Source organism: Acinonyx jubatus, chromosome E4, assembly GCF_027475565.1.
Source record: "Acinonyx jubatus isolate Ajub_Pintada_27869175 chromosome E4, VMU_Ajub_asm_v1.0, whole genome shotgun sequence".
Classification (NCBI taxonomy): domain Eukaryota; kingdom Metazoa; phylum Chordata; class Mammalia; order Carnivora; family Felidae; genus Acinonyx; species Acinonyx jubatus.
In genome coordinates, this window is record NC_069395.1 from 12,648,250 (window position 1) to 12,720,338 (window position 72,089).

At 40.4% G+C, this 72,089-nt stretch overlaps 1 long non-coding RNA gene across 1 annotated transcript; it reads left to right on the top strand.

The window, feature by feature from the left end:
- The first annotated feature begins 4,989 nt into the window (after positions 1-4,989).
- On the top strand, positions 4,990-60,114 carry LOC113603936 (uncharacterized). Its single transcript, XR_003425735.2, has 4 exons — positions 4,990-5,663; positions 40,839-40,983; positions 55,607-55,751; positions 58,104-60,114. It is a non-coding gene; the product is annotated as an uncharacterized LOC113603936 (long non-coding RNA).
- Positions 60,115-72,089: the final 11,975 nt, after the last annotated feature.

The following is a 72,089-nucleotide window of genomic DNA, read 5'->3' on the forward strand; positions in this document are numbered from 1 at the left end:
ACACAGAATCCGAAACAGGCTCTAGGCTTTGAGCTGTCAGCACAGAGCCCAACGCAGGGCTCGAACCCACAAACCGTGAGTTCATGACCTGAGCGGAAGTTGGCCGCTTAACTGACTGAGCCACCCAGGTGCACTCTCCCCTAAATTTGTTTTTTAAACACACTTTGAGTACAGAAGCACACAGTTTAACTGAATTTTCCAACTTCTTGTCAACTGGTTGTGCTGGTTTCGTATAGATGTAGCTTAAATAGGCAACTTGACTCTTGGTGGAATTTGCAAAAATGATATCCCAATTAGCCCAGAAACCTAAATTTAAAAACTCAACATATTCTATGTGGTTCCAGTACAAATTTGTATATGAATAAATCCAAATAGAGACTATTTGATTATGTTCGCTCATGAAAGGTAAGAATGATTCTTCTGCAAAAGTGCTTTCTTATGTTTAAATTTCAGTTTGTTTGTTTGTTAAGCAAATATTAATGAATCTCTTCTCTGTGCCTGGCAAGTTATTGGGCTTACATTTTATTGAGGGAAAACAAACTAAAAAGTAATCACAAAATCAAGATCAGATGCTACTAATATCTCTGAAAACAATGCAAAGAGCAAGAGGAGGTAAAGACAGCCTGGGAAACTGTGGCTACTTTAGAGAGACTGATCAGGGAAGGCATAGTTGATCCTAGAATGATACAAAGGAGTTAGCTACAGAAAGCCAAGACCAGAGGCTAGGGTGCAAAGATCAAAAAGTGGGAATGAGAATGTATTATGGAATAGAGAGTAGGCGTTATTATGGGAGCTGAGGTGTTTTGGCTGCAAGTAATAACACTCAGTTCAAACCCTAAGGAGTATTTATTATCACCCTGGAGAAGATAGAATTAAAGTTGAGTTATTCAGTTGTTCAATGACACGATCAAGAACCTCGGTCAGTCTGCCATCTGTGTTCTTCAGCAAGGCCCCTTTGTGGGCTAAGTGAAATAAGCTTGCAGGATAAAGACAAATAATTCATAGCTATCACTTAAATGTGGAATCTAAAAAATAAAATATAAAAAGTCAAACTCTTAGAAACAAAGAGTAGAAAAGTGGTTCCCAGGGACTTGGGGATGAAGAAAATTAGATGAGATTGGGAAAGAGTATAACCATTCTGGGGCTGCTGGATGGCTCAGTCAGTTGAGCTCCCAACTCTTTCTTGATTTCAGCTCAAGTCATGATCTCCTAGTCATAAGATTGAGTCCCAAGTTGGGCTCTGCATTGGGTGTGGAGCTTGCTTAAGATTTTGTCTCTCCCTCTCCCTTTGTCCCTCCCCTGCTCGTGCTTTCTCTCTCTCTCAAAAAAAAAAAAAAAAAAAAAAAAAAAAAAACACAACAAAAAAACAAAAAACCAAAAAAGAGTATAAACTTCAGTTATAAGATGAGTAAGGTCCCAGGATGTAATGGTGACCATGGCTGGTACACTGTATTTTATCATTGCAACTTGCTAAGAGAGCAGAGCTTAAATGTTATCACCAAGAAATAATAATAAACAAACAAAGCTGTGAGGTGATAGATATGTTATTCACGTATCAAATCACCACAAGGTACCCTTTAAATATCTTATAATTATATTTGTTAATTAGAATTCAATAAAACTAAAAGACTAAACGATGCAGAAAAAAATTATCAATTAAATATTTCACAGACTTTTTTTGGTGTTAAGTCTTCAAAATGTAGTGCGCACTGGCTACATTTCAAATGCTTAATAGCTACATGTGACTAGTGGCTACTGTATTGGAAGGCACAGGTGTAGACAATGAAATATGAAGAGGCAAGAGAGGAAGCAGGGAGGAGATAATCCTGGCAATATTCCCAGGCAGAGACAGTGGAGTCTTGGACTGTGACAGCACCGATGAATACGGAGTCTATGACTTTGATGTATATACATTTGGATACAAAGACAATTAGGCTTGCTCCGATTTCTGCCATTTCCTAGCTGTGCAATCTTAGACAAATAACCCCTCGAACACCAGTTTGCTCTTTTGTCAAGTAAGAATAATATAGTACCCTTCCCCTACAGTTGAGGGAATGGGATGACATAATCCATGGAAAGCTCTTATCACAGTTCCTGGAACAGAGTCAGCTCCTTAAGACACACAAGTGGTGTAAATGAAGAACTGTAAGACCTCAGAGGAGGCAGAGAGTATTTCTGAAGGTAGTAACCAGTGAAAGTCACTTTTCTTTTAGTATATGAAAGTCATCTTTTTTCTCCATTTTCCTTCTCAACATTCACTTTTTAAAAATTTAGTTTATACCTTTTGAGCCACTTCGCCTATTTTGCCCACGCCCCCCCGCCGCCCCCCCCCCCCCCCGGCATCTTGGCAACCACCAGTATGTATTTATGAATCCAGAACAAAGAAAGTCACTTTTAAACAGATCCATGAGGAATAAGTAGACTTGAGCCAGGCAGACGTCATAGAAGTAGGTGCCCTAGAAGGAGGTACGGAAGTAGCAAATCTCAAGGTACACGTAGGAAATGGCAGGTAGTAAGATTTGGACCGAATGAAGGTTGGGTACAAAGGGGACAGTGGAAGATATGGTTGGAGTGTGATATGGTATAGAATATTTGGAATCTCAGGCAAGAAGTTAAATTTTAGTTTACCAGTAGTGAGCTTTGTTCTGATTCAATCAGCGGAGTGACATCAAAATGGCATTTTAATAACATCATCAAGTTCAGTTGTGGCCAGGAGATGTTCCAGAAAGGAAACAGCAGACACGGAAGAACTAACCAAGATGCTGCTGTGATTGTCCAGGCCTGAGCCACTACCAGAATGGGGTGGAGAGCTGAATGCAAAAAGTATGGCAGATAAACATTTTATGCTATGTTGTGTTTCATTCCTTTGTCCAAACTTCTTTGTAGAATTCCAACCTGTTTATATAACACCAAGTTCTTCACTGTTCTCAAAAGTTAAAGGCTACATAGGCTAACAAAATACACATATCTAACACAAGTATTAAATGAATAAGTATTAAATGCATAAGTATTAAAATGCATAAGTATTAAATGCATAAGCATTAAAAACATTTAAATAAGATGTATTCTGCACTGTTGGGAAATCAATTCTCTATACATGTTCATCTTTCAGCCACTGGAACTTTCCCTTTGGATCACCAAATACTTTAACAGTTGTACCTATTTTTGGCTGTCTGCGTGTCTAGTTTGATTTATCATGTAACAATTGGCTATTAAGTGCATGTGGGGTGGGGAGAGTGACTTAACAGAAGGAGCAAGGGACTTGGATTAGAAATATACACACTGTTTCCTTGCTGTGTGATCTTGGACAAATCACTTCACATCTCTGGGTATCAGAATGAGGAGACTGAAGTAACAGATCAAAGTCCTCCTCTCACCATACGATTCTATTTGTCTATCAAAACTGAGAAGTGGAGAGGTTTCAAAGGGATTAACATTCCATTTTCGTATCCTTCAGTATGTTACTGGTTTGAAAAAACTGGCCAAAATGGGGGGACAAAGCCTGAATGCTCATCTCTCTAAATGAAGGAGAGATTAACTGTTTTAGGAAGATATGATTTACTTCTCAGAAATATAAAAATGGACACGGAAAGATCACATTTGCCAAAACAGAATGTTTTTAAAATCGAAGATTCTCGCCAAGCTCAATCCCTCTAAGATTCGAGTTTCTTGTTTCCCCTCACCGTTGTCGTAAATAATGTGAATAACAATTTTCTTGTAATAACACCTTTTTCTTTCTGGAGCCATTGCATGTTACTATTGGAAGAGCAACTTTTCCTATTTCTAAGAAATGAGGCTTTACTGAGAAAGCTCCTTGGACTTCTGAGATGTCAAACCAACCCTTTTTGCGCATGTATTTTACAAGTTTGCTGCTAAGTTGAGTGTGAAGGACACCCACGCCTGGATTTAAGAGTTGAAGAGAAGTGCGTGGTAAAGCACATTCCTGCCTTCTCTGAGCTCTCAACACCGAGAAAGGGCTTGAGATGTATAGCAACTGGAAACACGAAGATGCACATACTCCCTAACAAATAAAGCCATTTGGTGAGGTGGTTTGAAAAAAAAAAAAGTCAGTTTTAACATTTCTTCCCAGTTAGGCTCTTGCAGTGAAAGAAGAAATAAGTCATACTCCTAGAGACCTGGACGAGGTGAAGTTCAGGCAGTCCATTCTCCCACGTGGCTCAAACCTCCTCAGTCCTCGTGTGAAAGGAGAGGGCATCGGCAGCCTAACAGCTGGTTCTCCAACTTAGAGACTGGAGGGCTGATGGCTGTAAACCAGTGCAAAGTGGACCTTCTGCTGGCTGACATCCGTATCAGGGAATGAGGATTGCTATGACCCTTGTGCACATGCACACAGGCACACACACTTTGCACACTTTGAATTTGCCCAAGTTCAGCTGTTATGAGAGACATGTTCTTGTTTGAGGACTCTGCTGACTAGGCAGAAAGGGAAGAAATTGGGATTTTAGTTTCTCAGGAGTCTTCAGGAGTTATTAGAACATTTTCTTTTATCAAAACTTCACATTTTCTAATTTCATCACCTTTTGCTTCTTTTCCACTCACAGGGCAGAAAGAACAAGGTAACAGTGGCTGATCCCCAGTGGAGAGGTTTGCCCAGACACGGCGATGGTGAGTTCTTTTTCTACGAAAGCCCTCTCCTCTGGCTCCCATGGAGCCTGCTCTTGAAAACAGGTTTATCGTGCCCTTATGTGGAAATAAGGAGTCTGTGGATCTTGTTCTATTAGATGTGATATGAATCTGTGAGGAAAATGTCTTCTTGGGTTTCCCTTCCCGATTCTGAAATATATGTTGCGTGAGCATATACGCATGTATGAATGTGCATACGCAGATCCTTTTCTTAACACTTCCATTTATTTCACAAACATCCTAGAGAGTTCATTCTCTGCCTGGGACTTTTCTGGGAGCTGGACTACGGGATAATTATGATCTTGTCTCTCGTGGAGCTTATGTTTTTACATGCAGGCAGGGTTTGTCAGAGGACTACACCACTGTCCATCCATACAAAATGCAATAACTGTTTTGAAGGCGAGCCTCACGGTGCCATGAATCTAAAGAGAAAAATGAGAAGCTCTAAGGAGAGATGGTCTAATGAAGACATTTAGCAAGAAGAAGAAGCAGGGAGTACTAAAATTTATCACCAAGAAAGTCTCGTCATGCAGGTTTTCCAGCTCGATTCTGAAAGTTCACTAAGTGGGGAAGGGCTTTAGATAAGCTTTCGAGATTCTGAACTTGAAGCTGGTATGGTTTGCGGTTTCCCTGTCGCTATGCAAAGCTCTTGCTGGCAACAGCCCATTATCAACAATGCCCTCTTGGAATTTCTTATGTGTGGAGAGACAGGTTGACAACCCCGACTGGCTTTTCCAAAGAGATTGTCTTGTGTTGTTCGGGATGCCATGAAAGTTCTGATTGAGTCTTGCAAGGCCCTGGGCCAATGGGGATGTCTAGTCTCAGGGGAGGAACTCTTTATGCAGTCGCTCTGGGGAGGTGCCCACACACTTACCTTTCCTTGCATTACACAACCGGATAGCATGCCAGCTCCAGGCTTGTGGCCGTTTCATAACCAGCCCTTTCATGTGTTATGTGTGAAGTTTGAAATAAAGCCGTCTTTGACCACCACGCTACAGAAACGATGGTTTTGATTCCAGGTGAGTCAGGTAATAGAACATTTGGACTCGCATTTTTTCTTTACAATCCGTTTATATCCCTACGGTGACATTTTCATTACTTTTATGTGTCTGTTTGTCGGTTTTCCCCCCCCACTCCATAAGTACACGGGATGTTATTTGTTATGCACTCCATGTTTATTTTAAGAAACCGGATCATTAAATCCACATCCCATGATTTAGCAAATGACCTTCAAGCATAAAATGAGGTGAGGGGTGTTATTTTCAAGAAGAAAGGAAAGCTTTGTGAAGGCTCACACTGGGTATCTGCTGCTGCTCTTTCCATTGTTCACAAGGATAATACTGCTTGTCGAATCTCCAAAGCAATGGTTGTTTTATGCTCTGCAAGAGCCCAATCCTCCAAATAATGAGGCTGATGTAACTCTGGGGATAGTTAAAAGGGGATAAATCCCAATGTAAGAAAACACAGTTTACTTTGTATATCCTTTAAGAGGTTAAGACCATGGTGATGCTCAGAGGTATTGCCACACTGCTGAGGTAAGCACGATGATCTTGTGACACCATGGCGTGATTACTAATTAGTCACAAATGTAAATGGTAGCCAGCAAATCTCTTTATTACATTAAAAGTGAGTTTACTTGCCAGGAGTTTGCTTTTTTTTTTTTTTCTTCCTTACTTAAGTGTGATGTAAGATTTCTCTAGTTGGAAAATCCCTTATTTGCTGATTTATATGGAATTAATGTTGCCTGAACTTTAGCCTTGTTTCCTAGTTTAGTTTAGTGCCACCGATAAATGGCCTTGATCAATAAAGTCCTCATTTTGACCTACTGAGAAGATCCAGTGTGGTCCTTCTTGGTATAGCTGAAGTAAGGTCACTCGTGGTCCCTCTCGGTACAGCTGAAGTAAGGTCAACCGGATGACTGTCAACATCTCACAGGACGTGAAGGATCTGGTTGCTGATGATTGTGTTCTCTGCTGTTCTCTTGAGCAACTGAGGATGTTAATACAATAGCTGTTATTTCACCGTCAGGCTTTAATGGTATGCATTTTACCCCTTCTAGTGGATTATTTCATTCTCTCTGTCCACATATACAGGTGGAATTAGTAGGAGACCATTTTAAAAATCAAAAACTATCATAAGTGATCAAATATATGGATTAAAGTTGCACTTTCTGGTCTCTTCACATCCAGGGCAAGCCTTTCTCATCTGTAGGAATATGCTTTTCTTTGGGACATTAAGCAGGTTGCTACTGTTTGCTTTGGGAGGCCATAGTCCCAATTTTCAGTAGGAGAGAAAGAGCATGCTATACCCAGTGAAGAAACAAGCACATCTTTCTGGTTGGACAGAGTGAGGTTCCCTCCTAAAGAGGCCCTGTGGAATCCCCAAACTCCTGTGACATTCATGATTCACGCGCCAACTTGGAAAATACATATTGAAATACAGCACTCGGGAAGTGCCCCCTGTGTGTGAAACCAAACATGAGCACGCGTGTATATGAAAGAATGCTAAAAATCCCACAAAACTCTTACAGTCTATTTGATGCCACAAAGTCTCCATAAAAGTGAAAGACATATAAGTGTCAGTACAACGAAAACATGAAGAAAGCAAACTAGTTTAATAGTGTAGTGGGAGAGAAAAAAATGAACTGGCAAGAGTGAACTGTCTTAAAATTCTGCTGAAGATTCCCATCCTCTCCACTCTCCCTTGGTTTGCACTGGCTGTAAAGGTATGGGAAGACCCATAAAAATAAACTCAGGTCACGAACAACTTCACCAAAAGTTCAGCACATGCGTTTGTCTAGGGCATTACATCCTGTGGGCAGGGGCAGGGATCATGGGGAACCAGCTTTATGGTATCTCCTCAAGCACTGCCTTTGGCGTAACTCCTGACCCAGGGCACACCCAGTGGACACACACTCTGCTCAGGACTCTCAGCGATACTAAGTGTCCGTTGGGGGGCTTATTGTGAATTTTAAGGGGTCTGGAAGCGAAATAATTAGTATTCTTTGCCTTCAACTGGCTTGCAGTCTAGATTGGATTACCTGGAAGACAGAATCTGAGATGTGGGCAGGAAGTTTACCAGAGAGAGCCCTGGAGAACACCACCTTTGTAGAAGAGTAGAAAGCAGGATCTGAACGGGACAGAGGGAGAGGATGAATTGACATGAGTTGCAATACAGGTTTCAGCCAATTAGTAGTAGCGTGGGGAGCTCTGGAGCTGGGATGGCCATGCAAGGTTGTCTCATACTGGGGATGAGAGACAGTACCAGAGCGTTATGCTTGCAAATCAACCCACTCTCTGGGCCAGGTTGTCTCCAGAAAGGGGCCTGACCTTGGGCAAGGCAAGCTTCTTCAGCCAAAAGAAGTCCCAGAGGGAAACTGGCTGAGAGTTAAGAGACCCACCAGAAAAGTAAATAAATGAATAAATAAATAAGAGAGAGAGAGAGAGAGAGAGAGAGAGAGAGAGAGAGAGAGACCCACTGGCTGGGCGAATGAGGGCTCAGATCCTGGAGGAGGGAGGCGGGACATGCATGAGTACAAATCACACGCAGAGAATAATGGCAACCAGCATGGTACACAGAAGTGGTTTTGGCTGTGGCTCATGTGTACTCGAAGTTTTGTAGAAATTCAGTTACTGAGGAAAAGAACGAAAACAGGAATACTCGGGATTTTTGCATGTGCACCTTGTATTCTGTGACAGTATACATTTCAGTAGTTTTTTTGTGACTACCTGCAGATTTTCTATGTGTACATCCATGCCTTCTTAAAATGAAGACAGTTTTACTTATTCTTTTTCAATATGGATACTTGATACTCCTTTTTACTTGCACCATTACATTGTCAAGGACAATGTTGAGGTGAAGTCAGTGACGGCAGACATCCTTGACTTGCTCTTGATCTTAGATTGAAACATTCAATCGTTCACTAGTAAATGTTAGATGTGGGTTTTACCTCTATTCTAATTTGCTGCAAGGGATTTTTAACATGATATTGTTTTGTATTTTGTCATACATCTTTTTCTGTATCTACTGAGATGATCATATAATGTCCCAAGGTTTGTTTATTCATTCACCCATCGAAGCATATTTTGGTTCCTTCCAGGTTTGGGTGATTACGAATAAGGCTATAATAAACACTGACAGTCAGGTTTTTGTGTAGACATAAGTTTTTTTTTTATTTTTTTATTTTTTTAATATATGAAATTTATTGTCAAATTGGTTTCCATACAACACCCAGTGCTCATCCCAAAAGGTGCCCTCCTCAATACCCATCATCCACCCTCCCCTACCTCCCACCCCCCATCAACCCTCAGTTTGTTTTCAGTTTTTAAGAGTCTCTTATGCTTTGGCTCTCTTCCACTCTAACCTCTTTTTTTTTTTTTTCCTTCCCCTCCCCCATGGGTTTCTGTTAAGTTTCTCAGGATCCACATAAGAGTGAAACCATATGGTATCTGTCTTTCTCTGTATGGCTTATTTCACTTAGCATCACACTCTCTAGTTCCATCCACGTTGCTACAAAAGGCCATATTTCATTTTTTCTCATTGCCACGTAGTATTCCATTGTGTATATAAACCACAATTTCTTTATCCATTCATCAGTTGATGGACATTTAGGCTCTTTCCATAACTTGTCTATTGTTGAGAGTGCTGCTATAAACATTGGGGTACAAGTGCCCCTATGCATCAGTACTCCTGTATCCCTTGGGTAAATTCCTAGCAGTGCTATTGCTGGGTCATAGGGTAGGTCTATTTTTAATTTTCTGAGGAACCTCCACACTGCTTTCCAGAGCGGCTGCACCAATTTGCATTCCCACCAACAGTGCAAGAGGGTTCCCGTTTCTCCGCATCCTCTCCAGCATCTATAGTCTCCTGATTTGTTCATTTTGGCCACTCTGACTGGCGTGAGGTGATATCTGAGTGTGGTTTTGATTTGTATTTCCCTGATAGGGAGCGACGCTGAGCATCTTTTCATGTGCCTGTTGGCCATCCGGATGTCTTCTTTAGAAGAGTGTCTATTCATGTTTTCTGCCCATTTCTTCACTGGGTTATTTGTTTTTCGGGTGTGGAGTTTGGTGAGCTCTTTATAGATTTTGGATACTAGCCCTTTGTCTGATATGTCATTTGCAAATATCTTTTCCCATTCCGTTGGTTGCCTTTTAGTTTTGTTGGTTGTTTCCTTTGCTGTGCAGAAGCTTTTTATCTTCATAAGGTCCCAGTAATTCACTTTTGCTTTTAATTCTCTTGCCTTTGGGGATGTTAGACATAAGTTTTTAAATCAGTTGGGTAAATAGCTAGAAATGTGATTGCTGGATCATATGATAAAATTGTTCAGCTTTGTAAGACACTTGTCAAACTGTCTGTGAAGTGGCTGTAACAATTTCATCCCCATCAACAATAAACCACACATCAGTTTCTGTTGCTCCATATTTTTGCCAACTTTGAACAATTAGCCATTCTAGTAGTGGGCAATGGTATCTCACGTTGTTTTGGTTTGCATTTCTCTGATGACATACAATGCTGAACATGTTTAATAGGCTCTATTGGCCATCTGTATATCTTCTTAAGTGAGATGTCAGTTCAATTTTTTTGTCCTTTCGAAACTGGGTTGCTTATTCTCTTAGTGTGTGGTTCAAATCTTTTTAATATTCTTTGAGGTGCGACAGAACGCATGCATAAAAACACTGTTGCTGCATATTGAAGTAGGATGGCCATCTCAAGGCAAAGCACTTGGGCAATTGTTTTAGTTGCGAGCTAAACTAGCTGCTTTTTTTCAGAGAACACCAGTTTCACTTGGGGAAAAATGACTGAGAAAAAATGTGCATAATTGGCAGTCATTATCTCAAAATTAATGGAGAGGACCTGTAACTTCAAGAAATCAACTGCTATTCAACAATTGCCCTAGTACGTATGTATCCAAAGGATACAAAGATGCTGATTTGAAGGAGCACATGTACCCCAATGTTCATAGAACTGCTATGAACAATAGCTAAATTATGGAAAGAGTCCAAACATCCACTGACTGATCAATGGATAAAGAAGATGTGGCGTATATATACAATGGAATACCACTCAGGGATGATAAAGAATGAAATCTTGCCATTTGCAACAATATGGATGGATCTAGAGGGTATTATGCTAAATGAAATAAGTCAGTCAGAGAAAGACAGATTTATCATATGATTTCACTCAAATGTGGAATTTGAGAAACACAACAGGTGAACATAGGGGAAGGGAAGGAAAAATAAAATAAAAACAGAGAGGGAGGCAAACCATAAGAGACTCTTCAATACAGAGAACAAACTGAGTTTTGATGGAGGGAGGTGATGGGGGTGGGCTGGACGGGTGATGAGCATTAAGGAGGGCACTTTTTGGGAGGAGCACTGGGTGTTATATGTAAGAGATGAATCCCTGGGTTCTACTCCTGAAGTCAAGACTACACTGTATGTTAACTAATTTGAATTTAAATTAAAAAAAAAATCAACTGCTATTTTTGTTGTTGTTGTTGTTGCCGCCAGTGAAAACATTTGAATTTGCAACTGAAACTTAGAATTTTGGACACTTTTATCTGTCATGCAGGGCTTCAAACTTCTCTCTTGTGATGACATTGGTAGTGATATTGACAAATGGAATCTTTGATAGCATATAATATGACGCATCAACATTCAGAATAGCTGCTTAATTCAGTGTAGCAACAATTTCCAACTGACCAATGTATAATTTAAGAAAATTATGTAGGGGTAAAATATCCATTCAAAGTGCAAAGCGGCACTTTGATTAAAATCCACATAATGGCTTTTAATGCAGTTAGTGTAAGAAAAGTTCAAGCTGTCACTTTTCAAGTTCTGGCATACTGTCAAAGAAAAATATCCACAATTATCTGTAAAAGCTATTAAAATAGCCCTTCCTTTCCTAACTGCAAGTCTTTGTGAGGCTGGATTTTCTTTATATACTTCAATTAAAGTGGCCTATGGCAACAGATTGAATGCAGAAGCAGATGTGGGAACCGATGTCTTTGAATAAACAAGACATTAAGGAAATTTGTAAGAAGGAAAATAATGCCATTCTCATTAATTTTTGGAAGATATGGTTATTTTTATAAAAGCATTTCAGTTATGTTAGTAGGCAACAGATTTATTATTTTATTTTACAAGTAATAAATATCTTTAAAAAATTCTCAGTTTTAATTTCTTATGGGGCAAGCATCGATAGATATAATGCACACAAACAAAACTTGCTATAACTGTCAGTACTTTTTTAAGAGTGCAAAGGAATCTTGAGAAGAAGTTTGAGAATCATTGTTCTAAACACTACTTTAATATCATCCCATATATTTTAATATATTTGAATTCTCATTTTCATTCAGTTTAACGTATTTTTCAGTTTGTTTTCTGATTTCTTCTTTGTCCTACATTGATTTAGAAGTATGCAGTTTAACGTCCAAATATCTAGGGATTTTCCAGATATCTTTCTGGTTTTGATTTCTAATTTAATACCACTGTGGTCAAAAAACATACTCTGGTTTCAATCCTTTTAAATTTATTGAGACATATTTTATGGCACACCATATGGTCTATTTTGGTGAATGTTCCATGGGCTTCTATAAGAAGTTATGTTCTGCTGTTTTGCGTGCAGTGTTCTACACATCCTCCGTATTGACCCTTTTATTATTATTTAATGTTCTTCCTTATCTCTGGCAATATTCCATTCTCTGATGTCTAGTTTTTTCCAAAAGAATATAGCCAATTCAGTCAGGTCTTGATTTTTCACTTTTTAAAGAGTCCAACAATCTCTGCCTTTTAATGGAGTGTTTAATCCATTTATATTTAAATAATTGTCAGCATGATGGCTTTATGTGTTTTCTGTTGCCCTGTTTGTTGTTCTTTTTCCATTCTGTATTTGCTCTCCTGTGGGACTACTTGAATTACTTTTGGTATTCCCTTTTATCTCCTTTTGGCTTATTACCTAATAGATTTTTGTATGTTTGTCTTTGGTTTTCATGATTTTCCTAAACTGTGCTGTCCAGTGCAGTAGCCATGAGCCACACCTTTTGTGTTTTTATTATAGCTTCTACTTCTGCCTACATCTCAATCCTCAACAACACATTATCATTGTGGTCAATGATAATGGTCAAATCTCTAGCAACTAATAAATGAGAAAAGAAATATTCTATTTCATCTACATTTGCCTTATCTAGCATTCTTCATTTCTTTGTGGAAATCTGAGTTCTATCTGTAATTGTTTCCTCCAGCCTGCAACCATCCTTTAACATTTCTTGTAGTCTGTGTCTACTGACCTCAATTGATCTCAGATTCAGTTAGTCCAAATAATATGTGTTTATTCTTCTCCTTGTTACCCGGAATGTAACATGTCGTTTTCCTCTAGCCATCTTATAAATTGTTCCTTGATATTTGTTTTTTGTCACTTGATTATGATATGCCTTGGTATAGTTTGCTCTGGTTTTTATCCTGCTTTGGGTACATTGATATTCTTGCATCTCTGGTTTCTTGCTTTCATCAAATTTGGAAATTTCTTGCCATTCTTTTTTTCAAAGATCTTTCCCTTCAGTCCTCTGTTTCTGAAACTGTATGATAGACTGCTTGACATTGTTCCATGGGTTACTGATGCCCCATTCATTTCTTTTAAGTCTTCTTTCTCTCTTTTTTCAGTTCAGTTGGTTTCTTCTGCCATATCTACAAATTCACTGGTCATTCTTCTTCAGCATCTAATCTATTCTTAGGCCTACACAATGAATTTTTTAATTTCAAATGGTGTTTATTTTGATGCTAGAGATTCTTTTTTTATTCCTATTTTCTCTTTATTTGTGCTTTCCTTTTAACCCTTGAACATATTTATAATACTGGCTTTAAAGCTTTTATTTGCTATTTTTATTTTCTCCCTCTTATCTTGTTCTGTTTCTATTGGGTGATGTTTCTCCTGTTTATGGGTCATATTTTCTTGTTTCTTCAAATGTCTAGTAATCTTTGATTAGGTGCTAGATATACTGATTTTTTGTGTGGTTGAGAGTTTGGATTTCATTTTCTTCCTCTAAAGAGTATTGAATTTTATTTTGGCAGGCAGTTAAGTCACTTGGGGGAGGCCAGTTTATGCTTTCAATGGATATTTTCAAGCTTTGTTTGGGTATGTCCAGTAGAGCATTTACTCTAGAGCTAATTTGGCTTACACTGAGGCATGATCTTTCCGGAGTTCCTACCAAATGCTGTCAGTGTCCGACAAAATACCTCTCCTGTGGTTTGTTAGAACATAATCATTTCCCAACACCATGCCCCTTTTAGATGTTGCCCAGCTTCCCAACAGCTTCTCTTTCTTTAGTAGTTGATGTTTGCCAGGACTCATGGAGTCTCATTCTGTGCATGACATTCTAGCTTGGTATTCAAACATTGAAAGGCCCCTCTGTGGATTTCAAGGGTTCTATCTCTGCTTAGCTAACTCCTGATACTCTGCTCCACAAACTCCAGTGGCTTCAGCTTCTCTGAACTAATCTTTGTCCTCTCAACTCAGGAGGCTCACAGTGATCTATTTGGGTTCCCCCTTTTATGCCAGGACCTAGTAAATGTCTCCAGGAAAGAAACTCTGGGATAACAGAAAGGCTTATATTCTTTGTTCACTTCTCTTAGACAATACGTGCTTATGCTGATGACTTCTCTATCTCTTAAAACTGTTGTTTCACATATTTGGTCCAGTTTTCTAGCTATGGAAAGCAGGAGGGTTAGTTGGCACCAGTTACTCCAACTCCATCAGTGTTGGAATCAGAAATCAACACTGGGATGCCTGAGTGGTTCAGTTGGTTGAGTGTCTGACCTCGGCTCAGGTCATGATCTCACAATGCATGGGTTCAAGTCCTGTGTTGGGTTCTGTGCTGATACCTCAGAGCCTGGAGTCTGCTTTGAATTCTGTCTCTCTGTCTTTCTGTCTCTCTCTCTCTCTCTGCCCCTCCCTGCTTGTGTGCTCTCTCCCTCTCCTTCTCTCAAAAATAAATAAATAAAAAAAAGAAATCAACATTTAATTTTGATACTGTATGAAATGAGGAATAATTGAATGTCTTTGAGAAAGAGAGTGACATGATAAATATTGTGTTTGAGAAAGCTCAATATTGATAAAGAGATGAATTATATGGTGGACAAACTAAGACAAGGAAAACCATTTAGAGAGTGGTAAGTCAAACATAAGATGAATACAGCTTTAACTGAGATAATTGTGATGGCAATGCACCTGTAGGGTATAGATAAGAAAACTTGTCTCTAGGGTTGTTGTTCAACAGGGGTTGGACTGGGGATGTACACCTGTTATGTTCCTGGGAGGACACCTGAAGGAAGGGAGTTATTAATAAGCAGTAAAGAAAAAAAATAGGAGTATCTACTTTTTTCTAGATGCTTTACATATTTTATCTTATTTATTCCTCACAACAACCTTGTGGGTGTTATATATCCCAATTTAAAGGTGAAAAGACTGGGGATCAAAGAGATTAAGAAACTGCAGTCAGTTAAATAAGCTGGAAATGATAGCACCCGTCTTCAGCCTCAGATTTGGCTGCAGAACTCAAGCTCTTTCCTCAGTCATACTTCCTCTATAAAGTGAAAGAGAGGTAGCTTTTAGAAGCTATATTTATATTAATAGAGAGATACTAGTAACATTAGGATTATAATTTACTAATACCTAAAGTTTTCTACCCAAGTAAAATTAAAAGTAAAAATTACAAATCTCTGAGAAACGCAAACTTTTCAGTTGTGTGAAATTGCACACAAGCTAAAAACGTGATGGCAATAACTGTAAAGAAAGTGGTTTCTTAGGTGTTTGTAACATTCAAATTATAAATTCTCTTTTGAGTTTCAAAAATATTAAAAACTCCTATAAAGCTCCACCCAGGTGGAATTTGGAGGTGACTCTTTGCCAACTGTATGAGAGACTCCTTCACTATAGTACATCAAAACCATCCTCTGATTTGTTTTAAATGCCTCAGAATGACTTTGGGAGTAAAAGAGAAAACAGAGGCATGATTGCTAATTTGCTAGACTCAGCAACAACTTTTTGATATGTTTGTACTTCTTTGCAAGAACATTAACCATCAGTGATGTGGATAGGCTGGGGATAAAGGGACCAATGTGGGCATTCTCTGCAAAGCAATTGGTTATTATCAGACATAAACCAGGGGCTTTTATGGCATAGACTCTGCTATTTTAACACAGGACCAGTAATTAGACTGATCCTCACTTGGGCGCCTAAGTGATACTTTGTAAAGAGGGACTTCCCTCTGGCTTTATACCTTCAGTTGCTCCTTAGCTCTCTCTCTTCTCCATTATTCCCTTTCCTTTCTTCCATTCCACTTGTACTGCTGGATAAGAATGGACCTTCTCATCCCAACAGTTTGCTACTGGTAAGTATTTTCAATATCTGGAGACCCACAAATAAAAAGGTCTTGAGGGAAAATATCTATGTGTAAGTCTGTCTACTACATATGTCTCCTCTAAACCAATAGCTATCAAACATATTCTGTCTGAAAACACTAACCAGAAGAATTTAGTAAGTACTAGATAACAGTACAAATCAGTGGCTATGATATCTCAGAATCTGTACTAACACATATACAAGGGAGATCTTGAAGGCCTTAGGTAGACATGGTAAAATCTGAACAAGGCTCCTGATCTCTTTCTTTTCTACCTATGGTTTGTTGTGATAGTTCAGAACAAGGTGGCCAATTACTTCAGAAAATGGCCCTTGACCCACTGGGCTCTTCACGCTCTTGAAAACGCCCTACCAGGAGTCAGTTTCCAAAGCCAATGCCAGAAGATGGGTCAGGCTCATCCCTTTCACCCCACTTAGCAGAACTACAGATGTTATTCATATTCATCACAATGTCCGGCCCTTTGACAAACGTTACAGAGTTCCTTGGCTCAATAAAAATCATGTGTCATCGAGTGGCCTGGGTTAAGTGCATGCTACTTAGAAAAGCATTTCCCTTCGTCTGTTTGTTTCATGAGATGTTCGGAGACCTCCAACATCTGCATTTCAGTTGCAGCCTGTCTTTCCCTGTTCCACTGCTGCCAAATGCCCTTCTCTTGGCTCTACTCCATTCTTCAAGGTGCTCACTCTCTCTGCTCAGCTCTGTACTTTGCTATCTTTCGGCAAGTCTTAACGTTTTCTTGAGTCTGGTGGAATGTTGATATTCTCTACTCAAAATGCAGAATGCTGGGAGCAGAAGGAGGAGGCAGTGTAGCTTCACACAGTTTTATTAGTTCCTGCCCTCAGTCTCAATCCCAAAGGCTGAAGATTATTTCCAAATGTGCCCTGCAGCCAATCCCATCATTACACGGATATTAGGTCCTACAACCCAGCATTGTGGCTTAGGCATCTCCATGCCTCATGAGACCGTGTGTGGGTTAAGTTTTGACATTGAAAAAAAAATAACAACCTTGTAGAACTGATTGAAAACATATACAGTGTGGCAGAGCATGCCTGTGGATCTCAGCCTGTGGCTTCACGAATTTGAACAGAAAACATCGGCATCTGGTGCTACAAAATAATTACTTAAAAAATAGACATCTCTTTATTTCTTCTACAGCAGCACGAAGGTGTCTCTGCACAAATTAGCTTGAAGGAATGTCATTCTGCATGTAAAAATTCTGCTATGGAAAGTTATTCATTTTTGATATACAATGGAATCTGACTCTAATTCTGGCCTTGGGAGTCATTCAGTGACATCGAAGGCATCAATGGATAATGAAATAATCAATTTTAGTCTTCTCCAGTGAAACTCCAATTTTTGCCTGGACAGAATGGAGGTATTCTAGAATCATGTTACAATTTTTTCCATCTTATTTTAGAGATTAAAACAAAACAAACCTACACAGTGATAGGTTTGAATAAAAACAATAAGAGTAAAAACATATATGGAGGCCTTTTCCTAGTCTAGGTTTAAAATATGCCACTCACGGGGCACCTGGGTGGCTCAGTTGGCTAAGTGTCTGACTCTTGATTTCGACTCAGGTCATGATCTCACAGTTCATGAGTTTGAGCCCCACATTGGGTTCTGTACTGACAGTGTGGAGCCTGCTGGGGATTCTCTCTCCCTCTCTCTCTCTGCCCCTCCCATGCTCTCTCTCTCTTTCTCCAAATAAATAAATAAACTTGAAAAAAAAAGATGCTACTCAAAGTTCTTCAGACATGTCATATTGTCCCAGATCTCTGGGTTATTCCTGGTGTTTCCCATTCTGTCGACTTGACTGTCATGTTACTCTCTCCCTCATCACACACACACACACACACACACACACACACACACACACACTACTTCACTGGTAGTGTCATGTTTGAGGAGCTCTCCTTGAATGTTACAAGATGGGTTCAGTTTTCGCTATTTTATGCTCTGTTAGCATTTTGTTCACACCTCTCTCATAGCATTTATACCATCATACTGCCCATATCTCTTCTTGTAATAAAAGTTTCATGAAGCCAGGGGCCACGTCTTACTGCCTTTTCAACCCCTAGCTTAGCTCCTAACATACAGTAGGTTTTCAGTCAAAGCTGCACTAAACAAACTATAAAATTATGATAATTCTAAGAAGGATTTCTTTGGGATCACTTTCAAGAGAACTAAGGGTCAAAACCGGGGAACTCTCTAGATCAATGATGTTTGTATATTCAGTCTAGTGGTAATGAGCTAGATAGACCTCTTTCACCTTTGTACAACCTTGGACAAGTTATTTAAAGTCTTTAAACTTTCAGGTTTTTTTTTTTCATTTAGAAAATGTTAGCCTCCTAAATAAGTTGTTGTGAGGCTAAAATGAAATGATTCTGATATAGTAGCATTCAACATTAGCTGACATGCTGATAGTAAAGACCATTATATTCTTAGAGATGGTGTTTTCTCTCCATCCACCAGGATATGTAAATTTGGCAGAGTGAAGGTTTTTATCTGTTTTTCATTCTCAGCCATTAAAGGCAGTGCCTAGAAAGGGCGTGGCATATCACAGGACCTCAATCAATATTTGCCGAATAAATTTGTGGATACAGGTTGCTTTCCCAGGAAGGGTCAATGGATATCAATGCTTTGTGCATACCCTTCCACTCTTCTGAATATCTCTAAGACAGTTGGATGGATGTTTAACACTAAACCATGGTCTGTACGGTAGCCAAAGCTGATTACTTCATTCCCTGAAAGTTTTGGCTTATTGACCTGATTAGTAGAATATATCAGTACTCAAAATAAGAATTAAATGGAGAATTTCAGAGATAAAAAAAAAAAAGAAGGCAAAAATCATGTTCCTTCTTGAAAATCTATCATATCCAGAAGGAAAACCATGTGTTGAAGTGACCCAGGGGAAGAAGAGGGATATATTGAGTGACCTCCAGAGGCTCCTTTCAGCACTAACGATCCATGAAGGAGATTTACAGATCCACAAGAATTGACCCCAACCTAGCCTTGGCTCACTGCTTTTTCCCCATTTTGGCCAATCTTCTCACTCCATTCACTATGGCAGCTCCTTCCAAACCCATCCTTCCCCCATTCCTTTGCTGCTGGAAATTACCCCTGGCCCATGGCCTAGAGGCAGTGGCTGGCCATGGAGGTGGGATGTGCCCAGCTTGTACATAAAGGCAACAGCTGGACAGCACACCCAATATGAGCAAAGCCAAGTTTATTTTACGGACAGGCCTCCTGTCTGAAATTTGACTTTCCCCTCTTTGCTGACTTGGCCAGTTTAACAGTAGTCACCCCTGGATCACAGGAAGCACATATTTGCCTCAAAGTCTTTGGGGAGACCCATATAGCCCTCAGATGTACAATAATCCAGATTTCTTACTTTATTTTTTTCTTTTCCATGGGAATAAGAGCAATTCTCTGCCAAGGAACATATTTCAGGATTTTCTTTTGGCTGCTCCCAGGAGGGGGAAAGTTCAAGGGCTTGATGATTTTTTTTAAAACTATGCATCAAGAGAAAGCTGGGCCCTGTTGTGAAAAAAGAAAGAGAAGCAAGGGAAAATATGCCTCATGCACCTTACTGACCTGTCTCCTCCAGTGAACTAGACCTCAGGGGAAAATTGAATCCATTAATGTCCTGGTTGGGGTGGCAGGACATCTGAGAGAAGGTAAGGGGGTTTTTGGATCATTCTTGCCACACCTCTTGCTTAGAAAAAAATAAATTAGGCTCTGCAAATATTTTGTGGATCACATCTATTGGCATCTAGACTCTCTTTTTTACCGTGAGTAAAAGAGGGGGGAAACACTGGCAGAATCCCAGGGGTGGGTATTTATGTCAGCTCCAATGAAAAGCAGGGGTTGAACCTCTGTCAGTGTTTCAGGGAGGCCCTGGTGACTGTGGAAGCATCAGGACCTGTGCTCATTTCTCTGCAGATGTCAGTGACCAAGAGTGCGTATCACGGATGCTGACTTGAAGACTATCTGTATTAGATTTTATTTTGCTTTAAGAATGGCCAAAAAGTGGATTAAACAAAAATCCAGGCATACGAGTGTGTCCAGAAATAAGGATGAGAGAAACAGTGGCAACAAGTTCAAACACCAGGAAAGATTTTTGAAAAAGCTTAAGTCATAAAAATGAAAACAATGATGTCAATTTAAGAGAAATGTTAATGAATGACATAAAGGAGGACAAAAAAGGGAGAGTGGTTAACAAGAAGCAAAGTTAAGGGATTATCTGAGGTGTTCTGTGGTTTACCAACACGTCTTAGCTGAAATAAACATAGCTCGTTGAACCCTAAGTAAGAGAAAGGAAGTAGGAGCCCTGGTGTTTATTTGTTAAAATAGGTTGCCTTCCCCAGGCCCAGCCCTCTGCTTCCTCCGCCCTGTGTGCTCTCAGTTTCCCTGCTCATCAAGCTTTTCTGGATTGCTATCCGGAGTCTGCTGCTGGTAGTCAACCTTTATTGTCTAGTTTGCAACTTCTCTTCCCTGGCCTTCCTCTACCCAACCACGGGCCCAGGGATACCAACAGGGTCACATGCATTAATCTCAGGGATCCTCTCCCTGTCTGCTTGCCTGCTTTTACAGGTCCTCCCCCAAGTCACAGGGATTTCTGGGGGGGGGGGGGGTGTCCTGGGGGGTGGGGTCCAACACGAGGTCTTCCTGATCCCAGTTCTGTCCGTTCTCACTCATTTCATACGTACCTGTTTGCGTACCCGGTGGCTGCTCAGAGCCACACCCTTCCTGGACCCGCTTCTGTGATTTCCCTGGGGGGCAGCCTTGCCTTGCACAACCCTGCGTTCCAGACTTTTCTTCCTACCCCTACTGGGTTCTTCCGGTGGGCCGGAGGAACTGACACAGATAGACCAAGATGCACGAACCTTCCCAGTGCTGAAGCGGAACAAATAGCATGTGTGTGAGAACACACTTGAGGGGTTGGGGACCCAAGAAGAGTGTGGTGGTGAAGTAGTCCAAATTTGTCTTCGAGGCCTGCTGGAGCCATGCCCTCTGAATGTTGTGTTTCTTTTACTTTCCTTTTTTTTCTTCCTCTGAACAGCAGTGTGTTTGGAGGAAGAGAAGAAGGCAGGCGAAGGGAAATGGATGGGATCTCTCTCTTTTCCTTTCCATCCCGTGTGCGTCCCAACCTAAAGCCAGCTCGCCTAGTGCAGGACGTCAAGCAGAAATCTCTGTTGGTGTTCTCATCTCAACTCACCTTCGGAATGTGTTTTCTAGCGGAAACAGACCCATAAATTCGGAGAATAAACTGATGGCCTCCAGAGGGGGGTGGAGTCGGTGAGGGGTGGGGAGTGGGAGATACAGTCTTCCAGTTATGGGATGAAGAAACCGCAAGATGAAAGGTACAGCATAGGGAGTATGGTCCATGGTGTTGTAATAGTGTTGTGTGGTAACAGATGGTAGTTACCCTTATGCCAAGCATAACATAACCTCTAAACTTGTGGAATCATTGTGTTGTACATCTGACACTAATGTAGCATTGTGGGTCAACTGCACTTCAATCAAAAATTAATACAATTGTAAAATAATTAAAAATAAGTTTTTCTTTCCTTAAAAAATAAGAAATGCGTTTTCAGCAGCACATATGTACCTAATTTCTCTTGATATTTAATTATAATTTAGAATTCTTCAATTGCATTTTATTTTACTTTTAATTTATTTAATGCTTATTTTTGAGAGAGAGACAGAGAGAGACAGAGCATGAGCAGGGGAGGGGAGGAGCAGAGAGAGAGAGGGAGACACAGAATCCGAAGCAGGCTCCAAGCTCTGAGCTGTCAGCACAGAGCCTGATGCGGGGCTCGAACTCACGGACCGGACCGTGAGATCATCACCTGAGCCGAAGTCAGATGCTTAACTGAGCCACACAGGCGCTCCGTCTTCAATTGTATTTTAGAGTGCAAGTCGATTTGTGAGTTAAAACCAAAACCAAACAAACAAAACCCAACTGGTCATAAGTGGCAGAAACTGGGTACAGGGGAGGGAAAAAGAGAGCCAGCCTCAGGCTGCCAGTTTTTCAGTGCATGGCTCACTGCCATTTTCTTCATGCATTCACACATTAGATTAATCTTTAGGACACCTACCTGGTGGAAGACACCGTGTGGTACTGTGGGGAGAATTAGAAGGAACCAGTCCTCGTGAGAGTTTACGCTAGAGGCGACTAAACATTCATACAAATAGCTAATGGTCACAAACGAGGAAGGGGTACCTGATGCATTGTATGTGAGCACACTCGGTAATCTAGGCTGCTATAAATATAAAAGGAAATACACTAAAGCCTTGGATTGTGAGTAACTTGTTCTGTGAGTGTTCCACAAGATGAGCACACAGTTTTAATAAATTCTAACTTGATAAACGAGCAATGTCTTGTAATACAAGCAGTACCTGACGGCGAATGTCACATGGTCACAACCGAGCCAATGGTTCTTGAAATTCACTTTGATATACAAGTGCTTTGGATTGCAAGCCTGTTTCCGGAATGAATTACGCTGGCAAACCACGGTTTTACTGTATTCTTATTCAGTAATTGAAGTTGTATTTTACGATTAAGTGTTGTAAAGAAGGTGGTCACTTCTGACTATTGTGATTAAGGAAAATACTGTGGAGGGGCAGCTGGGTCAGCATGGAGCCAGCTTTGGATCTTCTGTCTCCCTCTCTCTCTGCCCCTCCCCCGCTGCTCTCTCTCTTTCTCTCTCAAAAATAAATAAACATTAAAAACTTGTTTTAAAAAGATAAAAAGAAAAATACTGTGGAAAAAATAGTCTGTGAGTAGAGCTTTGAAGCAAGGACAAGATGAATGAACATGGATTGGAGCACCATGTGAAGGGATGTTATGAAGACGGTGTCTCAGGAAAAAGTCCAGCAATAAAAGACACTGAGGAGGAATGATTTCACTGTAAAGGATACAGGGGGTCTGGAAAGAAAAGACAGAAATATGTCAAAGGAAGGACTGATTGGGTTCATTAATCGATTCATCAGAAGAGGTGAAATAGAAGTCAAGGAGGACCCCAAGGATTTTATTCTGGAAGCTATGTTACCATTGGGAAGTCTGGCTGGTGTAGGGGATTAACATGATAAATTTGGTCCTACTCACAGACAGGTGAAGATTAGGATGGGGAATTGAGGCAGTAATATTCAGAAGACAATGGAATTTGGGACTAATACCAAGCTGTTAATGCTGCCCATATTCAGCAGACAGCCACCTGTGCAATGGGCCTATTTAAAGCCCCTAAGAGTAAGAATTCCAATAAAGTGCATTTAAAAGAGATGTAACGTGGGGCACCTGGGTGGCTCAGTCAGTTGATCCGACTTCGGCTTAGGTCATGATCTCGCAGCTGACGAGTTCGAGCCCTGCATTGGGCTCTGTAGTGACAGCTCAGAGCCTGGGGTCTGCTTCAGATTCTGTGTCTCCCTCTCTCTCTGCCTCTCCCCTGCTCACGTTCTGTCTCTCTCTGTCTCAAAAATAATAAATAAATAAATAAATAAATAAAAATTAAAAAAAATTTAAAAGAGATGTAACGTACAAAAAGACGAAACCTAGTGTTAGACTCCCAGTTAGTGAATGGAAGAGGACACACAGCCAGGGAAGGAGAGGCTGAATGGGTAGAACCCATGAGGGACCAGAACAGTATTCTTACACAGAGGGCAAAGAGGAGACATTTCTAGAAAGGGAGATCCGCTTACAGTTCCAAGTACTATTAAAAAAGTAAAACTGGATGTGGGTTGAGAAAAAAATAGGGGTCCACTGGTTCCCTTTGAGTGAATAGATTCAGGCAAGTATAACAGAAGACTCACTAGCGGCTTCACTCACAAGTAAGGAAGTGCAGTGGCCAGAGAGAGTCCATCCTGTTAGAAACGTGATTAGGAGAAGGGAATGGATGGGTGTGATTTTTGAGGGGGTAGCAGATCTCAAAAAACTGCTTTTGTTCCAGACTGACCGGAACAAATCTTGAGTAGAGGGTCAGCTGTCTGCAGAAAGAGAGAATGTAAGATACTGCAGAATTTGGAGAGGGAGTCACTGGTAATGAAAAAGCATAGAAAGGCAAACGTGACTGTAAACAAAATTACCTGCAGAGTTATCAGTGTTAGAAAAGAAGAGAGATTGGTTCTTTTCCTGTTCCAGATGGAAGAGAGAATGGCTAAACGGGTAGGTATATTGAGGCAAAGGCCAGCCAGAAGGAAAATGAGCAAGCTCTCTAACAGGAGTGAGGTGATGTTTAAGATGATTCGTTACTGATTTCCAGGCTCAAAGGGAAGAGTGGGAGCTAATAAATATCGCCAAATTTGTTGAACTAGAAGAGAGTATGGATGGCTTGTGACTGTTGCCTGTGCTGATAAAAAAAAAAAAAAAAAAGAAATGCATTGAATAAGTGGGAACAAATACAATGTAGACATAAAGAATTTTTTAACAAAAAGTATCAAAAATGGCACTGTTATTTTTCCCCTGCCTGACCTTAATTTAAAACTTTGTTTCAGTAAATCAAATCTACTAGAAAGATGTCAAATGTACCTCATAGAGAAATTGTCAAGGTTCAGATTCAATCAACTTTTTATTGCAATGGTTTATGAATCCACTTAATTTAGATTTTGCTTTAAAATAAATTTTATTCATTTTTATTATAAATTCTGCATAAATCTAAAGCAACAGCTTGTCATTCATGCTCAGCCTATAAAAACAGGCTCTTGGAAGTCCATCTAATAGAAAAAAAATGAAATGATAAGTGTATTCTCTAACAATGGCTCTTTGTGAACTTTGTTTTCATTAGATTTTTAATAATATAAAGGCCACTTGGTTCAGGAGAGAAGGGTATAATAAATGCAGCACATTAAAACAAAATAAAACATACATTACCCAACTGTCTAATACTGAATCTGACAATTTATCAAGTTGGCCCAAAATAATAAACCTTACTTTCAGAAAAAAAAATGAAATAAAATTGGACCCTTTCTGAAAAGAAAGCCATGTCACTTGTGGGGCATGCCACATCAATATAATCTAAGGAAGAAGAAAATTTGTAAAAATTCATAGTTGAAGGAATTTCTGATTGAGGACAAACCTCAGGCATGTGCACTATAGAATTAGCATATATAATATGTTGCTAAAAGAAGTAGAATCTGGATCACATAGGGACTAGAGTCAATAATATTGTAATAAATTTGTATGGCGACAGATGGAGGCAGATGTCCACCACACTTATTGTAGTGAGCATTTTAACAAGAATATAATTATCAAATCACTATGCTGTATACCTGAAGCTAACATAATACTATATGTCAACTATACTTCAATTAAAAATAAATTTTAAAAAATCATAAGGGGGGGCGCCTGGGTGGCTCAGTCGGTTAAGCGTCCGACTTCAGCTCGGGTCACGATCTCACGGTCCATGAGTTCGAGCCCCGCGTCGGGCTCTGGGCTGATGGCTCAGAGCCTGGAGCCTGCTTCTGATTCTGTGTCTCCCTCTCTCTCTCTGCCCCTCCCCTGTTCATGCTCTGTCTCTCTCTGTCTCAAAAATAAATAAACGTTAAAAAAAAATTAAAAAAAAATAAAAAAAATCATAAGGAAGAGAAAATATAAAAAAGAAAAAACACAAAGGACTATATAAATGAATAAAAATTACAGCAAAGTGACTCGAGGGAAATTGCACTTCTTAGGTTCTTCAAACATCCAAAGATGAAAATATAACATAACATAATGTAATCAAATTAACAAATTGTATAAAGCAATCATATATTATTTAAAAAGTTGTGGAATTTAGGAATACATATTCAAATTATTAACTTTAAACTCTGTATGAAGTATCGAATCTATTTGGTGGAAAATATATCAGACAAGCTGGCTATCCAAAAACCAATGGAATAATGATAATTTAAAAAGCTGTATCCCAAATGCACTCCACGTGCATTGTTTGTGGGTTTTGTGATTCATATACAGTTTCTGTCCTTGGAATATCCAACTGGATGGCCAGATTGGGCAGATACTTACATATGGAACATTAGTGAGTAGCGCCCTGCAGGTTAAGATAAATGCTAAATGAGTTCACCCAAGAGCTACTGCAGTTCAGAGGAAGCCCTGGGAGCTGGAGGGGATAGAGAATGCTTTACCAGGTAGTATGTTAGATGAATTCATTACCTCATCCTGTTACACAATAGAGTTTCCCATTTATATAAATAAAGGTGCAAGTAGAAAGATCTAAGTTTTAGTTGCAGTTTCAGTGATGATTTTCAGACCAGTGATCAATGGCGATCCTTTTTCCCTTATCTCAGCTTAGCCACCCCAATGGTACTTACAATTTTATTTTATTTTTTAGAAAAAGAGTGGGGGTGGGGGAAGAGGCAGAGGGAGAGAGAGAGAGAGAGAGAAAGAGAATCTTAAGCAGGCTCCCTGCCAAGTGTGGAACCTGATGCAGGGCTTGATCCTACAACCATGAGATCATGACCTGAGTCAAAATATAGAGTCAGATGCTCAACCGACTGAGTCACTCAGATGCCCCTCATCTCCCACCCTCTTAATTGGCAGCTTGCGTTCACTACTCTTATTGGGTATAAACAATGGGGGGAAATTCGTATTGATTCCTGAATAAAGACAGAGGAAAGATTTAGGCAGCTTATGTGGTTTGAGGCTCAGGTTAAATCCAGAAGAGATTCTGGCATTAGAATATTGAATTGATCCACTTCTGGGTCTTTCAAACAAATAATAAAGCCTACTCAAGCTGCAACAGAAAGACTTAGCAGACCTGAACACTATACACGTAACAATTTCCATCACTTTGTTAATACCCAAAACTATAGATATTAGTTACAGAATATTCTGTATAAATTATTGTAAACTGTGCATTTTGTTCACTGAATTATATTAATTTAATTGCACGATAGTTACACACTACATATTTTTCATCAACACACGTAATATTCATGATCAGTGGGTTAGGTTTCTCATGTGTACGCTTTTGAGAATCCTGGAGAAAGAGATGTTATCATTGTAAATTCCTGTACTGGAAAGGGAGAAACTGGTTAGTAAAACAGAAAGTCAAAGGAAAGGAACCCCAAGACTCTGCCAATACACAGTGCAAAAAATGCAGTGGGGTTTTGGGTTGGTCAAGTTTCCCAAGCTAGCCTTTACATATTTGGATAAAGCTAAGTGCTTTCTTTCTCCTTAATTTTTCAGCTCTGATGTATTTTCAGGAAAATTTGATCCATATGTTTCTAATTCATTTATTCCAACTCATCAAATGTTGTTTTGTAAGAGTGTTCTCTGCCCAAAGTTTTTCTAAACAGTCTTAAGAAGGCCCCTAAACAGAAATGGGATTAGATGCAAAGGGTACCCATTGCCAAACCTAAATTCTCTTGAACCCAGTGTTAAGTAGAAGACTAGCATCTATTTTTAAACCTGGCAAACCAGAGACACCATTCAGCTGCTGACTCAGAGTGAAACAACAATTAGCTGTTATCTGTGCAAATTTTAGATGCAAAAACATTGTTTTCTAAAAATTTGTGGAAAAGGAGTAAATTCTTATTGATAGCAAATAGAACAGCATTGTGCTTTGCTTTTTCCTAAAACTTGGTCATAGTTATCATCAACTTTGCTTCTCAGCAAAATCATATGAGATAAACAAGGTAGTTGTTTCCATCCTCATTTTACACTTGAGGGAACTGAGGCCCAGAGAAATCAAGTAACCTTCCCTATAGCACATAGGGATGTTATGGCACAAGAGAATCTGGAACCCAGTCCTCCTGGTTCTAAACTCCTGATTCTCTTTGGACAAATAGTGGTGTCTACATCTCTCCGTAGTTCACACAGACAATATCTTGATTCAAGGCAGCACGGGTAACCCAGTGTATAGAACTCAATATGAGCCTGACTAAGGGACCTGCCAGTGACAGGACCAGACAGTGTCCCTGTCTCTTTTTCCGGGATATCTCCAGCCTTCATGTGGGTCAGTCAACCTTACTGACAGCTGGGTGAATTTAATATATAGGCATTTACACACACCTGGGAATTTGATCTGATCTTATTTGGATCTAATTTGCTCTCATTGATTTATTTACATATTCCTGAAGATTATTGTAAAGATTTATTACAAAGGTAAATATGACATGTCATACTATTAAAAATGATGGCATCCAACATATCATTTGGTTCTCAAAACACTGTCTAAAAGAAAGACCAAAAGTTATTTGTCCTTACCTTACAAGTAAAAAATCTAAGATACAGAGTTACTAAAGTTTCCATATTAAGAGCTGAGTACAGCATGTGTAGCATTTTCCATAATTTACTGAGTGAAGCAACTGTAGGTCAATTTTCAATATTAATGATGATGTTGACAAAAATAATGATGGTGGTAATTACCACTGACTAGGTTTTTGCCATGTGCCAGCTACACAATCTCAATTATTTGTCACAGAAAATATTGAGGTGGACATTTTTAGTGTTTAAAGATGAAGAAATGGTCTTGACAAAGTTAGGGATTGCATTAGTTAGGGGTCCGTTTGCAACCAGCAACAGATAACCAAACCTAAACTGACCTTAGGAGAGACAGAATGTTTTGATTCCTATCACTGAAAACTCCGTGGGCTTCATGTGTGGCTTCATTCTGGGTTGCAAATAATATCATATAACCTTGTAATTTTCTCTATTTCTTATTTCTTTTTTTCTCTGTTGTTGGTCTTATTCCCAAGACCCACGTGGGGGTAAGATGGTAACCAACAGCGAGAGATCCTTTCTTGCCTCCATAGTATACACTTGTCCCTGGCTGATATTGGTCCATGTCAAATCATGTGTTTGTGCTTGAACAAATTCCTAAAAGATCCCTCTGGATTAGGCCTGAGTTTCATGCTTATCCTTGACTGGGGATAGTGCAAGTTCTAAACAAACCACATAAAATGAGTGTGAGGAATGAGGGGTTTCTCAGGAAAATGTGGATGGGCTACGAACCAAAATATCAGAAAGGGCAAAAAGACACTAGGAGGCCAGATACCTATGAATGTCACTGCTAGTGGCCTCCTAAGGTCAAAGAGCTAGAGTGTGGCTGAGCTGAACTCACATGCGTGTCTCCTTCATTTCAAAGTCCATTCTCTTAGTGATATTCTGCAAACAGCGAGCTAATAAATATTTTAGGTCTTGCAGGCTGGACGGTGTTGGCTGCGACTACTGAACTTGGCCATTGTTGTGCAAATGCAATCAGAAACAGCACAGACACAAATGGGCACAGCTATGTTCATAATACTCTAAAAAAAGATGAAGGGAAAGATTTTGTCTGTACGTTATAGTTTGCTGATCTCTGCACCTCACTTTTCATGATCTTTTTTTTTTTTAAGTTTATTTATTTTTGAGAGAGAGAGAATGTGCGAGTTGAGGAGAGGCAGAGAGAGAATCCCAAGCAGGCTCCACACTGTCAGGGCAGAGCCCAGTGCAGGGCTTGAACCCATAAACCATGAGATCATAACCTGAGCTGAAGTCAAATGCTTAATCAACTGAGTCACCCAGGTGCCCTGTCACTTTTCATGATTTTGATTGGACGCAGTCCACACATATAGAACAGAACTGGAACAGCCTTTGCAGTGTGCATAGGTGAAAATATTGCCTAGATGAAGGTGCACCAGTCACACAGCTAGTCAGTGTGAGAGCCACAAGTGCTTATGACCCACTCCATGGAAAATCCCTCATATGTCCCTACACTAATCAAATAAATACAAGAAACAAAAGCATTCAGGAGGAATATTTTATGAGTCAGAGAATATTCTACATCATGTTGATAGTTTCTATATCACCATCGTACCACAAGCTTTCTTCAGGTATTTTTACTCCCTGAATAATGTAACATCATTTCTGGCCATCTTTGTGGTAGACAGAGTAACGGACTCCCAAAGAGGTTCACGTCCTAATCCCCAGAACCTCTGACTATGTTACCGTATATGATAAAGGGAGCTTTGCAGATGTGGTTAAGTCAAGGATGTGGATGGAACTAGAGGGTATTATGCTGAGCGAAATTAGTCAGAGAGAGACAGATATCATACGACTTCACTCATATGAGGACTTTAAGACACAGAACAGATGAACATAAGGGAAGGGAAACAAAAATCATATAAAAACAGGGAGAGGGACAAAACATAAGAGACTCATAAATATGGAGAACAAACTGAGGATTACTGGAGGGGTTGTGGGAGGGGTGATGGGCTAAATGGGTAAGGGGCATTAAGGAATCTACGCCTGAAATCATTGTTGTACTATATGCTAACTCATTTGGATGTAAATTAAAAAAGTAAAATTAATAATAATAAAAAAAGAAAGACACCTGTTCATTGGCAATTGTATACCCAGTGGTAGCACATCTCTGGGCACATCGAAATGTTCAATGGATATTTAGTGATAAAAGGAGAAGTGGATGAGTAAATATGTAACTGACAAATGAATGAATGATTTTGGCATGGTGGAGGGGGGATTCTCAGTCCAGAGAAAAGTGAAGTTTTCAGTTCTTAGTGCAGTTTATTCTAAAATTCTACACTGTAGAACAAATATCTAAATGCCTTAGTTCACTTCAAAGCATAACAAGGAAACAATCAATTTGTAATTTGATACCAAAAAAAAATTCAACTGAAATATCATACAAATAACTTTTCTTCTATTCCCCAAATTACTGCTTCCAATTAAATATCACACTTTGTATTTCTTATAAATCCTGGTGGGGTTTTTAAAAGTTTTTTTAAATTTTTTTTTTTTTTAGGAGAGTGAGAGAGAGAGAGAGAGACAGCGAGCATGAGGGGGGGAGGGGCAGAGATAGAGAGAGATACAGAATCCAAAGCAGGCTCCAGGCTCTGAGTTGTCAGCACAGAGCCTTACGTTGGGCTCGACCTCAGGAACCTCAAGATCATGACCTGAGCTGAAGTCGGATGCTCAATCAACTGAGCCACTCAGGCACCCCTAAATCCTGGTGGTTTTTAAAAGGAAAGCTATACCCCAGAAAAGTTACTTATATGTAAATGGGAAAAGTCATGTTCTAAGATATGGGATATGCTGTCCTTGTGAAATGTCCCCTGGATCTTTCACTTTTATAGTTACCTTAGAAGTAATTTGGTACTTATAGCCCTGAGGAGTTATCAAGTGCACAGGACTGGTAACTTGAACCAAAGAGTGTGAACAGGAAGGAATGGTTTCAATGGAACTAGCTCAGAATATTCTAGGGTATAGATTCACAAATAGAGGCATAGGTGGTAACTGACAACAGAGTTGAAAAAGAAACAAAATGCGTGAACTAACCTAATAAAAATATTATTGTGAATTAGTGTTTTATAAATGTAAAAATGTAACTTGACAGAGAAAATTGGACTTGACTTAAGAGAGTTTTCTATTTACAAAAGAAATATTGTGATATGTGGACTTGGATACAGGAGCAGAACCACTTACAAGAGTAGGAAAAAGAGGGGATTTGGAAGAACAGACAAGTGTAGTGGAAATTCTAAAAAGTTTACCATGAAATGTACAATTTCTCCTTTTCTCTTATTAACTTTTCTGTGCCTTCTACATTACCACCAATGCTTTTGGTATAATGGAATATTGGTAGGTTAACATGACAAAAGGTTTGGGAGCCGAAGGCAAGGTATTTAGGGGGAGAAAATACAGTTTTCATATAGAGACAGCTAGCATAATAATAACAAATACTCCATATGTTTAGTTTTTTATTCATTCATTCAGAAAACAGTTACTGGGAACCTATTTTGTGCTAAGGACTATATTAGATATCAGACATAAAAAATAAAATTCCATATTCCTTTGAGCTTAATAGAAATTCAGACATGGTATAATAGGTTTTTCTACAAATTACTATGCAAACACAGATCAGAAAGAACACACACACATACAATCCCTTCATTATGACTGGGCTTGAATACTTCAGAGAGGAGCTGTCATTTATGCCGGAAGAGTCGAAAGTTCGGTAAAAGAAGAAAGGACAATTTATTCTAGATATGGAAGAAAAGTCGGTCAATGGCTCAAGATCATAAACGTGGGTGGGGTTTTAGGAAGACACAAACAATCCTGAGTCATTAGAAAATTGGGGTGGAAAAGGGGAGAATTATCATGGGATATGAGACTGGTGCCCACACAGACCTGTGGGTTGGTAGGAAAAGGTATTATTCTCACTTAGATGAGAAGAGAATCTCAGAGGGTTGTCCAAAGTCACAGACAGAAAAAGTTGGGAAGCATATTCTCCCTCCCACTCTACAGTTCTTTCCACCATACTAATGTTTTCAAAACTGTGCCCAAAGAAGCCTCAGGACATCACAGAGATTCAGAAATTACAAAGATAGGGGAAGGGGAATCTCACTTAACAAACAGGAAGGCTTCATTTGAGCTTTTAAAACAGTGGGCTTTTTACATTAGATATCTTTGAACACTGTTCCCCCACTACATCAATAAAGTTGAGAAGCATGGCACCCTATCAATCATCCCATGGTCAAACTCATTGCTTCGTAATTAGATTGTGAAGTAATTACTAGTCATGAGTAATGTTAACATAAACTGAAGGAGGACAAGATGGTAGCTGTCTCCTGGCTGGGTAATGGCTGGTGACACATGAGAAAGGCTGACTCAGCTGGACACTGAGGGATAATTTAGTGAGCGGAACTAGAAAGCATTTACGATACTGAGAGGGGAATAACCAGGCTTGAGAATGAGCTAAAGGATCTGTGCAGATGTCTGGAGGTCCTTTTCTTAAAAAAATAATCTATCCTAAAATTTTTCTTGCTGTAATTAAAAATAATATTACCATTATAAATATTTCCTTTAAAAATTTCTTTTGTTTGTTTGTGTCTGAGGGAAAAATCTTTCTCTTGGGTTAATAGAGAGAGAGGATGGAAAGAGAAGTCCTGCGCTGAAACGTGAGTGAATTGGTAACTTGCCAGTTTGGTTGGGAGGGTTGGTGACATGGAAATGGAGCCTTGGACATGTAACCTGCCTCCCCTCTGCTCTAAAATGCTTCGAAGAGCTGTCACATATAGCTGCATAGGACGCATCTTGCATAACTCCTGAGTGTGGTATTAGTATATACCATGATGTAAAAGGAGCTTTTTGCAGTTGAGGAAAGGATAATTCTCTGGATTATCCAGTTGGGTGCAATCTAATCATATGAGGTCTTAAAAGCAGAGGGAGACAGGAAGTGGAAGGGGAGACAGGAAGTACAAGAAGGACATGACCTGCCATTGCTGCAAGAGAGAGGAGAGGAACCAGGAATTTAAATGGCCTCTAGAAGCTAAGAATAGCCTTTAGCTTACAGCCAACATGAAAATCTGGATCTTGATTTTACAACAACAAAACATGGAATTCTGCCCAACAGTCCAAATGGATTCTCCCCTAGAGCTTCCAATAGATAGTGATCCTTTGACCTGGCTTAATCTTCTGACAGAAAACCAGCTAATATATTAATTTATTGACCCTCTCCTTTAGATAATCCGGTTGTAAATTGTAGAACTCAAAATTAAATAATACTTAGTTGAAAAGAATAAACTACTTCTTCTCTCTCCAAACTCATCAAATAACAAGAATATCGTATATCATCACTGACATTCCCCATGATAAAAATGTCATGTCCTCTGGAAAAAATGCCAAAAATGGCAAAATGATACAGACCACAAGAATTCCACCTTTTGGAGAAATTCTCACAAAAGTCACTGTTACAATGATCTTATCCTGGCTAAAAAACTGCCCCCATAGTGGATTAAAACAATAACAAGTTTATTGTTTATCGCAACTCTACGGATCAGGAATTCAGATGAGGCACAGCGAGAATGGCTCTTCTCTGTTTCATGTGATGTCTGTGGGGGCTGTACTATCCAAGATGGCCTCTTTACTCATATATATATATATATATATATATATATATATATATATATATGTATATATATATATATATACACACACACACACACACTCATATATATATATATGTATATACTCATATATATGAGTATGTACATACTCATACCTAGCTAGGGTAGTTTGAACACCTGGGACCTGGCTGAGACAACTCAGCTGGGTTCACAGGTCTAGGATCTAAGCTCTTGCTGTTGGCTAGGTTCCTCCACTATCCTCCATATAGCTTTTCCCTCATCCCATCTCCCACCTCCACCCCACACCCTGGCCAATATGGTCTTTCCAGGTGGTGTCTAGAGCAGCAGAAAGTATCCTGACTATTTAATGAGCAGCTGGGCTCTGAGAAAGAGAAAGCAGAAGCTGCCAGTTTTCTTACTGGCACATCACTTCTGCCTTAAAATCTTACCCCTAAAAAATCTACAAATCTCTATATTTACAAATCTCTATAAAACTCTTTCCTTTTTGTATTAGTCAACCTTGGGCTAGAGATAGTATTGACTATAACCATCAACATTCTATGTAACTTGCATAATTAGAATTCAACTGTGAAATAGCCTTAGAGGCTATGAGACTTTAGCATGACAACAAGCTAACGGTATAATTCAAGTGAAAGATGTTGCATGACCTTCTTCCTTGCTGAGTGATTTCTACCTCTCAACTGTTCCATCATCAATTCCTTGAATTATGGCTACAACTGACTTGTATGCCTTCCTCGACATTTGACAATGTGGAAGAAGGAATGGCTGTCCCCAGTGCATAACCTCTCGCTGTGTCCTGCCCTTTTGGCATATGACTTTGTATTTCTTCTCACTGGAGGTAGTATGTACTTTCCCAGTCTTTGACTTTGGCTTTAGCCAATTGCCTTGATTTAACCACTGGAATATGGGCAGAAGTGAGAGTTGCCAGTTCTGGGAACCGGTCTTTAGAGATGTTGTATGTCTCCACTTATCCCTCTTTATGCCTCTGCCATTCCCATGAGATAAACATGCCCCAGCTAGTCCACAGTCGAAAGATGAAGAGAAACATGTGGAGCAGACCCATATCCAACCTGGAAATTTGCATAGTGCTTAGTGGAGGCCTACTTAGATCAGCTGATCCCCAGCTGATCAACAGATGTGTGAGAGTAATCATGCTGTTTGGGGTGGGATATTATGCAGCATTATTTTGGCAACAACTAGCTATTACACGTGGTAAGATTAAATCACAAGAGAAAAGATTTCCCATGACTTCAAGCAATGGTTGTCATTCTGAAATTTGGAAATCATAAAGTTCAAGAAATCCAAACACCTAGCCAACACTGAGATTCTGGTATTACCAAGTGGTCTCCAGATTCCGCCAGACTAAATGAAATCCCACCTTTATGATGTACTTGAAAGGGTACAAATTACAGGCCAACCAGATGAAAATAACTCTTTTAATGAATGTGCTAATACATGCCTTTAGAAGATAGAAACTAGCTGAGAAGCCTTTACAATAGCCCCAATTCTGGCCTGACTGCTGCCAATTATTAATACGTGACTTTGGAAGTCAAGAGGTAGAATTAGAAACTCTGCATTATGAAAACAATGCCTATTGCCTCAGAGCCAGAAAGAGCCTTGGTCATTCAATGGTTTTCTCAGCACTTGGATCAGGGATTCATGGTGACATTTACTAATGTAAAGAATGGGTCAGACAGCTGTCACGGGACATACAAACATCTCAGCGGCCAAATCAACAACCTACAAAATGTTTTGTAGAAAGGCAACTCTTATATTTAATGTATTTAGAAGTAAGTGTTCATAGGTACCTTATCATTAACTTGACATACAACCTGGAGTCACACTTCCATTGACATTTTTTAACATGGCAATCATACAAAAGGGTCACTATCTACACGAAAGGCAAAATCATAAATAGGTTGAAATGTCTCTCAGATTCCACCCAGGAGCCACAGAGAGTTCACAGTTTGATTTAAACTTTTGCACTAGAAGCAATTAGCATTTGGACAGCTGATGTGAAAATCACAGTTTTGTTCTTTTTTTTACACAGAACATGATTATTGTACAACCTTGGGTCTCTGTTCAGATTTAAAATATTTTGTGTTGGTGTAGCAGCATTAGATATATTGTCTGCACTATCTCACCCTTACTCTATAGGTTATGTCAACATGAAATTCCTGAAAGTAATGTCAATGAAACATGAAATTAATTTTGTGTGGCTTACTGGCTTTTGCCAAAACAGCAGTCCTGTCTTTAAAGTGGTTACTTAAAATGCAGCTATGTTCTGTCTTTGGAAAGTTTAATTTTTCTCTTAGGACTTTGTCCTTTTATTATTCCTCCTCACACAACCAAAAGTTATCAAAACCCACATGATTTCATGGCATTTTGTGCCCGAGAGATCTGTAAGTCTATTCCCAAGCAAAAGCCTCCAGTAAGTTTTAACAGTTATCTACTAGCCTCTGCTCTACAAATAGGCAACTTAATGAATTTTATAAAGAAAGAAAGAAGGTCAAAAGATATGGTAATAAATTAGAGGAGGTGAAGAGGAGATTACTGGAATGCTTTGGGGGAGGCAGTTAAACCGCTTGAATGCCACAGGATCTATGATTTTCTGAGGCAGTCAAAACCGTTGAAGCTCAAGTGCTTGTTTTATGCTATCGTAGCTGACTGAGAGGGAGAAAACTGGACACTGAATTTCCCTGGGACACCAATGTCTTCCTCCCACCCCCATTAAGCGGTATCAGAGTTGGCTGGGGGGAAATGGATGGCATGCTGCCTTCACCAATGAAAGCTGACTGAACATTCCCGAGAAAACCAAGTCATGCCCTTGGGAAAATATGTAACAAAAAGCCAAAATAGAGGTGGCTGCTTTGAATGCTTCATTAAGTCAAGAAGAAAGGGATTTCAAGTAAGTCACCATTTGTCCTCATCTAAAATTTGTTATATATTGGGGCGCCTGGGTGGCTCAGTCAGTTGAGCGTCCAACTTCAGCCCAGGTCATGATCTCACGGTCTGTGAGTTCAAGCCCTCCGTCGGGCTCTGTGCTGACAGCTCGGAGCCTGGAGCCTGTTTCAGATCCTGTCTCCCTCTCTCTCTGACCCTCCCCTGTTCATGCTCTGTCTCTCTCTGTCTCAAAAATAAACATTAAAAAAAAAAAGTTCTTTAAAAAAATAAATAAATAAAATTTGTTATGTACCTATTTGATTAGTGACATCACATGTGGGACTAAGGGAAAATGTTTAAACCAGAGAGAAGAGGTTTCTCAGAAACCCTACTATGTAAGACACCCATTGTCATTGCTATATGCTTGACAAAATCAAGTCAGGATGGTGACAATTGTATTTTATAATTTATAAATCAAGGAGCATTTATGGAGCATATTGTATATATCAGGTATTATGTTGGGGATCTTTTGTATTTGCTCTTATCTATCTGTCACATTGTCCCTGTTGTAAGGATAGTCTTCCTTTAAAGCAAGCTCAGTTAAGGAACTTTCTGGTGCTATAGCTGCTAAGTGTATAATTAGAACCAGTACCTAGATTTTTTTTTTTTACTTCAATTATAGGTTATCGTGATGGTCAGATCAAGAAATCAAGGCTAAGGAAATGTTGAGCCATAGAAAGAGATAAGGAGCAAAACCAGGAAGATTAAAAAAATTACATTAGTAAGTTTACCAAATAACTTCTGCCTTGTTCCAAAAAGGGCCTAAGGTAACTGGAAAATGCATATAGTATAAATGTATTAGAAAAAAGAAAAAAAATCAATTACAAATAAGGATAGAAGAGTAGATGCTTATTGCTGAATAAAAACATAGGACACAGAAATGTTTTCGCAATTCCAGCCAGTCACAGGTGCTCAAACGTGGGATGGTGGGAAGAAAGCAATTACAAGCAACAGAACACGTCCGGGGTTGGTAAATGATGATGTCAACGACTGGGGCCCATGTCAGGTACAATTTTGATTGTGGTCTCTTTTATTTATTTATTTATTTATTCATTCATTCATTCATTCATTCATTCATTCATTTATTTATTTTTTTGTTTGTTTATAGACTGCTCCAGCAGGGGAGAGGGGCAGAGGGAGAGAGAGAATCTTAAGCAGGCTCCATACTCAGTATGGAACCTGACGTAGGCCTTGATCCCTGTACTCTGGGATCATGACCTGAGCCGAAATCAAGAGTTCGACACTCAACCTGACTCAGCTACCCAGGTACCCCTGAATGAGGTTTCTTAATGTGCTTGTTTGTGTAGGAATCGTACCCCCAAGTTAAAGCTCGTTCTATTTTATGAGGGTGTGTTTGTTATATCACCATTTATTTCCTTATCAAATATAAAAGAGGATTTTTTGAGATGTCAGTTAGGTTCTAAATGGTGACTACCAAGCAAGAGAGAAAGGAAACCAAAGTGTTGATGAGGAGAAAATAATCATTCTTGTAGCATGGAGTCAAAGGGGGTAAGGACAATGGCAGGCATAAGAGAAAAGAAGGCTAGTGAAGTTTGGAATCGGAATGTAGGAGGCCTGGGTCCAGGTGGAAGGATGGCCCATCAGCTAGATAGAAAATCTTTCACCAGAGGTAGATTAGCTACAAAGTCTTGACAATATCTATACACGTCTCTCTCTCTCTCTGTCTCTGTCTCTCTGTCTCTCTCTCTATATATATACCTGTATACCTATACTTATATCTATGTCTACGGATAAAGAAAAAAAGAATCACAGAAGGGAGTTGGGGACCACACCCTACAGTAGTAACCACTACTGGGATGACAACAGGCAGCCCCCAAAATGGTCCCAGCCATCTCTCTAGCTTCTTCCTGGAGCATAGATTAATGTGTTGCCAATCCTTGCCAGTATTGGCATTTTAACTGGGGAATTTTCACTACCTAAAGAAAAATTCATGTGCCTATTTCTGTTGTTAACAAAGTCCTTTTTATTTTAACTAACTTCCACGCCACCCTCCTCCCCAACACAAAACAAAACAAAACAAAACAAACTAAACTAGCATAGGAGGGATTTCAGGTTAGTGGGGTGGAGATTTGGGAGTCAGAACGCCTGAAGTGCCCAAATTACATCATTCAGGTGCTTCCTACTTTACCCAAGGGGAACACACACACACACACACACACACACACACACACACACACACAACCCAGGCCTGGATGAACATATCTTTAGGATTGCATCACTTCCCACATTTCCCCCAAATTCTATAATCCCAAACTTCACACGGGATTAGTCTGGAGAGATGGCAAAAAGCACTACTGGGATCCAACACCTCTGCTAAAACTTCGAGGATTAACAATATGTGCTAAGTGGGCTGATTTAATTTATTCTGAATTAAATTATAATTCACTCTGTTTCTCATCGGGGAAGGTGAGGTGAGAAGTGAAGCGATGAGGGAAAAATATGTATGTGGTTGCTTAATTGACTTGTACTCAATTACGAGCTACAATCCTTTGTTTTAATTCTTTTCATATGTTCTTGAACTCATAGACATTCTCACGGGAACGGCACCATATAGTACAAAATCGTGATGATACGGTATTGCTCTTTCCATTACTATTAAGCCCGCTCTACTGGTCTTCATGAGTCAAGAGAAGCCAGGGTTATTTTTCTTAGCATGGGAGTCTTCAAAGTATCAAGGGGGAGATGGTTTAGACAATGTCTCAAAATTTCTTTTTCAGGAGCTGTGACTTAACAATGTTGCAAAGTGCAAAAACAGAGGGGGTGGGGAAGGGGGGTGAGTGAATCTATATGACAAGTCTTGTAGTGCGAGTGTTTGTGGTTAACCGAGAAACACATTATGAGTCAAGCCTTTGGAAAGAGGTGAGTAATTAAAGACAAATGCTATGACATAATCATTTTACACGCAGCAGAACGATTTTAGATTAAATCTGGCCTGACCCACTGCTCAGCAAGTGTTATCATGGATTCTTGAGAAGTATTCATTTATTTACTTTCTAATTTGGCCCAAATTTTTATTGAAAACCAAAAAAAAAAAAAATCGTGTTTCCCATAGGAAATAGCCTGAGTCCGGCGTTGGTTAATAAGGTTGGTGTATTTGGGAACAGATCTGCTGTGTACACGAAGCAACTTAGCTCGAAAAATACTTCATTTGAGAAACGCAAGAAAGAGCTTGGCTATAAGCACTTTTGCAGGAATGAACCCTCTTATGTTTAGGAAGGTTACCATATGTGCCTTTAGATAACTCAGTGAAATATCAGTTAAACCAATAATTTTGCCATGATAAAAAATTATATTTACTGACACTTTGCTTTGCAACTCCCCAGCCTGTCCCTGCACACACACACACACACACACACACACACACACACACTTCTTTTTGGCTTCATCCTGTATATCAGTCACCATCTATATCAGTCTGATGTGGAGACACCAAGTTTTGCAGCAAGAGACCCATTGGAGCCTCACTCCTTTCCTAACTCTACCACTATAATATAAAATATGCCATGTAACTCCAGGACATGGCTTCATGGCTTTCCAAATGCTATTAAATTTTAGCTGCTGCCTTTATTAAATGCAGAAAACAGGGGTGTGTGGGGGGATGACAGGGCTCTGAGTTTACCCTTTTGTTCTTTTTATTTGAGTAGATGTGGAATCGTTAGGTAAGGCAAGTTTTCTGTGGAATAAAACAATAGAAGATTTTGTTTGGTGCGCTGACCCAGTTCAACAGGCATCTCGAAACATTCCAGCAAAGAATTGTACGTTTGTCTTAGGGAAGAAGAACCTCATCCCTCTCTCCCCCCTCCCCCCCCCAGAGAAAGAAGTTTAGAATCCAGGGCCTTTGACCCACGTTACAGAAAGAGGATTAAGTATCAGACACTGGGACCCATTTCCCTTACAGGATAATTATTTCCTAGTAGCAACCATATGGCCACATTCTGTTCTCTTGCAGGGTAAGGCATGAACACGTTTTCCCGGAGAAACATGCACTTAGACTTGGTGGTAAAGAGATCACGGTCTCCCTGGCCAGTTACTGCGTTCTTGGGAATTCTGCTGATTTGTCAAAACATGACTGATGTTCAGAAAGCTGACGAGGCGTAAGTCACAGCCTTTGAAAAGCGATTGTGTGAATGTATGTGGATGTGTGTTTGTGTGTGCACATGCATGTGTATATTTCTTCCCACAGGGGAAACGTATTTCCATAAATATTATTACACAGGAGAGGCAAGTGCAACTGCAGGAATGAATCTACAGTACTTTTCTCTGGGGCTCTTATTAGAGTTTTTGTCTTTGCTCTCAATTTTTCTACAATGCCTCCGTGATTATTGAGGCTTACGTTAAACGTTGATGAATGAATGCCAGCCCTGTGGCAACCACAGTCCGGTCCGCAGGTCGCTCTGGTACCTGTTTTGTCTGGAGCAGTATAACCAAGTCCAGAGTAAGGGTGGGGCACTACCGAGAGAGGTAGCAGGGACTTCACAGCCCCTGTCAACAGTGGGGCTCTGCCCATTTTGACTATCACCGGCCTCATGGCACACGGACAGATGCCAAGAGGATACTTCACTGCTTGCCTGTTTGGCTCAGTCCCTTCCTTCCCTGCTTCTCCCAAACCACCTAATTGGTAGAGGTGAATAGGGCGTCTCCAGAGCAGGACTATTGTCAGGCAATCAGTACAAGGGTCTGAATCTCAATCATCCCTCTCCTATTTTTTTTTTTTTTTCCTTTCCACAAGGTCTCCTACCCTAGGTTTTTTTTTCAGTGTCCCTCCAATTCCATGACTGACCTACCATTAATCCCTGTGTTTTCACATGCACTTTTTTTTTTTAGTACTTATTTATTCTTGAGAGAGAGTGTGCAAGTGGGGGAGGGGCAGAGAGAGAGGGAGACACAGAATCCGAAGCGGGCTCCAGGCTCTGAGCTGTCGGCACAGAGCCTGACCTGGGGCCCGAACTCACAAACGGTGAGGTCATGACCTGAGCCAAAGTGGAGGCTTAAGTGACTGAGCCACCCAGGCACCCCCTCACCTGCAACTTTTGACCCTACAGTTTGTGACTTTCTCCCTGAATCTTGCTGCAGGATAGGACAATCAGGCGTCTGCTTATACACTGAACAGTCAGGCTAGGTCTCTGATTGTCTAGCTAAATAGCTGCACTTGCTTATAGGAATTAATGAATAAAACGAGGTCTGGATTTCACAAGTATCTTTGAACTTCAAGTCTTGCTATTCACACCAGGAAGCCAATTTCATGCAGAACTTTCCTGTTTTAACACCTAGGATCAAAAGGAAAAGGATTACTTAGACAAGTAGCATTTAGAACACAGCCTTAAATCTAAAACCGAGACTAACTTCAGATTTTCTATTTTTCCTTTACTGCAATATTTATGCATTTGATTTTTAATTTCAGCACACATCCGTGCTCATAAAAAGATCAGAAACAACAGAGCTCTGAATAATTGGGACAGAAAACAGGCTAAGTGAGGAAGAGGATATTCACAAATAGGATCCCTAAAGGCTTCTGATTTGTTTTCTCTCAGAACAAAATCTAAGCCTGGAGAAGTCCTCTGTAAGCTCTCACCTTCTTTACTTCTTGGAAGATTCAGGTAAACAGTTTCCTTGTTTTGCTTGACTTTTGGAAGCATGCTTGAAAGTGTGAAAGACAAAAATAATTCCCAAGAAAGGAAAAATACATCCCATTATTGATATTCTAATGTTATCTGATTCTTAAATCACAGCCTGAGATTTTTTACACCTAAGATTCACTTCATTGTTTTCTCACTGTCTTCAAGAATGAAGTTGCTTTCTACTGCTAAAAACACCTGTGTATCTATCCTGCCCAGTATATTCCTCACACAGCCACAGCCCCTTGCCCTTTTAAAATCAGCCTGGCTAAATTTATCAACTGAGCTAATGAGGGAGCTAAGAGGTTGAGTTTCAGGCAAGGTGTGCTTTAATGATGAATATATTATAGGCAGATTCTGTAATCTTGGGGCCATATCATCTGTCCAATTTTATCCAAGGCGTTGGGACTCTACTTGGCAAGAAATGGCGCTTCTCGCTTTCAACATTTCAAATATTTTGAGAACCATTGCTTTGGTCTGGGGTACACGAACGGTGCCAGTGATGCTATTCTCTCGTTCTCACTTCACATTATGTATTTCTCTTTCACTCTTCCACACCTCTTTACACGGATCCTAACTTTTACCCCTGGCAAACTACTACTCCAAGGAGTAGCCCAATTACCAATCTCCAAAAATTTCCTGAATCAGTCTGGTTTTTGCTCTCATTACCCCAACATTTTGAAAGTACCCACCGGTCATGCCGGGGTCCTCGTGCTACTGAACCACCTGCAGAAAACGAGCTTGCTATTTGCTTGGGTGACTGATTCTGATGACCCAGGGGGAAATTGGATTACTTCTGTGCTGAGGGGACAGGAAGGATTCTGTCTAGATTTTAGGAGATTCTCTGGGCACCTTCTCATGTTTTCACACCCAATAACAAACGTTAATGGAAAATGTCAACAACCAAAAGGAGGCAGAGCCCGTGAGGGTGAAAGGTTTGTGTCACCATAGCAGGTAAAGAACTAAATTAGCTGAGGAACTAAGGGAAAAGAAAACCCAGACTAGGGGGGTGGAGGGAATAAATTATAAATGGCTTCATGATGGGGCGCCTGGCTGGCACAGTCGGTTGAGCGTCCGACTTCAGCCAGGTCACGATCTCGCGGTCTGGGAGTTCGAGCCCCGCGTCAGGCTCTGGGCTGATGGCTCGGAGCCTGGAGCCTGTTTCCGATTCTGTGTCGCCCTCTCTCTCTGCCCCTCCCCCGTTCATGCTCTGTCTCTCTCTGTCCCAAAAATAAATAAACGTTGAAAAAAAAAATTTAAAAAAATAAATGGCTTCATGACACTTGCAGAAACAAAGACTGTAGCCGCCATGCCTATTTTTCTGCCTTCCTTACTGTGTTATATGGCTTATGTGTTATTTTCCCTTCCTGTTATCTCATGCAAGGATTGTTATATTGTCGGATCATTTTCAAGTTTAGTGTTTGTGTTGCAAGATATTCTGGTGGGACAGTGACTGGATTATAAGAATAGTTAACATTGCTCAGAGATGGGTACCATGTTCGTTGCCCAGGGATGGAAACCATTGACTGTTGGGACTTTGTGTCTCTTCTTTCTGGGGAGATGGCCACAGAGTTTGCACTTGTATAACAGATAGTTGAATCTTACTGAGAAAGGTATAAAGATGTTCTTCCTTTCTGAAAGTTCAGGCCTATTCAGAAGGGCATATGTTAAGGTGAGTGAACAAAAGCTTGGAACATGATGCTTACTAAACTCCTGCCTCTCCCTCAGGTCCACCATTCTGTGCTCTTCTCCGTGATACTGGGGCTAAGACTCTGCAAAACACATTTCTCTTTTGTCCTCTGGCTTCTGCCAGTAGGGGATGTCAGAAGGAGACAGGAAGACAAGACCAGGGAGAAGAGACCCCTCCCCTCCATCTCACAGTTCTGGATTCCAGTTCCATGGAGGTTCTCCCCAGGGCAGATGCATAGTGCTCCCTTTTCAGAGGTCTATATCTCAGCTTCCAGAGGTAGAAAGAAAGTAGAAGAAAGTCTGCTTCCTGAAGAGTCTAGACCCTCCTCAGAGGTCTGAGCCCAGCCCCACAGGGAACTCCTCTGCACTGCTAGAGGTTAACTACTAACTGTGTCCTTCATTTCCACAGGCCCTACTTTCCTGTTACTGTCTGTGTTACCTCAGTTTTCCCTTATTCTCCAACATCAGTTTCACCAGTTCCCTGTGTTATATTATCTCTGCTGATTCTGTTTTCTGATTGGAACTTGCCTGAAAAAAATGATCTATTTTAAAGTGTTCCATTTGTGAAAGGACACTATGGGAAGCAATCTTGAGGGGTCACTGGTCCAAAATACATGTCATTTCCCTTGTAGGAAAACAGGGCTTCCTTCCTACACTGGCAGTGGAGTGAGTTCCTTGGCCAGTCCACCTGTCAGCCTTCAAATCTGCCCTCCAAGAATATTTCCCTGCCCAGTGTCCCAGGGATACTTTGGGAGTTCTCCACTTCCTCTTGGTGAGTGTTTGAGGACATGATGATTTCATTAGAGAATGAACAATCCCAGGACTTTCCTCATTAGCTTTGTGTTTCTCTAAATACACAATTCCCTGATGACCTTGGTCCAGTTTCGATCTATTTTATTCAGTCAATTCAAGGGCTCGTAAACAAAACTAGAGCTATTGTTGGTCATGGCTTTTGAGCCTTGTATTTGGCATGGGCATTCCTCTTTCCTAACTGAAGACTTGGATGTCTTATTACCAGTTAGGACATGCTGGGTAGTGAAAATGAATCAGGGAATAACATGCAGTTCTTGCATTAAATCTCACAGCTGAATGGAGAGGGGTAGGATGGAAGAAAAATGAGCAAATTGGGCATTTTGACTTAGGGAGTTCTGGTTGCAACGTGAAGGAAATATCACAGTTTGGGGGAGGGGAAAGGTAACATGAATGTCTGTATGGGGTGCTAAGGGGGACACTTCAGGCTTAGTGAGGCAAGCAGGACTTTTGAATGAAGGGGCACTTGAGATGACAGAAAGACAAGGGGGACGAGGAGCCCTCCAGATGATGGGGAGTCAGAGAAGTACATCAGAGAGTGATTACTCCACAGAACTGGGTAAAGGCAGGGGGGATTTACTTTTTCTTTTACACTTGAAAGGAAACTAGCTCAGTCCATACACATAGGATCAGTCAAACATTCAGCTCTCCGCCTCTCAGTTCCTCAGTTTTCTGGGTCTGCTAAAACTCCAAAGGTTTATATAGCCCAAGAGAAGGTCATCACTCTGCTTTTAACACCCAAGAGTAAAGAGCCTGGGCTTTACTCAGTTCATTGTTGTTTGTGCCTCTTGCTGCCACTTGGTGACACTGTTCACAACTGGACCTACACAGTCCACAAAAGATGGCGATGGACCAGAGACTGGATCTTAGAGGCTGGAAGATCCACCCTCAGAACCAGGCTCAGTGGAATGAGAGTGCCCAGTCCCCAAGTCCTTAATCCTTGGGTCTCTGGGTCCCATACAGAGTCATTCTCAGAGATGATAGCTACTGCAGGGGAAAGATGGCAGGACTGGACTAAACATTCATGTCCTGCAGACCTAGAATTTCTGATGTCTTTTCCTTCCCAAGGACTTGTACCACCAGGGGTCAGGCAGCTTTTCTTTTTCAGTCCTGGAACTAGATTCTTTTTATCTGTCCTTTCCTGAATAATCAGGACAGGTGCATACTTGCTCACAGCCACCCTATCTTCCACAGAGCAATCCTCTTTGGATTGGGAACATTGCATTCAGTTCCTCAAGATCCTTTACTCTTCTAAAGATGATAAAAGTGATGTAACAGTACCTCTTTCAGCAAGATAAAAGGAAAAAAAAATCCAAGTTACATCATCAGCAGGATGTTTCTCTACAGAAACATTGTAAGGGCTGTAAATAGTTCGTATAATTAGAATATAGAGTTATCTAGGAGATAATAGTAAAACACGAGCTAGTGAAAAATGAGTCATAATAGGTACACAGGAAGGTCCTTGATGTCATGAGTTTGGACTTACTTCTGAGGCCAGTGGAGAACCCAGGAAGAATTTTAAAAGGTGACATGATGTATTTGAATTCGAGAAAGCTTGCCCTACTATAGTGAGACTGATTTTAGAGGGCAAGCTTGTAAAAATTTAAGAATCAATTAAATCATGACCTTAATTTTGTTCGTACAAGGCTTCATCAATGGAGCTAACTGGTTTTGATCAAAATTTGTAAGAGCCTCTGCCCCTAAAGAATGATCTCATTAGCTCTTTGAGATAGTCTTGTCCTCGTAGGTACTTTGGATGTAGCCTGTTAACAAATTGTCTTCTGCAATGGAACACATTTTCTTTGTCATTTTATTATTATCAGAAGTGTTCTTGAAATATTTATGCATCCATATTTGTCATTAATTATTTTCTTCTGAAACATAAGAAGAAATTGAAATTAATTTCATCAGCTATCTGGGATCAGGATTGCCCACCCTTAAGCTTTTGGAAGACAGAATCCCTGAGTTTGGATTTGTTTATTTCTAAATTTTTGTTCTTTCTTCATTTCTGACTATTTTCCAATATTTTCTAATGCTTTTGTAATATTTGTAATTACCAGAACTCCCAACAGTTTATATCTTGGAACTAGAGATGGGTGAAACCAGCTGTATTGGGGGCTTGGTGAACATCTTGAACTATTTTTCAAATTGTGTTTGGGGTTCAAGGCAAACCAAAATATATTTTCATATTTTACCAAGAACTTTGTTTCCTCCTCATTTTAAAATGATGTCTATTTTAAGGGAAATTTAATCCATATGTTACTAAATTCCTTACACTTACCTCATCAAAATTTGATTCTGTAAGAGCTATTTGATGTGCAAAAAGCCTTGGGAGTTATTTTATGAGTTTTTTTTTTTTTTTTAGGGAGACATTTTTTTTTCTTAGAAACAGGAAGTCAAATTTGCCAGGTGAAGACTGACTCCAGTGCACCTTTTGCCAATTGTAGATTGCCTAATCAGCTAAAAGACCTGACTTTTATACAAAATTTTGACTTGTCAAAATTTCTGTGAATCCTGGTGATGGTACATTAATATTTTTTTGTTTGTTTTTGTGCATCATCTTAACTACTCGCAAGGTACTAATTTCTATAATAATATTGCCACACTCTTTAAACAGAGAAAAATCATTCTTGAGTTTAGATTCCCAATAATATTCGACATTTCTATGTTTCTCATTATGCTAAGGTTTGCTTGTGTTACCACCAATATAGCCCAAAGGATCCATCATCCTCAACACACACACACACACACACACACACACACACGTGATCAAAAATGTAGTAACTATTCTTTCTACTATTTAGATACTTCTCTTAAAGTACTGAGCTTTAAACAATTTTCAGGGAGTCACCTGCATCAGAATGACCCACAGTATTTATTGCAAACGAAGAGTCCAAGACTTCTTTCATAGTCTACTGAGTTCAGATCTCTGCTTTAATGAATTAATAAAGATATACTAGGCCAAGGTTTACAATACGGCATATGAAAACCATAAGATGCTCTAAAAGTTCATCCTGGGGCACCTGGGTAGCTCAGTCAGTTAAGCGACTGACTCTTGGCTTCAGCTCAGGTCATGACCTTATGGTTTCGAGAGTTTGAGCCCCGTGGAGGGCTCTGCACTGACAGCACAGAGCCTGCTTGGGATTCTCTCTCTCTCTCTCTCTCTTTCTCTCTCTCTCTCTCTCTCTCTCTCCTTCTCTCTCTGTCCCTCCCCCACTCGTGCTGCCTCTGTCTCTCTCAAAATAAATAAATAAACTTAAAACAAAGTTCATCCTGTTACCTAACATTTATTGTCTGCTACATACAGGTTATCTCCCACTCTTCAAAAGTTTGCATTATACCACTTTGCTATTACAAAAGACCTACATTAGTACCTGTTTTTGCTAACCAAAAGATATCTGAAGAAAAGGTAAGAGATGAGAAAATAGCCGTCAGCATGGGTTTTGCAGTGAGCATTACAGAAGCAGCGTGTTCTGGGCAGCAGGAATGGTGCCGACCCACTCCTTCCCCTGCTTCTTCCCTGGCTCCTTCCCCAGCTCTTTCCCTGGATCCACAGGCAGCATCTCAGCATCAAGCCTCCAGAGCTTCTATTGTGTCTGTGAGCATCCGTGTCTTTTCTGTAGTTACTTTTGCATCTGTCAGCAAGACGTGTCCTAAGGTATCAGAACAGCCTACGAGAGGTTGTTCTTTAGGTCTGCGCACACTCAAAAACTTTTCCTTATAAATAAATGGTAATTGCTTTTTTGCTTTATGCCAGTTTGGCAGGAAAGGTTTCACAGGAACACTCTATTTTTGGATATCAGGGGAAACTTGAACGAGAAAGTAGAGGAAACGCACATTACTAAATGCTTGCTATAAGCCAGGGATTATACAAATGCATTATCTCACTTAAATTTCCAAATCATTATAGGGTAGGTATTATTTTTTCAATTATGCAAATGGGGAAAGCGTGGCAAAGAGAATCAGTGGCCTACTTGGTATCCATTCTCTTTTCTTAATGAACAGAACGTGAGTTTTCTCTGCAGTGGTAATGTACCCCCTCTACAATGGTGACATTTCTTAGCCTTCCTCATTGGTCAGCATGGCTCTGTTACAGGGTTCTTGCCAACTTGATGGTGGCTGCAAGGTGACCCTGGATGAGACTTCTGGAAAAGCTGATTAAGAGGGATCATTTCTCTTTAGTCTTAGCCTCTTTCACTTAGCTGATCCTCTTCTTGATTGAGTTTGGAAGTGGAGCTGCCATCTCGGGATTACATGGCAACCAACATGAGGATGGAAGGCCTACTTTAAGGGTGGCTTTTGTCAGGGGAGAAGAATCAACCCCCTTCTTTGTTTAAGACAAAGTCCAACACAATCCGAACTAACACACTGATGTTAGTAGTTTGTCCTTGGAGACTTGCAACTTAGTTAGGAGGTAAAAAAGGAATTCCTTTTCATGGATCCAAAGCCTAGGCTCTTTCACTGTCTTTTTCCTCATCTACCCAAGTCACCAAACATGGGCAGGTGTGGTCCCAAACTTTCCAAAGCACCAATATCAATTCTTCCCCTCCCCTCTCTCCTCACAAGCCTCCATCTTTATTTACAGCACCTCGACAAGTGTTCAGAAAACAAGATGATAAGACTAATTTGCACTAAAGTAAGAACAACTGATGAGTCCATGATAACCTTCCGAGTTTTCCTGGTTCACAAAATACATATTTTTATTGTATGGGGTTTTAAAAGATTGTTGGAGGACTTTGTGTGCATATTTTTTTGAATGGCAAAATTGCCTAGTATTAAATATTTATTTAGCCAATTCTATTTTTTTCAGTTTGTTTATTTATTTATTTATTTATTTAGAGAGAAAGACAACACACACACAAGAGCAGGGGAGGTGCAGAGAGAGAGGGAGAGAGAGTCCCAAGCAGGCTCTGAGCTATTAGCACAGAGCCCAGTACAGGGCTTGATCTCATGAAGTGTGAAATCATGACCTGGGCCAAAATCTAGAGTTGGATGCTTAACCAACGGAGCCACCCAGGCACCCCTCACCAATTCTATTTTTAGTTGAAGGTTAGACGAAATATCAGAAAGGAAAAATGCATAATACCAGGCACAAAACAGACACTCAAGAAACATTTACTGGGTCATGTGTTTATTTAGACTCTCACCTTTAATATCTAATCATCTGGTGGTATAATAGTGATGCAGCTCCTTAACTGGGAGTCAGATCAAATTTATTTAAGCCTTTTATCCTATTTAAAATTTGTATTAAGTGTCTCCCATGTCCAAAAAACTGTGCTAGATTCTGAGTGAAGGAAATGGATGGAAAGATGAAAGAAGCATGGTGCCCACAGTCAAAGGGCCTTCTGACAGGGCAGGGAAGTCAAATGGGTCAACAGAACCAAAGATCAAGACTTGTGTGCTAGGAGAGCAGGAATGCTGACACTGAGCTGGATTTGGGATATGCCAGACTCCTGGTTTCAAACCAGAACTTTGGAGTTACTGACACATGTGATTCCAGAAGAGTAGATTGATGGTCCATCGGGGATCTGCAGATTATAGCACCAAACACAGTTCATGTGTGTTCACATGAAGGCAATGCTGCCTCTCATAATTTTTGAAATTAAACAAAATATATATCACTGTTTCCACTCCTTCTCTTCCATTCTCTGACTGACAGAGAAAGATGGGGGTTAAGCACAAAAGCCTTAGCAGCAACTCCACGTCCAGGACCGGGGAGGAAGAGACAACTCTTAGATCGGAAAACTAAGAAGGCATATTCTTTGCAATAATTTGATCTGATGAGTAAGCCTGCGGTGTGAATGACATATAGTGTATAAGCCACGGTGATATTAAAGGATAAGCCAAAAACAATTAGAGCTAATGTTGAATCTATCTCACTGTGTGTCAGGGACTGTGCTACATTCTCTACGTGCATCGATGTGGTTCTCATTTTTCAGCAATCTTTAGACATAAGAACGATTATTTTTCCATTAAGGAGGAGATGAAGTACTGAGAGGTAAGTTTCCCAAGGGAACATACAGAACAGGTGGCTGAACTGAGAGTCTGACTCAGCATTTTCTGACACCAAAATCCATTCTCTTAACCAACTTTCCTATGTTGTCGTTATGTTCCCCGGCGGGGTCAAGGAATGCCCACTCACGGAAATACGAAAATCATGAAGATGAGTTTCATTTAACTTCACTTTTTTCTCAAGATTTTGCCATCATTTCCTTCCCCCACCCCTCTCCACTCCATAATTCATAACTTGGCCTTTGCTTTTAGTCATTAGTGGATGTGAGTCACAAAATGTGCTTTGAAGTCTAAGCTTGTGTGAAGTGAGATAAGAGCAGGCTCCGTCACCCGCAAAGCATTCCTGTTGTGTTTACTTTCTTCAGAGGGCTTGGTCTTTTGGTCTCTTTGCTCCTGCTTCCAAAACACATGAGTGCTTGCTTGTGACACGTCTTCCAACTCAAATCAGCTATCAGACCCTCAAGCATGGATTGAGGCCCTTATAAGTTAAGATTCACAACCTCCTGGACACGTCAAGACCCCAGGTAGCAAGCAGGAAATGAGTGAATGAAAACTGCTGGGCTTACCGTTCAGTACGCACCCCCCCCCCAAAGGAGTTGCCTTGAAAACAGGCAAAAATAATTACTCCTCCAAAGTGTAGCACTTTGATCTTCTCAACAGTGCACTGGGGGACAATTATTATCCCATTCTGAGATGAGGTAAGAGACTTGCAGAGTTTACACCACCAGCAAACGGTAAAGCTGGGGCTCAAATTCTGGTGTTCTAACCCCAAATAGTATTTTTTCCCCATTGAGCCCACTATAACTACTGTTTAAAAAATCAATTTTGTTTGAGTCAAACTGGCAATGTAATTGGCTTAGTGTTAGCAGAGCAACTCAAGCAGATCAAATCTAAGGTTAGGTTTCCAAACCAAATCATTTATGATGATGATGATTTGTTGTTGTTGCTGTTATTGTTGTTTGGCTTCTGATTACTTGTCTACATGGCACACAACAAATGGGACTAACTGGATTCTAACAAGCTAAGGTAGAATTCCTGTATTTTGAGATGGATAATTTATTTTATTTTTTTTATTTTTTATTTTTTTTAAAGTTTATGTATTTTTGAGGGAGAGACAACATGAGCCGGGTAGGGGCAGAGAGAGTGGGGGAGAGAGGATCAGAAGCGAGCTCCACACTGAGAGCAGAGAGCCCGACATGGGGCTTGAACCCACAAACTGCAAGATCTCGACCTGAGCTGAAGTTGGACACTTAATTGACTCAACCACCCAGGCGCCCCTGAGATGAGTATTTTAAACAGACATACCAGAAGTTGTAAGTTCACAGGATCTTGTCTGTCAACATTATCACCTCTACTCTTATCCTAGTGGTTCTGTGTATTGCTTAGGTTATACCAGCTACCAGCCACCGTTATAGAACCGCCATATGCCAGTTGAATCAATAGATGGTAAACCTGAAACTAATATAACACTGTATGTTAATTGTACTGGAATTAAAATGAAAAACTGGAAAAAGAGAAAGAACAACCACACTCCAGAAATCTCAGTGGCTTAACAAAATAGAAATTTACTTTTCATTCATATAAAATCACAAATGGATATTCCCAATCAAGTGTCCTCCAGTTGGAAGGAGGGACTCAGGCTCCTTCCATCTCATGTTCCACCACCTTCAATACATGACTAAAGTCACCACTGAACAGAAAAGAGCATGAGGGGGCTGCGTTGGTGGCTCAGTTGGTTAGGTGCCTGACTTCCGCTCAGGTCATGATCCCACAGTTTGTGAGTTCAAGCGCTGTGCTGGGCTCTGTGCTGACAGCTTGGAGCCTGGAGCCTACTTTAGATTCTGCCTCTCTCTCTCTCTCTCTCTCTGTCTCTGCCCCTCCCCTGCTTGTGCTCTCTCTCTCTCAAAAGTAAATACATAACCATTAAAAAAAAAAAAAAAGGAAAGGAAGGAAGGAAGGAAAGAAGGAAGGAAGGAAGGAAGGAAGGAAGGAAGGAAGGAAGGAAGAAAAGAGCATGAGGAATCTTGTGTGTGCTTTGGCGGGGGCGGGGGGTGTTTATGGGCCATAACTAAAAGTAGTATACATCAGAACTCAGTCACACAGTAAAAGCAGTCAAGCTATATTCTCAGAAAGAGGAAGAAACAGATTTGGTGGTCAGGCAGTGGAGTCTGCTAAATACTCCCATTGTTCAAGACCTATTTGGAATTCCTACTTTAAAATTATTTTCAAAACCAGTTATTGAGCCTATGAGAAAAATAAGGGGTCTTTATTATATATACATCTTTTGGGGTGTAGGTGAACAAAATTTCATTTCCAGCTTGTCAGCTAATGTGTTCCTCTGGCTCTATATTCATCGGGTTCTCTAGACAAACAGAACCAATAGGATCTGTCTCCTATATTCCATATATATGGAGAGATATTTATAATATATATATATATCATATATATATGTGATTTTGAATGTGTATATGTGTATATATGTGTGTGTGTGTGTGTGTATACATGTAGAGACAAAGAAAATGAGAGAGAGAGAGAGATAGAGACAGAGAGAGAGGGATATATTACAAGGAATTGGCTGATGTCATTAAGGAGCTGACAGTCCTAAGATCTACAGCTGGCAGCTCAAGGCCTAGCGGCATTGATGCTATGGTCTCAGCCCCAGTCCAGAGGCTTAACAACTAAGAAAGTCAGTGTTGTTCTAGTCCAAGTGCAACAGAGTCAAGACCCAGGAAGAACTGACGTTTCTATGCAAGTCCAAAGAAAGAAAAACAAACAAGCAAACAAACAATCAAAAAACAAAAACAAGCCCCAGCCTGAAGGCAGTCAGGCAAAAGGAATTCGCTTTTACTCAGACTCTTTATTCTGTGCAGGCTTCCAACTGATTGGATGAGGCCCATTCACATTAGAGAAGTCAATCTGCTTGATCTGGTTTACTCAGTCTACATACTCAAATGTTAATCTCATCTGGATACACCCTGGCAAACACACCCAAAATAATATTTGACCATCAGGTACCTTGGGGCCTATTCAAGTTGACACATAGAATTACCTATTACAGCGTCCCAAAACTTTTATCTACTTACAAAGTTTATTTTTTTACAAGATAAATATTTGCCAGAGCTAAAGAATCCAAAGAATGCAATGCACTTGCTGAAATCAATTTGCAAAGAGATTTTCCAAGTTTTCCAACCATGTACTCTCAAGGTCTATGCTGAAGATGGTAATGTTCATGTGTATGCATCTATATGTGTGTATGACTGCTGTGAATTCAGTTCCATGTGTAGAGCTCATTGTCTTCTAGAAAGTACCAGTAATAGTGGGGACTCTCAGAGTGTCCAAAGATTAAGTTACTCTTCATGTATGAAGATAATCGGACCTAATCTGGAAATGGGAGGAAGATACCACCAACAGCCTTGGGTTAAGTAAAAAAAACACTGTATAAACAAAGTGGAATCAGGGTAGTGCCGTGGTGGTGGTGATGTTGAAGGTAAGAGCTTATTATTACCAAGAACATATGGTCACCACAACTATGGGTTCTTCTCAACGGAGGAATCAGCCCTGTATTTCTTTTCTATCCTGATGGCATCTGTTGCAAAGCCCAACATACAGTCAATAAACTACTATGTCTAAACTTCGGGTTTTCCAACAAATCTCTAATGCACTGAACAGCGCACTCTTCACTGTGCCGTTATTCTGCATAACCGAGCCGTGTGCGCTGGTTAAGACAAGCACAGTTACTCTAGTGTTTCGCATCAGCAATTGTGGCCTCGACAATAATTTTGGGAAGTCTCTGCAGGTACCACCCACTTTCATAGCCAAACATCTTTTTGAGATAAATGGAGAGGCTTGGGAAAGAGGCATCTTTAACTATCCTATTTCATCAGGGTATCTCTTTTCTTTTTTTCTTTCTTTTTTTTTTTTTTAACGTTTATTTATTTTTGTGAGAGACAGCGAGTGAGCAGGGGAGGGGCAGAGAAAGAGAGGGAGGTACAGAATCCGAAGCAGGCTCCAGGCTTTGAGCTGTTAGCACAGACCCCGATGTGGGGCTTGAACTCATGAACCACGAGATCATGACCTGAGCTGAAGTCAGACGTTTAACTGACTGAGCCACCCAGGTGCCCCTTTTCTAACCTCTTCATAACTTCTTGCCTCAGGCTAATGGCCTATGAGAACAGCACTTTATATATTTTTTGATCCCAATTAAGAATCACCGTATAGAGGCCTGTTCTTTGGGGCTCCTGGGTGGCTCAGTTGGTTGGGTGTCCGACATTAGCTCAGGTCATGATCTCACTGCTCGTGGGTTCCAGCCCCACGTCGGGCTCTGTGCTGACAGCTCAGAGCCTGGAGCCTGCTTCAGATTATGTGTCTCCCTCCCCCTTTGCCCTTCCCCCACTCACGCTGTCTCTCTCCCTCAAAAATACATAAATGTTAAAAAAAAAATTTTAAGGAATTGTATACCTCAGGAGAGAGATATTTGTATCTAGAGCTCTGGATGGTTTGTCTCCTTACCTGTGATACATGGCAAAGTCTATCTATCACCTGGCATTGCCTGTCCTCTAACATTTTTTCTTTTGTAATCTCTCCCTACAAGGCATGTGTCTCACATCTTCATATCAGAAATCCCGCTCCTTCTCCGTTCTGAATTTACTGAGCCAGAGTCCATGTAAGAACAAACTGCGGTCCCTTCGGTGACACGGCACAAGACAGCCTTGTAGGTTGTGGGATATGCCGAACCAGTGAGTAATGTCTGGGAACTCTTTGGCTGACTTCCTCCTGTTCAAGGACAATTTCGCATTCTCCCAAGTGCTCAGAATGTTTCTCTTTTAGGAACAACATCTGACACTAGGATTTCTGAAACCTGAGGTACTGTGGCAAGCCAAGGCTCTTCCCGATAGGAAAAATGCTTAACCGACTGAGCCACCCAGGCACCGGATAGGGAAAAGTGAAAGTCAGTTTGGCTCCTCCTTCTTCTAACTGGTTCATTGTGTCGTGAGCTCCTATGGACTAGCCTTTACTTCCCCTAGAGGTCTGTGTAGATGGTCTGGCACCTCAGAGCAGTGCCTGGTGCCTTCATGGCAATCCACGGTCTGGTCCCTTCCCTATGCTCCGCAGCTGTCACTTAGTGATGGCTTCTTGGATTTCTGCCTCACTTACTTTCACTACATAATTTAGAATTTAATTACATAGACTTTACATTTTTGGACTCTTGCTTCCCAATCTAAACTGCTAATTTGCTAAAGATGTGGGCTCTGTTTTGTGCTTCTTTTGAGTCTCACTCAAAGCACCTACTATCCTGTCTGAATAACTTAACAGTCACTCACTAAATAGGTGCCATGATGATGAAGTCATACTAATTGCTTCTGATGACATACCAGATCCTACACATTCAAATGAGTGCTTTCCTTGGCAAGTCGGCCACCTGGGGAGGCTACCCACATATGCCGATGATGTTATCAATTCTCAAAATAATATTTCAATACCTCTCTCTGTTTGAATGTGTGTCAGAATGTGACATTTAATGTCAGACATTTAGCACCTACTCTAATGCAAGATACTGTTTTCGGTGGGCACCGCGAAGATTAAAACACAGTTTCTGCTCACAGTTTGCAGTCTTCTGTAGAAGATACGAAGTCTTCTGTAGAAGGCTGTAGATGGTGATGATACAAGGCAAAATGGGTCAAGTCCTATAATTGAGGCACAAAGGATCACTGAGGACCAAAAAGACAAGACCAGGTAATTTAGAGCTGAGGCTCCTCAAAAGCTGTATACCCTTATTCTATCACTGGTTCGGCCTTAGGAAACAAACAAAAGCTACTTGGAATTAAGTGTGGGGAATAAACTAAGTGAATACATGGGATAATACCATCTTCTAAAATGGAAGTAGAGCAATAAATCATACCCATAAGAAATGGTTTTAAATGATGGCCAAATGAGCCAAACAATTATCAAAAGATGTATATTTGCCTGGCATCTAACTCTTGACCATTCAGCTCTAGGCCCCAACTGTACCTCCATTTCCATAAATAGCATAGACCAGATCCAAGGTTTCCAATGCAACTATGAAAATACACAGAGGTTATGGACCTTCCTGTGAGATTTCACTTTGAATGAACACATGGCAATGGAATAATAGTTGAGAATTCCTGGACTTTATAACTGCTGAGTACCCTTCGAGCTCACACATTCTGTGCTCTGCACATAGATGAGGAGAAGCCATCAATGCCATTGGGTGACAGAAGACAGTCAGTTGCCAGATGCGAATCATCTGTCCCATGTCCAAAGAGTCCTGGCTAACCTGCATAACCCCTGGCAGAGCCCTGCTTCTCTGTCACCATCTCTCCTGTCACCCTATCTTATTTCCCTCAGAGTATTTATGACTCTTAAATTATTTATTTGCTTACCTTTGAGTTGTGTGCTTTTCCCACTAGAATGAAAGATGATCCATGAAAACAAAGAACTTGACTCTCTTGTTTATGGCCCTATCTGGGGTGACTAAATCATTGTCAGGTACATAGCAAACATTTGATACATCTTCTTGGAAAACCAATGAGTGAATGAGTGAATGAATCAATTGATCAATTAATTCTCTTTTGTGGATAAGGATTTAGGGAGCAGGCCTCAGGAAGATAACATAATGTGAATTCAGCAAAGGTATAGCTGAGTACCATCTATGCTTTGGCATTTGTGAGGCACTGAGAATACAGAGTGGAAGGACCTATCTTTGGTGAGCTCACAGTCTATTTAGGGAAACAAAGCAGGACTGCATGGAACACTACATATAGGAGAAAAATAATAAAACAAGATAGTATGTCGAGTAAGATCTCAGAGATCTCACCAGCAAATGGTGGATTGTGAAGCAGGAAACCACATAATGTGTTAGGCATTCAGAGGAAGGGCAGAAATTCCTGTGAGCTGAAATGACCTAGAAGATCTTCAAAGAGGAGAAAAACAACAAGTGAGAATACAAGGATGTGAATCAGGGGGTATCCCAGGCAAAGATGCCTGAGGGGAAAGAGCAAGGGACAATCTGATTGCATAGAAGGGGAATCAAATAATATGTTCAGATATCTTTCTCATTTATCTTCCAGCAAAATCCTGAAAGGAAACTATTATCTCTATTCTATGGATGAATCAGCTTGCCCGGATTCCCAAACCTTGGTGATGGAGCCAGGATTTGTGCCCAGACCAGTCTGATTTCCAGGACCCTGCTTCTCCACTGATGGGGAAAAGTCTCTGATCTGTGGAAAGGGGAGGTATATGTAGGAGAATGGTAAAAAATGAAGATGAAGTTAGTCTGTTGTTAGAATATGTTAAGGACCTTGGATGGTACTCTATACCATAAGACAAGTGAAGATATTAAAAATTCTTACCCAGGGGAGTGATTCTTTGAAAGTATTCATTTAGGAAATTGAATCTGAATAGATTGAAAAAAGAGAAAGAAGGAGATCATGTAACAATTATCGTAACATTTCTGAGCTGAGATAAATGGAAATGAACGAAGAAGGAACAGGAATAATGGTAGTTTAAAAATGGGAGAATTATTGGATTATTGTAGGGCAAAGTCAGGAGGAAGATGCAGCCTTAATACTATTGTCCATTGTCTCCTGGTGTGCCCATGTCCTTTTTTGTTGTATCTGTGGTACCTGTTTCTGATTAGAGTCCCTATTCTCAACACACACATTCACATCACTCACACACACACACACACACACACACACACACACACACACACGGTCCTCTCTTTGCTTTTGATAATCTGTATTTTGTAGTTTTTTTTTCTCCAAAACAAATATGAATTATTGTGAAATAAAAAAGGAAATTTAAGGGACGCCTGGTGGCTCAACCAGTTAAGTGTCTGACTCTTGGTTTTGGCTCAGGTCATGATCTCACAGCTTCATCGGTTCATGCCCCACATCAGGCTCTGCTCCGGCAGTACAGAACCTGCTCGAGATTCTCTCTCTTTCCTCTTCTGCCCCTCCCCAATTCATGCTTTCTCTCTCTCCAAATAAATAAACAAACTTAAAATTTTTTTCAATAACAAAAAAAGAAAATTTAAAAGGGAGAATTAGTTACTGGCCACTTTTCGCAACTAATAAAAAGTGAAGAGGCATTTACAAGATATTAAGAATAGAAAATGAAAGAGAATTAAATTGTATATCTGAGAAAGAGAGAGAGAGTTCTATCAGATAAAAAAAGAAGGGTTCAGAGAAATTTTTGGAGAGTTATAAAACTTTAAGGAATTCTACTGAACAGGGTTCTGTTATCTTGCCTAGGAAGTAACTGAAGTATGATAGACATTCATGTAGGAATTAGAACTGATACAAGCACCTGCTTTCTCCCACATCTCTGAAATACTCTTAAGATTAAGAGACATAATGCATGTAAAACTGCTTTAGATTCTTATTTGAGAAATATTTATTGAAGCACCTTTTAAAAGAAAGGAACCTGGTCTAAATGGAATAAAAACAAGCTTGCATTTTTTCCTCACAACTTTCCTACATATTCTGGCATCATTTTCATTCCATATAGTTCTGATTTCTAGACATCTGGGAGGTTAGAAAGGCCAGCTATACTCACTTGTCTGTTTATACATCGGACATAATCCTCACTATTCTGTACCATAATTGTATGTTTTTATGCCTGTTTCCCTAGAATACTGCAAAGATTAGAGAAGAGAATGTGTTTGTTTATTTTTGTGTCTCTAATGCCTTGAATAAATAAGATGCTCAATCAATGAGGTTAATGAGCGAATAGATTTATGTAACATAAATTATGCTGAGAGATTTCATCACTTGAGAATTAATAATGTTGAATTACTCTTGGAAAGGCCACTCATTTTGACTTCTTGTATAACAACTGGTAAAATGTGAATGTTCTTGAAAGGAATTAAAAAACATTTAAATATCTAAAAGATAATTTCCACCGCTGGCTTATTCTCAGGGAAATTAGAACATTTTAGGATAAAGAGTATCAAAGGTTCACAATATCCTTTTTCTTTCTTATTTTATAGATCTCTTTTCCACCTACTCATGGACATCAGGTGACTGTTTTGTTTTTAAAATGTTAAAACAGGAAAGGGAAATTTTATGTTAATAATAATCATTATATTCACAGGATAACTGTGAATTCATACTTCTTCATGTTAGGTACTGAAAGATAAAAGATAATTCACATGTGATTATATTCATATATATACTAGAGGATAAAGGCATAGATGTATATAAAACTATATCGTCTATCCGTCTATCTATCTATCTGGTATCATATATCTACATATAGTTTCATATGTATGTATTTTTTTTTACCAGATACTGATTTATCTTGATTATGTATACAATAACATTATATAATTTAAATGACACTTTGAATTGAAGTAAATGAAAAATTTGGGGAAAATGGTAAGTAATGACATCTTTTTCCGTTTGGCCACTTGGGACCACTGATACGTTTTGCACATGTAGCCCCAGTCTTCATGTTTTCCCATCCGCATTTAGTCCAGCTCGAGAAGGAGCAACACCCTGCCGTGGGAAGGAGGCCAACCTTGCAGTCAGATGTTCCTGGGCTTGAATTGCTCCGGCTCCACCGCTGAGAGGGCGAGAGTCCTTGGACAAATCACTTCACCTTTCCGATTCTCGCTCTCGCCATGTGTCCAATGTGGATGAGACCCCGCCCACATCTTCACACGTGTCGCCTATCAAGCCCGCAGTAAATACTAATATGCAGGCTCTCACTTCCTCACCCCTAAATCTCTTTCAACGATATACAGAAATCCCTTTGAATCCATTGCTTCATATCATGTTGAAAAAACAAAACCCCAGAACCTTCCCTTATAGTTCCCCAAACCATACGTAGGCAATAATGCCTAGAACATATTACTAAGATGTAAGAACCAATCACAACGTTTGCTCATACCGGTAGGTTGAATCTCAAGTTGGCTGCCTCCAGCTGGCTATCTGTTGAAACACTTTATGCTTTTATAAGGGTGAATCCAGAGTGCACTGAGTAATGCATAATAAAATTAGTTTGGGGAGAAAGGAACCAAGTTTAAAAGAAAAAAAAAAAAAGAGAGAGGGGACAGATAAGCACAGTAAAATAATCTCCAATGACTTCATTGTGAAGTAATGACTTTTACCAAATAACTGCATTGTAGTTTTATCTTTCCAACCAAGATTGTGTTAATGCTCTAAAATTAAATCTCTTGTGAAAGTTATCTGGAATTTCTCAACAAGTTTTTAAAGGGGTTTTATTTTTTCATTGGAGGTCATGCCTCAAGAATTTGTAGGAATTCCGCCTGGAAAGTAATAATCAGTGGAAACTGGCAGTCAAAGCTAATTTATATTACTCTTCCAGATAAAAATTCCTTCCGTCTTAGACCTGCATTTCAAAAAAGATTATTATCACTCTGGAGAGAACACATCAGTGTAGAAAAAAGAGAAGAATGACCTCAAGGGTGTCTTTGCTGCCTCTGTGCAACTCTAGGTCTGCTTCTTTTTAAAACTCCCTTTTGAATCCTCTCCTCTGAAATGTGTTGAGGCGATTCAAAGCAAGAGTCTGTCAGAGGTATGCTCGAGGAGCACTCTCGAAATGATGTTCCCTAATGTGCCTGCTGTGGGAGTTCATGACACGTCTTGGGTGGTGGGGAAAGGGAGGACAGAAGGAAGATGGGGGAGACAGACGTTCAGCACCATGACCAAGAGGAGGGAGGTGCTTTTAACATGGCGGTATATTCTCACTCCCTTAGTAGCTAGAGGGATTGGTTTTTCCCAACCAGACTCTTCTTCCTTCTTTTAGCTGTGTTGGTGTTTTCATACATATGACACGTTCATGAGGGAGCGTGCTTAATGGAAAAGCCTTCGCTATTTTTAATGGCAGACCTAAATCCAAACCTCAGGTCCTTCGCTTACTACCTCCTCCGCTTACAAGTTATTTAAGCTTTCTGAGCCTAAGTCTCCATACCTATAAAATTCATAGAATATTTAGGAGTTGACTAGATGTTATATGTAAATCACTCAGCTTGGCATTTGGTCAGTACCAAAGAAAAATTTGTTGGAAGAACAAATGAGCAAATGAATATTAGTTCCTTCTACCTTCTCCACCCCATCCACAGAGTTTGGGATGTTAATCCAATGTGGATAACCTGGATGGAGTCTATTCAACAATCTGATCAATGAAGTACAAAAACACTACCACTCGCTTTGGTGATTCTGGAAATTGAAGTCATCAGATATTTTTGAATCAATACCAACTAAAATCCACAAAAGAGATATGCCAAATCATGAATTCACCGACTGAGCTACCCAGGCGCCCCTACCAAATCATGAATTATATGACTAGAGTAAGCATTCAGAAGCCCTAACCATGTCTCAAGACTAGGAGGCTAAAAAGAACTTTTAAAGGCCATTTTTTGATTCATAGTATTTCAGTCTGAGATACTGCCAAAAACATACATGGCATCAAAATCCAAAGGCCTGCCTTTCCTATCACCCAGATATGTGTAATGAATGGGTCAGACCTACCCACCTTCCAGCATTCAACAGGCCAAAATTGAACAGAGGAAGCATTCCATTTACTAAGAATTCAATCACTCTTATTGAAATATTTCAGCAGTTGAACTGAAACTTGCTAGCATCATAAATACAGTTTGTACAATTCCAAAAAGCATATATTTGGGACAAGGCCATTGTTAATCCTATGTGGTTTTTCAGTGGGTAGGTAATTCTTTAACAGTAGAAACAGAAGACAGATTTGCTTCCAATTGTGAGCTCATTCCTAAGGTCACAACTGAAAGCTGAAAGAGAAACGGAGTCCAAAATAAACATCAGTTTGAACTATAAAGCATTTCTCTCTGAGGGTGCCCAGGTTTATATGAAGGAATTCCACCTCAAACAAGGAGAAATTTAACTCACTTTTCCCAGTTATTAGTGGGCATGTCTAGTGTCTGCCTGTTCACCCTGACCCATTCTCCAACCTCCAATCCATTTTCTTAAGACCCTGGCTTAAGAACCACGTGAACCCAGAGTTCTTCTAACTCTGTGCACTTTGGTTGCTCTAGAAGGGTAAAAAATAAGGTTATAAACTATCTGTAGGAACAGTCACTAACATGGTTGGCCAGAAAAGCTCAGTAAGAATGCCAAAAAGTTTAATTTGTTGTAACCTATGATTTCTTAGTAAATATTAACTAATGTTAGAAGTATGCATGGATTTACTTCCCTAGGCTGTTTGAGCCTTTTAACTCATAATTTTTTAAAACAAAGCAAAAAAAAATTAAATAACCTTCGAAAGTGACTCATAAAGGAAGGGTGTTTGGTTTGTGTCCCTCACCTCCTCCAAGCTACGCATCTTCAGAGTGATGTTTTTTTTTTTTTTCATGCGCTTGTCCCTTTCGCTTATGTGCCTGGTTGATGGATAATTCCCTCTGCAGGTGCCTCTAGAATCCTGAGTGCTTAACCCTTTGGTTAAGTAACTAACCGTGCACCAAGGCAGTCACTTTCATTACCCTTTACTTGGGTTATGAGTGCCAACTGGGTGCCCAGTCATGCTAAGACTGAAGACTTTACCCATGTGTAGTCTCCCAGGAGCTCTTCACAGGATCATGACTGGGATGTGAACCAGAAACCTACATGTTCCCTGGCCACAAAGGCATCTTCCTGGCCCAAGCTACTGAAGCTCAGCTGATCTGCAAACAGCTCAGTAGACTCAGTAGACTGAGTTCTTAAAAATTATTATTTCTTTATGATTACTTATTCATGTATTTTCAGAATGCCAGATGCCACTCTCCTTGTATCTCAAAGACACAGAACTACTTTAGAATTTGGCAAATTCTAAATGTACGTATGCATTATTTATCATATATTGATTTCACCAACTATATGCCAGTTGGAGAAATGAGGGCAAGGGCACACTAAAAAAGAGGCAAAAGCAATTTTAAACGCAAGAAAGGCTACCCGATATGGTGCAGAAAATGAATAGGTCAGTGAGGCTGGAGCTCAGCATCCATTCACTGGAGAAAAAGGGTATCACTGGGGACTAGAAAGCTGGGGAATTGTGGGGGCAGTCCTCAGAAGACCCATTGCAATGATCTTCCAAATACCATGGGTTTTGGACTTGATTCTGAAAGTCAGAAGAGAACTAAAAGAATCACCTGATGAGATTTGTAATGTGAAATGATAGTGCAGTTTGGGAAATAACTAGAAATGAGGGATAGACCGAGGACAAAGAAGCAAGCAGTGGGGAGGCCCTGAGTTAAGGCAGTGAAGACAAGGTGAAGAGAATGGAACTTAAAATGACCACATGACACATCTCTTTGGGGACAGACATATTTTCTGATAATGAATGTTGATTAAAACAGAGGATCTCAGAGCTGGGAGGTTGTAACTCTCCTTTAAGTACTGAATTTATAACTGTATCTCTCTTTGCTAATGCATGACCTCAAAGATAAATCCAGATCATATCAAATCAAACAAATTCACAAAGATGTTCTCGTGTGGGAGATGTAGGAGGCAGTGTAAAAATAGAAAGACACCATCTCTGCCCTCAGAGATTTCATAAACTAGTTCAATGATTCTGAGTGGTTACGTGCTGTGAATAATTGTGAAGTGAGCCATAATTAAAAACTTTTAAAGGGCAATGTAAGGCAGCATATGTAAATGTCTAGTAGTCGTGGTGATAAATGTTATAATGATAATTAACATTTTTTGAGCTCTTTCTTTGATTCACTCATTTCATGGATTATCTCATATAATCTTTAGGAAAAAAGAAAATGTACTATTTTCTTCACTCTTGTGAAATAAGCTAAGGGCATGGGTAAGTTAAGAAACTTACTTGCAGGGGCACCTGGGTGGCTCAATCAGCTGAGTATTGGAATCGTGATTACAGCTCAGGTCAGGATCCCAGGGTTGTGGGATCGAGCCCGTGCTGTGCACGGAGCCTGCTTAGGATTCTCTCTCTCCCTCACCCTCTGCCTGTCTCCCCTGCCCTCTCTTTCTCTCTCTCTCTAAAATTAAAAAAAAGAAGGAGAAGAAGAAGAAGGAGAAGAAGAAGAAGAAGAAGAAGAAGAAGAAGAAGAAGATGAAGAAGAAAAGAAAGCAACTCACCTGCAACCACACAGCTGTAAGTGAAAAGGCCAGTGTGAACACAGTTTTGTGACAGACACTGTGGTATGCTGGCCAGAGTTTCTTTCAGGACCAAAGAAGGCACTCATTTCCCCTAAAGCATGGATCTCCGGGCCTTGTCCTTGCCTGAAAGGAGCTGCCTCACCTAAGGTGTAGCTGGGCTGGGGTGGGGGTGGGGTATACGATTGCCTCAATTGGAAAACTCTGAAAAAGTCATCCCAGACTCAGAGCTTCCAGAAGGATTGGCTGAAGCCTCTGTAGCAACTGCATTGCAGTTCAACTTCTCCCTCTGTACAGTATTACTTTCTCTCCTCCCTCAAAGGTACTGATCCTAAGAACAGTTCAGTAAACCTCTTTGTGTTGTGAGAACCTGCACTGCGAGAAAGCTTGACTCCAATGCCTGTGTGCTTAAGTACCAAGCCACGGAGCAGAGGAGTTATCACAAAGAATCTCCACCAGATGTGAAGGAAGGGTAGATTTTGAATGACAAGAATTAGGTGCTTCAGGCACAAGGAATAATGGGAAAAAAGAAAGCATACCTGAAAAACAATGACTACATCAGTCTGACAAGAATAGGGGTCCCTGTTGTTACTAGAGGTAAGTAATGGAGGGCTATGCTCAGGCTGCTTCTCGGACACTGTAGTCAGGAGCTTCTTTCTTGTTCTCTTCTTGATGAAGAGTAGGGGACTGATATGATGTCAATGCTATTTTCAGAAAATGAACCAGGCATCTGTGGACAGATGCAACAGAATGAGAACCAGACACGAGTGACATTTAATGTTAAAAATCCATAAGGGCTCTTGGCTAACTGGATACGGGGAGTCAGGAAAGAGTAGAAGTCATGGAGATTTGGAGTCTGGGTGAAAGGGAGAAAAGCAGGTTTCCTTCTAGAGAAATGTTGCATGTTTGCCCTCTTTAGGACATCTTCACGGTGGAGTTAATACAGATGTGACTGGCTGAGTTTGAGGACGTCTTCCTCTTATCAAACTGTTCATCAAAATTCGTCTCTTTCATGAAATGTTACTTCATTAAACTTCTCCAGCAAACTCTCCATTTTAATGGTGGTTGAAAAAAAGAAGACATTGAGAAAATAGTTGAGCTGCTTAGGGGTTAATCTGCAGCTTGGGTATTTTCCCAAGAATCAGTGCCACAGAGCACGCTGCTCTGTGATGGGCAAAGGATATATGAAGACTGAACGAGCTCGGAAGACACGACAGAAAAGTTGGACCTCCATAGTGCAAGACAAGTTTTTATCCTTTTGTCCGAGGGCGAAATCTCTGCTTTAACCTTAGGTTTTTCTTAACTGCAGATGCCATATTTGCAATCCAATCTTCTTCAATAGGTATTAATTCTGATATACAGAGTATTAAGGTGCCTAAGCTGTTAGTTTCTCTGTATGCACGAGTCTAGTGACTCAGTCATGATCAGTTACTAATCACGTGGTGAAATCAAGAAGGACAGACTTTATACAAAAACGCTGTTTTGTGTTTTGTGATCAGCCTTCCAAAGACAGGCTCTTTCTGGCTTTCAGCCATAGGAAACAAGATGTTTCACTTCAATGTGAATTCCTGATTCCATATTTAAATAAAATAACAAAACATGTGACTGATGGGGAAAACAATGACTCCAATGATATGATCGCACTAAATTGCAGAACTTGGGGAAGGGAGAAAGATGGGGGGGGGGGAGAGACTATATTTTCAACTGTGAACCAGAATGTAATAATTAAAATTGTTAAGTTTGGATAACAGAATTGTTTTATTCCAACCTCTTTTATGTAATATCAGAATCAAGCCATGGTTGGTGGACCCTATACCTTCCTATTTTTGTTCTCCTCCGCCTCCTCTGTTTTTTTTTTCCTTTTCAACTTTTGTATAGTTTACTAAGACCAGAAATGTCAAAACTCTGTGGAGAACAGCTGTTCTCATTTCTGGCTCTTCTGCTGAGGGAATGCTCAGAATCTCCTAAAAGAGCTCATCTCCTATGGGCTGTTCCACCCTAGATGTAAACTAGATGACTGATATTTTTTTTAGTCTGACAAAGTGATGGTCAGAGGCAATGGGCCTACATACCCTCATCAGTGAATTTATAAGATAAAAATTATTTGGGCCCAGAGCTCCAAAGTGGCAGAACTCTCAAGAAGTCCCCATGCCCGGGGCCTCTGGGATATTAACAAGACATTCACAATTCAGGCCTTTTGGGTGGAGTCAGAGAAAACCAGATGACTCTTACCCCAAGAAGCCTCCTCTGAAACCCCATCTGCCAGTCTAGGTCAAATGTTGGGTGCCCAGGAAGCCTTTCTGTCAGCATGCAACTGTAAAATAAGTATTTTTATAATACCTTCCTTATGTAATCCCAACCCCCCAGTAGATGAAGAGAGAGGATGTGCCTCATTCAGCATTGTAGTCACCGTGTCTGGCCGTGTATAGCACACTTCAAGGGCTCACTGAATTTCCTAAAGATGTAGTTTTTAATTGATCTGGATACAGCTAGAAGAGAGTTAGAAGGTGCGAAAGAAATGGCATGCTGGGGAATTGAAGAGTGTAGAGGGGCCTGGTTTGAATTTCTGTCTTGAGACTATGAGAAAACAGTGCCCTACAGGCTCCCGGGGCACCAGCAGGGGAGGGTAGAGACAGTGCCTAAAGTGCTCGTTGCTCAGACAGACAGACAGACAGACAGAATGTTCAAGTTCAGCTCTTCTTAAACCATTTTACTGGTTTTCAAGTAGTGTGGGGGAGGATTCAGCAATTCCTACTTGCTCCCAATGGGGCATGTGTCACTGTTGAGAATCTGGGACTACCATAAGGGAAAACCATGGTTAGTGGAAAAGTCTGCCATGGTGGAAGGCTAGGACAGACTACCTGGATGAGGGAACCAAAATAAAGTCACACCAAGACCTCAGGAGGCCAACACTGTCAGGAGAGGTGAAGAAGTCAGCAAGGAGGAAACTGGACCCTAATTAGCTCAAATGTGGGGATCAGGAACCAGCAGCAGAAGGTGGTGTCAGGAGAGACAAGGGCATTGCTATGGTACCACAGGAGCAAGAGGCCAGTTCCAGAGCTCACGCAGGCCTTCAGCACACACCCAGGCACCTTCTTACATGGAGCAAGGACAGTGGCAAGAAAGGTGTTCATAAGAATCTGGGATGTGTAAACTATTTCAGTGATCGTATTAACTACAACCAGTCTTGAGAAAACAAAATCAAGCAAACTTGTTTTGGGGGAAAGCTTTATTCTCCAACGCCGCTACCAGTGGGTGGAGATTTTTAATGACAATGAAAGCATTTTGTCACAAAATCAGGAAGCTGCATTTCCCCGGCACATATAAATGGAATGGGAGGAGATTTGTAACCCTGCAACAGATATGTTTAATTTATAATCTAAGTATATAAAAGAAAAAGACTTGGCTTCAGTTGGAACCTAATTGGAGCGCTAAGAGGCTAAGGGAGAACTCTTATCTTTGAGTGGGGGTACAGTGATAGCGTCATCATCTTTACCTCCAGTCTCACCAAGGATCAGGAGACCTGGTGAAGCCTGAATATTAGGGAAGGAGTGGGTTAATGCGTAACCCATAAAACATAATAAACATTCTTACTATTCCGATAGAAGAATCATTAGGGAAGTCAGATGTTAAATGTTCCCCACAGTACAATGTGGAGAATATTGAGAGTTGGCACTTACCTCCACATATTTGTATGCTTTTTTGCTTCTTTCATCTCCAGATAATACAAACAAATAAACCAAAATGAGTACCCAGAAGACTCAAATCCTAAATGGCAATATCTGGATTAGAGATCATTTGGTCTTGTATTACATAAATTATATAAGAATTTATCCAATATGTAAAGATTATTTAAGTATTTTCCTTTCTCTTTTTTGATACTATATATAATTGTATTAAATAATATATTAAATACAATTATCTGACACTTATTATATGCCAGTACTGTTTTGGGCATTTTATACAAGTTTACTTAGTTGGTCAACAGCTGCATGAAGTAGGTGCTATTAATTCCCCAGATTATAGATAAGATAACAACAACAAAAAAAAGGATATCAAGCAGCTTGACTTTATAGCCAGTAAGTAATGGATGTGGAATTTGATGTCATGTTTTCTACTATAGACTGTGTGCTTAACTCCTGTACCATATTGCCCCATGGCTAGAGCAATCCAACAAAACTTTGTCAGTACCTACCACGTGCAAGGTGCCTTGAAGAATACAAAAACAACTCACACAGCTATGGTTAGAGGTAAGATGCAAACTCTAGAAGCAAACACTCTAGAAGGAGAAACAAAATGTATATACAAATCACATGGTACAAGAGAGCCACAGAATGTTCAATTCTTCTCCTCCCCCTTCTTCCTCCTCCTCCTCCTCTCCCTCTCCCCACTTCGTCTCCTCCTCCTCTTCCTCTTCCTCTTCCTCCTCCTTCTTCTTCCCCTTCTTCCCCCCTTCCCCTCCTTCCCCTCCTCCTTCCCCTCCTCCTCCTCCTCCTTCTTCTTCTTCTTCTTCTTCTTCTTCTTCTTCTTCTTCTTCTTCTTCTCCTCCTCCTCCTCCTTCTCCTCCTCCTCCTCCTCTCCTCTTCCTCCTCCCCCTCCTCCTTCTTCTTCCCCTTTTTCTCCTTCTTCTCCTTCTTCCTCTTCTTCTTCTCCTTCTTTCCTCCCCTCCTCCTCCTCCCCCTTCTTCTTCTTCTTCTCCTCCTCCTCCTCCTCTTCCTCCTCCTTCTCCTCCTCTCCTCTTCCTCTTCCTCCTCCTCCTCCTCTTCCTTCTCCTTCTCCTCCTCTCCTCTTCCTCTTCCTCCTCCTTCTTCTTCCCCTTCTTCTCTTCCTCCTCCTCCTCCTCTCCTCTTTCTTCTTCTTCTTCTTCTTCTTCTTCTTCTTCTTCTTCTTCTTCTTCTTCAGGCATGAGAACCAAGGCACCACACCTGAGTATTTTTACAAGTTCTATCAAGAAAACAAAGTGACCTGTGACTTCTCCTTGGTAGATGTCTCTCAAGCATCTGGCATTAGCGAGCAGAGCCAAGCTCACCAGCAGCTCCCCCTGAACCTCAGAGTCCGTGGGCATGGAGGATTTGGGATCAGCAGCATTGGCCCCAAGATGCTATTTCTCATTCCATTAAAGAAGAGTTGATGAATACACATATTCCTCCAAAGTGAAGCCAGGTGGCCAAGTGATTTCAGTATCAGAGAGATTCACTTGGCTTTAAACCCAAGTTTGGTCACTTAATCGTGTCATCTTGGGAAAGTTTATTTAACTCTTCTGAACCACAGCTTCTTCATTTGTAAAATGAATGGGACATGAGTTATTGTGGAATTAAGGAAAACAATGCCCTTGAAAGCTCTTGACAACACCAAGAACTTGAGAGAAAGAAAAACAGCTAAAACAGAATGTGAATGAGGACTGAGTGCTTCTCTCTCGAACTAAAGACTCTTCACTCAACACAAGCCTTCTCTCTGACCACTCCTACATTCTGTGGCCTATTGGCTTATAGGTATAGACTTTTTTTTCTGCACCTGATGCATTATTTTCTGGAGCTAGCTTCTTTGCCCCGTTTTCTCCATTAATCTGCAAAATCCTTAAGCACAAGGACTGTGCATTCTATTTCTTTTATTTTCTCTTCCCAATGTACCTAATAAAAACTCTCCCCACAGAGCCCGCCTTCTGTGATAAGAATACAAATACATGGCACTTGGCAATTCTCAGCACTACACCCTGCGCTTTACAATTTACAGATTAATTTCACGCGTATCGCTTTATTTAATCTCGCCACACCTCTCGTGGCCTTTCTTGCTTCTCAAATCACGGTGACTGGGCGGTGCACAGATTCAGTTATGATCGGGTTTCAGCATTAAGCATGGACTCTGATACTTATCGATTTTTCTTGGTCACCGCCTTCTTGTCTCTAGCTTTGTGCCCTCCGAAATGGATCTCACTTTCACACCCCCAGGCCCTGTACCTCCCTAAGAGGGTTCAAACAGCCAAAGAAAACAAAGAGTAGCGTGTGCCAATGGTCTCGCGCCCTCTCTCCCTCCAAGGAAAACGGCCTACGTTTATCAGCCAGACTCTTTAAGGCATTAACATTTTCTCACCAACGCAAGCAAAATGATTTAAATGAGGGTGTGCATAATGGCATTTTATAACGAATGCAGTATTTTAAAAGCGTACGTTGATTTCAAAGCTTAATTTTACTAAAATTCTCACAAATCAAAGTGAATGTGATCTTAAAATTTTTATCTGGCAGCCATCTGCACTGGCATCTGCTTAGCATGGGGTAGCAACGTAAATAATTCTGAAAAACGATTCTGTAGACCAGTTAGCTCTCTGCTCAGCCAGTTACATTATTTACAGCCAGGGGAGACTGGAAGGTGTGAGAAGCGGGTGCTTATTATTCCTCCTCATCTTTATCCCTGTGTCCAGGAGAAGAGAGGATTACTGGTGTTCTCGGGTGCCAAACTGAGGCCAATAGCCCGTCTCCAGAAGTTATGAAGGCAGACATCTGAGCCTTATACATCACAGAGCAAAATGAACAGGTGGATACAGTGTGTTTTTCTCTCATTTTGTGTCCCTCCTTACCAACTCCTAACTTCCATTCTTTTGCAGGTTCATTCAGCAAAGCAGGTGAATGTGGGAAAGGCAGAAGGAACCCACTACAGAGAAGTATCCCAAAGCAGGGGGAGGAGGGCTGTGGAAAAGTGGATGAAGAGCCAGAACTACCACACATAGGACAGGCAAGGCTTTATGGAGCAAAAGACAAGAGGTGTTTTCCTGGAGCTGCGTGTCACCTGAGCAGGCAAAGGAGTGGATGCTTTTCTGCATTCATGATGGAGCTTCACTTCTTGGTGGATTCTGACCAATGAGCTGAGGTGCCAGTGTCCCAGGCCTGTGTAGTATGACATCTGGGGGCTTTGTTTTCACTCGGGGAAGAGAGAAAATCCTCAGGTTCAGAGCATTGTGCAGAAGGA